This window comes from Leptodactylus fuscus, chromosome 6 (assembly GCF_031893055.1).
Source record: "Leptodactylus fuscus isolate aLepFus1 chromosome 6, aLepFus1.hap2, whole genome shotgun sequence".
Taxonomy (NCBI): Eukaryota; Metazoa; Chordata; class Amphibia; order Anura; family Leptodactylidae; genus Leptodactylus; species Leptodactylus fuscus.
Window position 1 is genome coordinate 16,337,129 of NC_134270.1, and position 71,426 is coordinate 16,408,554.

The window sequence follows — 71,426 nt, forward strand, 5'->3', positions numbered from 1 at the left end:
CCATGTCTAAAGGTGAGACGAATAGCCTTTCTAAAGGCTATTCCGACGTCTAAAGCAGACAAAACAGCGTTTTAGTGGTAGAATCCCTTTAATCTAATGGGGCAGATTTATTAAGACTGGTGTTGTATAGGTCAGTCTTAATAATGGCCTCGACTGTCACAAGGTGCGCCTAAATTACTGAAAGGCTGCCTGTGCTAACCACTGAGCCACTATGTTGCCCCTAATAAATGTTAGGCCAAGGCGTCCCTGCTCCACTATGATCAAATTTGCGTAAATTGGCTAGCATTGCGTAGAATGGAGGACGTGCACCATAAGATGTGTCACGTTGTCGTCAGCTATAACTTGTGCCACTTTCTGGCGTGTCAGAGAGTAAACTTTATGGGCGTCCGAGGCGTCTGGAAAAAGTGGGGCGGGGGAACTAACAGTACGGCAGATCTTTGGAGCCAAAAAGGGCGGTGCACCAAAGATGGGCCATGTCTGTGTTAGAAAACTACAAAATGGTAAACCAGCGTCCTCCGACCTCACATCAGATTCATGTACAAGCGCCATAAAATATTCTCATACACAACCGGTTTATTTGCGGTAGGGATTGGCGTACATTGGTCAGTGGGCGTACTGCTGAAATGACAATAATATTGACAGTGAGAACTACATGAGGACCAGTACCTGGGGCACATCCTTGACTAAGGTAATGACTCCTAACTTCTCCATCTGTGTGTGTTTTTCAGGGCCAAGAAAATTTTATCCCACAGGTAGCAGTGCTACCCCTAGGAACGGGCAACGACTTGGCCAATACGTTAGGATGGGGCGCGGGCTATGCAGGGGAGGTTCCTGTGGAGCAAATACTCCGAAATGTAATGGAAGCCGACAGCGTCAAGCTGGACAGGTGAGGAGGAGAACACCGCGTTAGGTAGTTTGTGATCGGTCACACTGGTTTGTTTCCTAGTGGCCGTGTGATGTTATTACAGCCTCGTCCCATACAAGTGTATGAGAGAAGACTGTTATTACATTGCACGGCTGCTATTGAACAAACTGCATGTGATGTAAACTGTGACATGCACTGCTGATCTGCGGGGGTCCCTGGGTGTTGGACCCTCATTGATGATCTATCCTGATAAGTCATCTATATAAGCAACCCCTTTAAAGGAATTTTTCCTACTATTGTTATTTGCTAAGGTTTGCCATTATTGCCTGGTTGGCGGGTGTCTGACCGCCTGGATACCAAATGTTCTGTCTCTGCCGAGATGGTCTGTGTTCCGGATTTTGTGGCTCGTGCGCTACGGCAGGAGAATGACTTCTAGTTATCTGCGATGTCAGGCGTCCTGCTTGTGTTCTGTAGTGATTACAGGACGAAACCGTATGGAGCGGAGCGGCCGGAACATCTAACATCATGCATAACTAGAATTCTGTGACTATACTCTCCGCATAGTGTTCAGGCCGATCAGTCCCACAAACACATGGACAGTCAAGACGTTCCTGGCTACCCCCTATGCAACGATCTCCCACTTACTGGCATTGGTCACTTACATTTTTAGGTTTGGTGGTTTTGTCTCACTTGTCTCCTGACCAATTGCCATGGCATGTGCAAGCAATACATAGTTGTGATATAATCTGATGGGAATACCTCTATGACGATATGGTGGATGTGTTGGATAGTTCCCTTTTATATCATGTAGTGAAGGCTATGGACACCTTTGGCATGATTCATACATATGTTAGTGTTTTCCTAGTGTTAATAAAGTTGCACTAGGCGTCAGGCCACAGCCTTCATTCCTTCTCTTATTTGTAGACCTTTTACAATTTGTTCCTAGTTTCAGGAACTTCCCTTCCCTAGCTGTCAGCTCAACTCCTCTGTACTGCTTAGGTTCAGTTCACATCTCCATTGTCTTTCCCAGTTCTCTGTTAGGAGGGACTCTGAAGCCGAAGTGAACAGAACCCCTGTCCTGCAGAGTGCACTGTCGGTGGTACACTTATATGTTTTATCCTCCTTAGCCTCAAACTACCTACCATGTGCTTTCTTCCCTATCTACAGTCTGTGTGATCAGCTCTCCCTGATGACTCGGGTGCTTTCCCTGCTCTCAGTTCTGCTGTATTCATCCTCCGTCTCACTGCGAGAAGGGAAGAGCAGACGCATCCAGGAACAGTGTGATGTCCGATCTGCCACATTCAGCAGGAGAGCCACCCTGGTGAAGGAGTTGCACATACTTTACATCAGCAAAGACCCTTAAGAAAGTTACAGTTTGGCATTTAGGAAGTAAAGGGGGAAAAAAAAAATCGGAGAAAGTGTGTCCATAGCCTTCACCACAAAATCCAAGATGTTATTTTCTATACATAGATCAGTAAGTCCACATCCCCAGATACACAAAGGCGTCATTTCTGTCTTTCAGGTGGAAAGTGCAGGTTACTAACAAGGGCTACAGTCTGAGGAAACCGAAGGTAAAGAGATTCCTTCCATGAGTGTTAGTTTGTGGGTGATCTGCTCCACCTTGTTACAGACAGCCCCATGCCGGACGTGTCACGTGCTATATCCCGCTGGTTATGACAATGCCGGATGTTTCTCTTTTTAGGTTTTGTCCATGAATAATTACTTTTCGATAGGCCCGGACGCCCTGATGGCACTAAACTTCCATACGCACCGCGAGAAGACTCCCTTGCTGTTTTCAAGCAGGCTTGTTAATAAGGTAAGGAGTGGTAAGGGGGCAATATACAGGAGACAAGAGTTGGCTAGACCAACCAACCATCTAATGTGTATGGGGGGCATCCTGACTCTCCCCCTGACAGCAGATGGTGTGGTCTGAAAGGATTGGGCAATTCAATATCAACATGTCTGTTCATGTGTTCTTATGGGAGATAAGCCAGAGGTTTATGGGCATTAGTCAAGTTGTAACTTTCTCTGTTAACCACTTCAAAACCGGTTACCGCACAACTCCTGGGCTCCGGAGCGACTCCCTACGGTAACGTAAATAATCACCACTAATTGAGATAAATTGACCGATTCATCGCGATTTTTGATCTTGATTTGAGTTTTGATTCAGGTCATAATAGCCAAGCCCTAGGTCAGATGTTCTTTGAGTAGCAGTTACAGTAGTAAGAGCACTCAGTAGTCATTTTTGAAAGTCCTTGGAAACTTTGGGGTAAGTTCACACTGTTTTATGCAGGAGGAATTTGGGGTGGAATCTGCCTCAAAAAAACAAAGGTAGCATTGCTTATACAGTGGTCGAGATGTGGGTTACTTTAATTACGCCTAAAGCTGTATGATCCGTCACCAGTCGTTTTCTTCACTGTGTAGATGGTGCCTGGACATATAAAGTTATAGTCCGATACGACTTCATATCCTGTGGGGTAATGCGGGGTCAGAGCAGAGTTAGGGTAATCATCTGTGATCGGCCTGTCTGAAAACATGTGTCTTTAGTTTGCGCTTGAAGCTGTAGAAATTGGGAGTTAATCTGATTGTCCGGGGTAGAGCATTCCAGAGAAGTGGTGCAGCTCGGGAGAAGTCTTGTATACGAGCGTGGGAGGTTCTGATAATAGAGGATTTAAGTGTTAGGTCATTGAGTGAGCGGAGAGCACGGGTTGGGTGGTAGACAGAGATGAGGGAGGAAATGTAGGGAGGTGCAGCATTATGGAGAGCCTTGTGGATGAGGGGGATAAGATTATATTTTATTCTATAATGAATAGGCAGCCAATGTAGTGACTGGCACAGACCAGAGGCCTCGCTGTAGCGTCTAGACTGATGGATGAGCCTGGCCGCTTCATTCAGAATAGATTGTAGAGGGGAGAGTTTAGTGAGGGGAAGACCGATTAGTAAGGAGTTACAGTAGTCAAGGCGAGAATGAATCAGAGAGACAATAAGTGTCTTTAGTGTATCTCTGGTAAGGAAAGGGTGTATTCTGGAGATGTTTTTGAGGTGGAGGTGACATGAACGTGCGAGTGATTCAATATGAGGGGTGAAGGAAAGGTCGGAGTCAAACATGACCCCGAGACAGCGGGCCTGCTGCCTAGGAGTTATAGTAAGGCCTGAGACTGCAATGGATATATCAGGGACAGATCTATTAGATGGTGGAAGCAGTAGTAGTTCAGTCTTTGAAAGTTTCTTTTACAGTCCCAACATATCAATGTGTTTTGTGTTTCAGGCTGTATACTTATTTTATGGAACAAAGGATTGCCTGATCCAGGAGTGTAAAGATCTGGATAAGAAAGTAGAGGTAAGAATGGAAGGAGCAGCCGCTCTTCTATCGTATCTGGTTGGGTCATATTGGAAGGAAATCCTGATCACACATACATGTTACGCTGGGTTCACACTTGCGCCCGGGGTCCGTTCTGAGCTTTCAGTCTTCTGCATGCAGAAGTAAAAGAAGACGACATACTTGTCAATCCCCCGGCACTCTGCTCCAGTGTTGCAGCCCCTGTTCCAGTCTGGCCAGTTGTTTCACCACTTGTAATACAGACAGGAAAGGGAATGGGCGGCCACACTTGTGGAACAGTGTGTTCGAAGAAGACGAATATTCCTTTTAGTGATATTTTACACCTTCCCTGGCCACCAGTCAGTAGCTATGCCCTTGGCTGCTCTCCTCTGTGTGGGTGGAAGCCATAACCACTGTCACTATGGACATCAGCAGTATATATGCAAGTTAGCTTGGTTGTTACCCTATCCCTCCAGCCACCACCATCACATTTTATAAGGGTTTCAGTCACAGAATTAGCTGTCCGTAGTTGGAGGCCTGCCATACCCTGGGCGGGCTGGAGCCTTACTAAGGCTGGACAATTTCACTGTGAGATCCATCTTGTTTTCTACACCTGCCAAGTAAGCAGCTGTACCATGGGGTCACCAGCCATGACCTGAGCACAGATGAAGGCTTGCACCTAATACTTAACTTGTTACCTTTCATAAGCTAAAAGGTTTTTTTTGTGAACTTGCTAACCACAGCTTGAACTGGACGGGGAGAAGATATCTCTGCCGAATCTTGAAGGAATCGTGGTCTTGAATATTGGTTACTGGGGAGGTGGCTGCCGTCTGTGGGAAGGAATGGGGGATGAGCCGTATCCCTTATCGAGGTAAGTGTGTGTGCGCCGTATCAGTCACTTGTGAGTAACAGGAAATGAACGTTTGTACATAAGTCATCATTTTGATGTCTGGTGTTGTGCAGAAGTTTTAAGCGAGTGTGGGAAACCTAATATGCGGTAATAGATTCACATATAGAACATCCAGTTGAGAAGTTGGCGCATGTATAATAACCATCACTATAGCACAACATTTCGTGCAGGATTGCCCTTCCTCAGGCTCAGATGATCCTGGATGACGTTGTCTTAGCTCAAACCCCTTCAATATGCCATAAATGTGTATGATGAGTATGGCCGCCTTCTACATGACGACAATACTGTCTATATTTCTGTATACCTGTGAGTGTTATCAGCACTACAAGCCTTGTATACGTTATATATGGTGAGTACTAAAGTCTATAATATCAGTTTTCTTCTCTTCCTCCTTTTCCGTTCTTCCCTTGCAGACACGATGACGGGCTATTAGAAGTTGTTGGAGTTTATGGATCTTTTCACTGTGCTCAGATTCAGGTTAAGTTGGCCAATCCAGTCCGTCTTGGCCAAGCGCACACTGTGAGGGTAAGGACTGGTTTGGTTTTGTCATTCTGAAGTTCTTGGGGGGGGTTTTTTATCCACTTTGTAGAGTTGCGGTTAAAGGCATTGTCCACTTTCAGACCAATATGGAGGGACCAATGTTATTGTTAGTATACTTTCTGTATCCGTTCCTCACGGTTTTCTAGCTCCCTGTTGGTCTCTACTTACTGGTACCGTCTTGATTTACCAGTAAGTGCCAGTTTAGCCGATCCCTAGCCGCAGCGTTGATTGTCTGAGCGCCGTTTGTAGGTATCTCGATTGTTTCCAGACAGGACCCGATGTCTCTATAGAAATCTTGTTGTCCGATCCTGTAGATTGGTTCGCTCTTCATGGTGGTCACCAGGACAGGTGGGTTCTGTTGGTTTTCTTGACGCCCGCCACTATTCTCTATTCTTCGTTTTTCCAGCTGATTTTGAAGAGTTCCAGAATGCCAATGCAAGTGGATGGCGAGCCCTGGGCCCAGGGGCCGTGTACAGTCACCATTACCCACAAGACACACGCACTGATGTTGTACCACGTAGGAGAACAAACCGATGACGACGAAGACGACGATCCTTCCAGCGACTCAGATCAAGACCTACAAGATCCTGTGAATCGTGATGTGGACATGTAGATAGCCGCTATATGGTCCCACATCTAAAAAATCCTTCCAAGGAGAAGCTCCTGATAATTTATTCACTTTTATTTATTTCCTTGTTTTACTTTGGTTACCTCCGTCACATCAGACTGTCACTCTAATCGTTTCTGCCTAGGGTTTAACCCTTGTGTTGTCATAGTCTTAGGAACCTCTGCTGTGTGACGGCTCCATGGTCAGCACCAGTCCATGTCCACGTTTCTACTGTTACTACTGGTTTAAGATGACACTGAGGAGAAAAGGTAGCTGGTATGTGAGCGGATCACTGGTGTGGTGGTGGATCACTGTTGTAGTAAATCACTTGTACAGGGTGGATCATTTATGTAGTAGATCACTGGTGTGGATCACTGGCATAGGGGGCTGAATAACTAATGTAGTTGATAACTGGAGTAGTAAATCACTCGTACGGGGTGGATCACTGGCGTGGATCGCTGGTGTAGAGATAGATCATCATTGTAGGAGAAGGTCACTGGTGTAGTAGATCACTGGTATACGGGTGTACTGCTGGTGAAGGGATAGATCATTGCTGTAGTAGTGGATCACTAGTGTAGGAGATCACTGGTGTACCAGTGGAATAACTGGGGTGGTAGATCACTGGTATAGAGGTGGATCGCTGGTGTAGGAGTAGATCCCTGGTGTAGAGATAGCTCACCATTGTAGCAGAAGGTCACTGGTGTAATAGATCACTGGTATACAGGTCGACTGCTGGTGAAGGAATAGATCATTGGTGTAGTAGTGGATCACTAGTGTAGGAGATCACTTGCGTACCAGCGGGATAACTGAGGTGATGGATCGCTGGTGTAGGGATAGATCACTAGTGTTGGAGATCATTGGTGTGTGTTGCTGGTGTCGCAGATCCTTCACGTATGAGTGGATCACTGGCGTAGCAGATCACTGGTCCTTGTACTTTTTTGGTAAACGTACCTGTTTTGCGGCAGGATTCCGGTTGTCGTGTGTGGTTCACTTTTAGGCTCTTTTTCTCGTGTTGGTTTTGTTTACATGTAGATTATATTAAGCTTTACATGAAATCTTCCATATTTCGTTCTGTCTTAGGGTAAGGTTTGTACGAGCGGAGCCGTTCTTGTGTTGCGATTTACTATCACTATAAGTATTAACCCAATTGTGTTAAGGGTAAGGCCAGACAATATTCCTGCTCTGCATTTCGTCGTGAATTATGCTTTGGGTTTCCCCACCCTATACAATATCTCTGAGAGCGGCCATGTTAGATTATATTCAGCTTACGGGGAGGTTAAAGGGGTTTTTCAGGCCTATCGATTGATGCCGTGTGTTCTGACAACCAGACCCAACCGCTTGGGTGTTCGGGCGAGGGCTGAGGGTTAGGCTGTACTTGCGTTGTACAGTGACTGTGCTTGATATTGCACTTCAGCCCGTTCACTTGAGCTGCGATCAGGCCATGTGACTGATGAATGTGACGTCACATGACCTGCTGCTTCTCTGAGCGTCGGACACCCCATGGATCTTCAGTTAGGTCAGTAAGTCCAGAAAAATCCCTTATAAATCACCAAATATTACCAGGACGCAACGTTATGAGGTAGGTCGCATGAGTGCAAAATCCTGCTGGGCATCCACTCGCACACCTATCGTCCATGATGGCCGTGTAATATTAAGCTTGCACATATATAAGTCCCCAGTCACATGTTTACTTGTAGTGCACCACGCTGCTTTTGGGTCACCCCTATACTATTAGATCAGGAGGCCTGACGTCCTCGTAAATCCGATTCCCTTTTCATTTGCTTTGGATTTCGCTCTAAGCTACAGCATGGCCCAGTTTTTGAGCAGATTTCCTCCGCCACGAGTGGATGGGGATTTTCAATGCATTTTAGGGTTTAATTTACCAGGATACCCCTTTATGCCCTATTTGCCCAGTTGGATGCCTTGGAGTGGGTCCTCAGCTCATGACCACCTTGGCGGGCTAAAGTAATAACGGCTCGTCTGTATATTACATCTGACTTACCTTTTGGTTACGGTCCCGTACACCACAGTGGTCTCATGTTGTAGATGGGACGTCACCGCTGCAGCCCTGTAAATAAGGACCGGCGGGGAGGACCGTAGCGGCCTGTGATCCAATGGGCAAGTGCAGTTTTTATTTCCTGTTCCCTGCCTTTACCCCATTTTTTGTAAACCCTTTTAATCTGGGTAAGACCGAAAGGAATTGCACATGGCCGGTTTGTCACCCCAGTCGAATATCTACAATCTCCAGAAAAGCTGTGTAGATTGTAATCCCATACCTTGTCGTCCCTCAGGGTGCACTATAGAAATGCTATATTTTATATACCAAACATTCCATCTTTTACTATATTTTGCATCTTTTTTTTTGTTTGTTTGTTTGTATTTTCTTTCCCCCCCCCCCAGGCTGTGCCTGGACCCCCAATCCTTCCCATTTTGAACGAAAAACCCTATAAATCATGTTTGAAGGCGAGTCCTATAGAGGATGCAGCATCCCATTAGGACTTCAGCAGAAGGTAGAAGTGACTAATATTAATGTTCTAGAATATTAAAGGGGTTGACCACCTTCAGACCAATATTGACAGACAAATGTACAATAAGAAGATATACAATTTTCCAATATACTTTCTGTATCAATTCCTCACAGTTTTCTAGATCTCGGCTTGCTGTCATTCATTCTTACTTCTAGAGGATAAAAGTCTGACCATGGTCATGTGACTTACGGTCCATGGTCATGTGATGGTCAGGCAGAAGTCTGATTATTGTGCTGTGACTGTAATGAGCGGCACCTGTGTGCTCGTCACCGGACCATGGACGGTAAATCACCGGACCATGGTCAGAGTTTTATCCTCTAGAAGTAACAGAATGAATGACAGCAAGCAGAGATCTAAAAAACCGTGAGGAATTGATACAGAAAGTATATTGGAAAATAGTATAGCTTTTTATTGTACATTTGTTTGGCAATATTAGTCTGAAAGTGGCTAACCCCTTTAATAAAAGTAAGTATAGGAAACGGGTTGTGGAGTCGGCCGACCAAACCACGACTCCGTCTTTGCACATTCCGACTCCTTCACCAATGGCCGACAACCATCGTTGGTCAGAAGTAAAAATCCTCTCATTCCCAAAAAATCTAGTAAAATTAAATAAATCATGTAACTAATTATACAATATTAAAAATTCTGTAATACCATTCAAAATTCATAATAATAATTGTATTTTGAAGCCAAAGTGAGAGTTGGGCATTTTTTTTTTCCCCGACTCTCGTCAAAATTGGTCCCGATTCCGACTTCACAGCCCTACACAGAAGGCACTGAAATGTTACTATGGGGAGTAACGTAATGGACGTGAAGACGTAGGAAGGTTGGTGGGGGTGATGGGGACCGCACTCCATTGTTTACAGCACCTGTCCCCTTTTCAGAAGGAAGTTCAGCTCTGAAGCAAGTTATAAGAAAAGGAACATTTGCAAGTTTTTGTAGGTTTTTTTTTTATTTGGAGGGGGAGGGGTGGATACGCATCCATTGCACTTAAGCTGTTGTTATAATGTATAAGTCATCATGTTCTCAAACCGAGAACTAAACCCAAGATCTGACCTTCCGGTTTAGGACTGAGGGGTCGGCGATGTCTATTTTTATTTATGAGCTAAATTATAAAAAGTTTAAAAAAAATGTCATTGCAAGTGTTAAAAATATTCCAATAAAGGATCAAATCCTCGGCCGCCTCCGTTATTTCTAGTGGTCAAGAACTGAATGAGAAGAAAAAATTTTGTTACAAGTTTTTATCCTATTCTTAAAGGGGTGGTCCGAGATAATGGTTTTATTTTGCAAGGAGGCCGGGGAAAGTGAAAAATAACCACCACCCATACTCGCCTGTCCGGTGTCTCCCACCGCAGTATGGTCCTGCTGCTCTAAGATCTTGTTTTGGCAGAAGTCCCTGCTGCACGTTACCACTGGACAGGACACGGGATGTCGTAGGTGATATACATGAGTGATGTCCCGATGCCTTTATTTGGGGCACAATGGTGACTTCCACCAACACAAGACCCCAGTGCAGCAGGAGCGGGCCACAGTGGAAACTGGGATTGTGGTGTATGGGGTTTTTGAAAAAAAGTTATCTTGCACAACCCCTTTAAGACCTCTGCTCCATTTAGACTCTTCCCCACTCTGGTGTGTTGCAGAGACTCCAGAGTATAATGATGTCACCTCCGCTTCTATCCAGACAAGTTTGGACTGACCTGGAGGGTCGCTTCCTTTGAATACCAGACAAAATTAATCTTCACAGGTTCCCCCATCCTTACCAGTTCTATCAGTTACCAAAACTACCTGCCCTGATTGCTCAGGAATGGTGGGAACTAGAGGAAAAAAGGTTCTAACTGTGCTGGACTCAAAGGAAGGTGGTGAAAGGTCTTACCTTATCATGAACTCCTGTCTGACAATACATCAGATGGTCGAAATCTACCGAAACCTACCGAAATCTGGGGGTTTGGCTGATAGTCATCTAATATGTGACCAACTTTAGGAAACCGTAACCTATAGTAGAAGATGATGATACATTCTAGTAAGGAGGAAGAGTGAAGGAGTCCAAATGATTCTGGGATTGTTCTCTTTACTTGTGCCCATCCTCATATATGTAATGTGATCTATGATGAAACAACGGCGTTACGATTCAGTTTAATGGGATGGGTGGAGAAGGATATTGTGACTATAAAGTTATTGAGGTGCTGATACTCCTTATGTAATAACGTGTAATGTTGGGGGTGGGGAGAAGACTGAAGAACCAGATACTGGCTGGGATTGTGTTCTTCAGAGATGTTACGTTGATGGACGTCTTGTTTTCAGCCAGTCGTCGTATGTAACGTATCCATTGGAGTGTTCACATCCATCAGATATGTCTGTGCTATAGACCTGTGATAGACACAGTGACTCAGTGATGCGACTAAAGAGGAACTTATCCTGGCACAAGTAAAGAGAACGTGTAGTACTGCACTATTCTATAGGGAGGCGCTACTACCGTAGTCAACCAATCAGAGCATACACTAATGATATAAACCAGTGATTTGACCTTGATGATATCTTGGACCCTCCAGTCATGTGTTCTATGTGGAGTCTTATTAACTTAAAGGGGTTGTCCAGAATATTTTAGGATGGTGGTAGGAGTCTGGGGAAGGTGAAAAAAAAAAAAAAAAAAAACATGCTGGCCTGTCCCTGGTGCTGAGGTGGCCCAGGCCCGGTAGAAGTCCCTGCCGCACGTGACCACTGAGGCCAGTCAAGGAAAGGAACCGGGACGTTTCGTGACCTATCCTAAGGTTGATGTTTGGTCTCAGGGGTGACTTTTGCTACTCCTGTGACTACTACAACCATCCTTTGTATAGGAAATCCTCCAAAGTCCTGTTATAACCGGAACACAATTTTTTTATTTATTTTTTTTTTTTTTGGGGGGGGGATAAAATTTTATACAATAAACCACATAAAGTAAAGTTCAGTGAGGAGACCCGACTGTGGTTCCTTATTCATCTTACACAATACATCTAAGGAAATAAGAAGGTCATCGATTATATGGAAGGAAATTGTGAACCCCATTGTGTTATTTCTCAAATATTTATTGCATAAAAAAATATCTAAAATACAAAAAAATTCCCCGAACACTCCAGGAGAAGAATAAAAAGTAACACGGCAAATTCAATGCACATTAATAGTTGCCTCGACTAGTTGTCTTCATCAAAACGGGATCCGTTTCCACCGCGGTCTTTGCTGCAGCCCTTTTTCATTGCGGCTCGCTACGTGGGGCCTGGGCCTAGAGGGGTTGTACAGGATTCTGGTGCTCATCCTGTAAATAATATGGGGCGAGAAGCAGAAGGTTCCATCCACTATCTACCTTGACTGTCACGGGAGCTGAGCTGTGACGACTAGAGATGAGCGAACACTGTTCCGATCAGCCGTTCCGAACAGCACGCTCCCATAGAAATGAATGGAAGCACCTGGCGCGTACAGTTTGCCGGCGGCCGGACTGGGGGGAGGCTCCTGCTGCAGCTAGTTGTCTTACAGCCAGACACAGGACAATAAGGATGAGGAGGGAGACTTGGCTGAGCTCCTGAGACACGTACAGAATATTTGTCTATATTTCTCGGCCAGGTTTATGTAAAAAAAAATTGTACTTTTTGAGCATTCGTTTGTATTTAGTGTTCTAAGGAGGATTTATTTGGCCCAGAATCGGAGAAAGTCTTGACAGATTGATACTAAGTCCAAATAAGAAAAATCTGGTAGCCCCAGGGGTGATTGTGTAGCCAATCCTAATTTGTAATATTCCGTCCATTGAAAAGACTCCTCTATATATATCGAAGTTTAGTCATTTAGCGCATACAGATGTTTCCTCATTTGCTGTGGATCTTATTATTTAGCATTTTTGGATGCAGTAAGACCCGACACATAATCGCTGTTTAATTAACGATGGAAACATTGAAGATCATATGGAGTCCATGGGCGACCCACAACTACGTCACTCCATTCACTGCTGTGCCCCAAGTCAGTAATATCATGGGCAGACACCTGAACGTAAACGGCAGACCCTGGTCGAATTCCTGTGAGAACTAGAGAGGTCTGCTCATATGGTCCAACCTGCAAGATAAAGAGATAAGAAAATAGAGAGTAAATATTTTTGTTTTTGCAGATAGATAGGTTAGTGTCACCAGAACCAGCATATCACCCCAGTCCTGCAGATAGATAGGTTACTGTCACCAGAACCAGCATATCACCCCAGCCCTGCAGATAGATAGGTTACTGTCACCAGAACCAGCATATCACCCCAGTCCTGCAGATAGATAGGTTACTGTCACCAGAACCAGCATATCACCCCAGCCCTGCAGATAGATAGGTTACTGTCACCAGAACCAGCATATCACCCCCAGCCCTGCAGATAGATAGGTTACTGTCACCAGAACCAGCATATCACCCCAGTCCTGCAGATAGATAGGTTACTGTCACCAGAACCAGCATATCACCCCAGCCCTGCAGATAGATAGGTTACTGTCACCAGAACCAGCATATCACCCCCAGCCCTGCAGATAGATAGGTTACTGTCACCAGAACCAGCATATCACCCCAGTCCTGCAGATAGATAGGTTACTGTCACCAGAACCAGCATATCACCCCAGCCCTGCAGATAGATAGGTTACTGTCACCAGAACCAGCATATCACCCCAGCCCCGCAGGGGCAGGTACCCTTTAAGAAGGAAGATGAAAGTGGAATTCAGTTTTGTCTCTTACCGTTGTGTAAGACTTAGAACCCGTCTTTCTGTAACGGACCTTGTATTTCAATGGAAAAATCTCCGGGTATGGCCAAGAATGTGGAGGCTTCCATCGTACATATAATTTCCTGCTTTCCCAGCATAAGGAATGTATACGGACATTCACTGGGGGATCGGGGCGTACTATAGAATAAATGTATGAAAGGTTATGTAATATTCTAGACACATTGAAGATTGACAGCAGATAAAGCCCCCCTGGTCCATCTAGTCTGCCTTTATATTATTCTACCTTAGGATAGACATATATTTAACCCCAGCATGGTTATATGGTCATTTACTGTAGATTCCCCAACCACATCTGCTGGAAGTTTGTTCCAAGCCTACTTTTAGTGAGATATTTCCTGACATTGCCTCTGATCTTCCCCCGACTAATATCAGATTGTACCCTCTTGATTTTGTGTCTTCTCTATTCATACCTATAATATAAGTAAAGCTTTCCATCTTGTGCCCCTTTCCCTTGTTTTTCTTTAGGCCTCCTCTGATTTCTTTTATGCTTCAGACCCTCCACCGGCACTCTGTGTCTTCCTCCTGGCAACATCTATGGTGCCATGCTACCGAGATCCCCACTAAAGCCCAATGACATCATGATGTCACCACAGAAGCCCAATTACAGGCCTCAATGGTGATCCCCGGGGACATGACATCACAGAAGAGCGCCAGGCGCCTTAAAACATAGTGTAGAATATCTTAGGGCTCCTAGGAACCTATCTATAAAACATAGTGTATAACACTGTCAGGGCTCCTAGGAACCTATCTATACAACATAGTGTATAACACTGTCAGGGCTCCTAGGAACCTATCTATAAAACATAGTGTATAACACTGTCAGGGCTCCTAGGAACCCATCTATAAAATAGTGTAGAACACTGTCAGGGCTCCTAGGAACCTATCTATAATACATAGTGTATAACACTGTCAGGACTCCTAGGAACCTATCTATAAAACATAGTGTAGAACACTGTCAGGGCTCCTAGGAACCTATCTATAAAACATAGTGTAGAACACTGTCAGGGCTCCTAGGAACATATCTATAAAATAGTGTAGAATATTGTCAGGGCTCCTAGGAACCTATCTATAAAACATAGTGTATAACACTGTCAGGGCTCCTAGGAACCTATCTATAATACATAGTGTAGAACACTGTCAGGACTCCTAGGAACCTATCTATAAAACATAGTGTAGAACACTATCAGGGCTCCTAGGAACCTATCTATAAAACATAGTGTAGAACACTGTCAGGGCTCCTAGGAACCTATCTATAAAACATAGTGTAGAACACTATCAGGGCTCCTAGGAACCTATCTATAAAACATAGTGTAGAACACTGTCAGGGCTCCTAGGAACCTATCTATAAAATAGTGTAGAACACTGTCAGGGCTCCTAGGAACCTATCTATAAAATAGTGTAGAACACTGTCAGGGCTCCTAGGAACCTATCTATAAAACATAGTGTAGAACACTATCAGGGCTCCTAGGAACATATCTATAAAATAGTGTAGAATATTGTCAGGGCTCCTAGGAACCTATCTATAAAACATAGTGTATGACACTGTCAGGGCTCCTAGGAACCTATCTATAAAATAGTGTAGAATACTGTCAGGGCCTCAGCACTGAGCCTGGCCAATGATGTCACAGAAAAACACCGGACATCAACTGGAGATAGCCAAGCACTGCGAGTAGGCCCAAAAGAGGTAGCAGAAGGTTTAGTATTAATGTTCTTTTTATTTTTTTCACCTCCCCTGGGCCTCCACCTATTATATTCTGGAGTCTGAAAAGTTCCCAGCGTATAATACGGTGACCATTTTAGTTAGTTCGAGATGAATCTCAATTTGTTCAGTTTTGTGAAGAAAAAAAAAAACTTACTGATGTTCTCTGCAAAAAAATAGTACAGTTGTGTTATTGATCCCAGCGGGTTGATGGCCGTTACATTCAGAAGATACGGAAACTCTTCAAACATCCTGAAGTTACTTATTACACAACTGTTTGGGTTCAGTTCATGCTGCGTACAATGTTGGGGTGCTTTAGGACCCATCAAGCCCAACCTAGAGAGAAATACCTTTTATTAGATGGATTGTGTTCGATTTGGAAAAATTATCACATTTTCAAAATTATCAAAATTTTTATTATTCAGATCTATCCCATATCTTACCAACCAAAGAAAGGCAAACTCACTAATTCTCACCCCTCCTGATCTGGTGATCCCCCCAACACACAGGAAGTGACTGCTCAGCCAATCATTGAGTCTTAACGGCAGCAAGTGATTAGCTGAGTGATCACTTCCTGTGTGTCTTGAGGGAACAGGAAGTAGAGACTCGAAGCATTGCCATGGCAGTGGTGGGGGAATCACTTATCTTGAGTTTTTGTGTCATTTGACCCTTTTTTAACCCCTTCAGTCTCGGGTTGTTTTCCCTGGTTCAGAACCGGACACATTTTTTTTTTTTTTTTTCCTTCATGTAGTTTTGAGAGCAAAAACATTTTGTTCCTATGGGTTATTCAAATAATGTTTGTGTTTTTCAGTGATAAAAAGGGTTTTAATTTTTATGTTATTTTTATTTTTTCCCATGTGTTTCTTTATTTTAATATCAGAAAAAATGTAAACAAAAAAGTGGGGGGAAAATATTTAGTTTTTCGCATATTTTTTTTTTTTTTTTTAGGGCACACAAAATACTAATAAAAAAAAAATAAATAGTTTTTACTCTCTGATATGTCATTTAGGCGATATCTATTGTTGTGTCTCCAGCGGTGGAGTTAGAACATGAGATGGGGGCATACTAGTAGCGCCAGGGGTGGGGGGGGGGATGTTCACTTTAATTTTTTATTTTTCAAATTTTTTATTTTCACACAATGTGTTCTCTTCTCCCCCATAAGGTCTTATTAGACATTTAGGAAAGGAGGAGGGGTTGTTAACTTTTTTTTTTGATGATTTTTCCTATTTCAACCATACCTCTCAACTGTCCCGGATTCCGGGTCCTGTCCCGGTCAGTGTGAGATATGTCCCAAAGGACATGGATGAGTTGAATACAATGGTAAAGCAAGGAGCCGTCCTCTCCCTACTTCACCATTCCTCCCCGGTGTGGATTAATGTTTTTTTTTTGTTAGGTACATGGTACCAGGATAGGGACATAATATGGTGGGAATAGCTGGCGGGAGACTATAATGGTGATGGCAGCTGGAGGGGGAATTAAACTGGGGGCAGATGAAGGGGGACATTAAACTACAGGGGTAGCTGGAGGAGGGCAATAAAATGGTGGCATCTCGAGAAGGACATTAAACTGTGGGTAAACCAGGAGAGGGACTTTATACTACAAGGGCAAATGGAGGGAAACATATGTTGGGGGTATATCATGTTAGGGTGAATGTAGGGGCATTATACTGTGTGGGAATGGCAATGAATGGAGTCAAAATAGAAGTGGGTAGGGGTAAATTTGCCTCGGCACGCTGTGTGTTCCGCACATTCCTTCCCTCTTTCTGTCCTTTGAAAGTTGGGGGTATGTATACAGCAAAGTTACAGGAGGAATACAGCCTTCTAAGTTGTACTCCAGAGCTGATGTGGGTCCTCTAGGACCCAGCAGCTCTTGGAGTTCCCATCTCCATAGTGGTCATGTGAGGGAAGACAAATCATGGCGGCTCCCATAGCTGTGCACACAGCAATGGGGAAGGCAGGGACGGTATTAAACCATCCCTGCAGAAATGGTAAAAAAATCGGACAATAATTCTGAGCTGTGTTTGGGCTACAAAAATATTCTACGTTCCTAAATGTTGTAATTCGATATAGTTAGAGATATAAATCTTACCTGTACGTTGTCAGGAAAGTGGTGTGTACGGCGGTGCGAGGCTCCAGGTCCCACGTGCAGTTTATTTTCTCTGGGTAACTTGAAGACCAGCATTGGACGTGGAGCTTTTCTGGAGGAACTACAAAGACAAGAACATTTATTTATCAAGTCATTGAATGGAATCTACCCCAAATCAGCGTCAGATTCCTACATGTGAACGGCCCCTAAGGGGTTAGGATTGGCCCCTAGAGAAAGAAAAATATTACCTAATGCTGATACTGGTATCTACTCTGGACTATTACAGAAACTGGAGCCAAGTGGGGTCATGATGACCTACAGTGGACTATCTGAAGAGACCGCACGTGAAAAAAAACCAAACCCATACTCACCTGTCCCAGATGCTCCGGTGTCTCCCACCGTGGTCTGGTCCTTCTGCTCCAGGGTCTTGTTTTGGTGGAAGCCCCCACCATATGTGACCGCTGAGGCAAAGCAGTGGCCGAAGTAAAGGAGCCACAATGTCACTCACATATGTCACCCGTGTCCTTTCCTTAGGCCGCAGCCACATACGGCAAGGACTTCCACCAAAACAAGACTCTTGGGCAGCAGCACCAGACCACCGAGGTGGGAGACACCAGAGCACTGGGGACAGGGGAGTATGTTTATGTTTTTTGTTTTCTTCACCTGCTCCAGCCACCTTGCAAGAATTTGGACAACCCCTACAGTATAACTATTTGTACCATTAAAGTCAATCCCTATCAGTACATTATATAGCCTACTAGCAGTACCCATGACTTCGTCCGCGGAACCCTGACCCCCTGAGCGACCCACCTGTAGAGCTGCGCAGGCTTCTTCCTTTGCCTTGTGTCTACAGCGGCTCCCTTTTCTTCATCTCCCCCCTGGCGCCCGCAACCCCCTTTTTTCCTACCCACTCCCTCATGTGCTCATTTCTTTCTCCTACCCCATGCTCCTTTTCCCCCCTAGCCCCGTGTCCCCTCCCCCCACCACCCCATGCCCCCTTCCGTGTCATACCTACCCAGTGATCCCTTTCCCCCCCTCCCCCAGACCCTGTGTTACCTTTCCCCCCCACCAACCTGTGCCCACGGCCTCACCAAACCCCGGGCTCCCTGTGCACCGATGTTACAGGGGTGCCTATGAGGGCCCCCCTCCCGCGGCAAGCCATGTGGCCCCATTCCATCTGTGGTCGCTGTGGTGGCCCTGTCCCCATCCCTCTTCCAGGGGGGGGGCAGCGTACGCACTTCTCGCTGCCCCAGAGTACGGGCGTTGGTTCAGGACGCTCTGGACCTCTGAGAGCCGCCATGTTCTTGTGGACGCCGGCCGGCCGATAGCTCCGCCTACATAGAGCAGCGGCACCCATGCAGGTGAGCTGCTGATGGGGCTGGGATGACGTCATCCCAGGTCCTACAGCGAATTCAAAAATGAAAAGCACCGGTCACGGGAGGGAATTGCGGTGGTGTACAGGAATTCCATGTAGCCTATCGTTCAATCTGGGACCCAAGGTATGTATGTGCGGAATTTCAGCCAAATCCATTCACCCGTCTAAGTGTCATTGCGTCGCCTTTCCAACCCCCCATTGGGGGGTGTTATTTGGGCACCATTTACTACAGTGATTTTGATGGCTTATGGGATTATTGCGCAGGGTCACTGAATATTTTACAGATGTAAATTTTTATAAAAATTTTTCATAAATCCTCCATTGTAGATTGAACTTACGTCCAAGTTGTAGTTCTATTAGTGCCAAAGTCTCGTCGCTGTGAGGGTGATGACAAGTGTATTTGCCGCTCTGGTGTCTCTTCACTTCTGCTAGAGTAAGATGGCGGCTCCCATTTGAATACACGTCATCGCTGTCCTCAACTTTCCTCCCATTAAACCTCCATTCGACATAAGGAGAAGGCGTGTTACAGCGCAGCGTCATCTCTGCTCCTAGGTGCCCGAACTCATGAGTAACTGGAACGGTCGCTGTAATAGGAAGATGTCAACAGTCACTCGCCAAAAAGATTTCAATGCGGAACCGCTAATGTAAATAGTATATATGGCTGTAATATTATATGTTAAATGATATTTTTCTCTCAGTTTTTTGGGGGTTTTTTTTTGCTTCTAGTTATATCCCCAACATACAGTCCTATGAAAAAGTTTGGGCACCCCTATTAATCTTAATCATTTTTAGTTCTAAATATTTTGTTGTTTGCAGCAGCCATTTCAGTTTGATATATCTAATAACTGATGGACACAGTAATATTTCAGGATTGAAATGAGGTTTATTGTACTAACAGAAAATGTGCAATATGCATTAAACCAAAATTTGACCGGTGCAAAAATATGGGCACCTCAACAGAAAAGTGACATTAATATTTAGTACATCCTCCTTTTGCAAAGATAACAGCCTCTAGTCTCTTCCTGTAGCTTTTAATCAGTTCCTGGATCCTGGATGAAGGTATTTTGGACCATTTCTTTCTACAAAACAATTCAAGTTCAGTTAAGTTTGATGGTCGCCGAACATGGACAGCCCGCTCTCAAATGATCTGAAAACAAAGATTGTTCAACATAGTTGTTCAGGGGAAGGATACAAAACGTTATCTCAGAGATTTAACCTGTCAGTTTCCACTGTGAGGAACATAGTAAGGAAATGGAAGACCACAGGGACAGTTCTTGTTAAGCCCAGAAGTGGCAGGCCAAGAAAAATATCAGAAAGGCAGAGAAGAAGAATGGTGAGAACAGTCAAGGACAATCCACAGACCACCTCCAAAGAGCTGCAGCATCATCTTGCTGCAGATGGTGTCACTGTGCATTGGTCAACTATACAGCGCACTTTGCACAAGGAGAAGCTGTATGGGAGAGTGATGAGAAAGAAGCCGTTTCTGCACGTACGCCACAAATAGAGTTGCCTGAGGTATGATAAAGCACATTTGGACAAGGCAGCTTCATTTTGGAAACAAAAATTGAGTTGTTTGGTTATAAAAAAAGGCGTTATGCATGGTGTCCAAAAAGAAACAGCATTCCAAGAAAAACACATGCTACCCACTGTAAAATTTGGTGGAGGTTCCATCATGCTTTGGGGCTGTGTGGCCAATGCCGGCATCGGGAATCTTGTTAAAGTTGAAGGTCGCATGGATTCCACTCAGTATCAGCAGATTCTTGAGAATAATGTTCAAGAATCAGTGACGAAGTTGAAGTTACGCCGGGGATGGATATTTCAGCAAGACAATGATCCAAAACACCGCTCCAAATCCTCAGGCATTCATGCAGAGGAACAATTACAATGTTCTGGAATGGCCATCCCAGTCCCCAGACCTGAATATCATTGAACATCTGTGGGATGATTTGAAGCGGGCTGTCCATGCTCGGCGACCATCTAACTTAACTGAACTTGAATTGTTTGTCCAAAATACCTTTATCCAGGATCCAGGAACTGATTAAAAGCTACAGGAAGCGACTAGAGGCTGTTATCTTTGCAAAAGGAGGATGTACTAAATATTAATGTCACTTTTCTGTTGAGGTGCCCATACTTTTGCACCGGTCAAATTTTGGTTTAATGCATATTGCACATTTTCTGTTAGTACAATAAACCTCATTTCAATCCTGAAATATTACTGTGTCCATCAGTTATTAGATATATCAAACTGAAATGGCTGTTGCAAATACCAAAATATTTAGAACTAAAAATGATTAAGATTAATAGGGGTGCCCAAACTTTTTCATAGGACTGTATATGTCCAACATAAAGGACTGTGCAAAAGTTCTAGGCGGACATGAAAAAAAATGCTGCCCAGTAAGATTCCTTTTAGAAATAGAAGGGTTAATAGTTTATGAAATGTAAATCCCATCAATATTTGGTGTGACCTTTGCCTTCTTCTAGGTACAGACATTTTACAGAACGAGGTTGTTCCCGTCGCCATCTTGGAAAACGAAGCACAGACCTACCGTGGATGTAGGTTTGCGTCAATCCGTCTATATCTTCATGTCATCTCAGACGGACTGGATGATGTCGAGATCAGGGCTATATCCGTGGAGGCCGGATCATCACTTGCAGGACTCCTCCTCCAAAGGGCAAAGGTCACGCCAAATATTGATAGGATTTACATTACATAAAATAAATGATTAACCCTTCTATTTCTGAAATCTTTCTTACTGCACACCACTTTGTATCACACCTGCCTAGAACTTTTGCCTTGTACTGTATATCGCTATCATTGTCAGCCATTGACTTCCATGCTAAGTAACCTACAGTACACATTGCTTTACCGCACCCCTCAGTATACAAAAACAAGAAGGCAGCGAAACAAAGACTTCACTTTCAAGAAGGAACTTGCTAGTTTATGCGCAACTTGAGAGAACACAAATCTTGAGAAAGGCTCCTTATGGAGTTGAAATGTTCCATGTCTACGTGTTGTGAGAAAGTTTCTTCTTACCGTTGTCTTCGAAGGAGATCCATCCCATTGGTACTGCCTAGGGTGTAGGCGCTTGTACTGCCGTCATATACCGCAGTGCTCTGCGTACATTGTCGGTCACTGTCCCATATAGGACGTACAATTTACATTCCCTATCAGTAGGTCTTTGGAGTGTGGGAGGAAACCCACGTCAACAACATACAATCTCCTTATACATGGTGTCCTTGGCTGGATTTGAACCCAGGACTCCAGCACTGCCCGGTAAACAGTGCCTTACATGTGTCACCTATTCAGTAGTCTTATAGAGGTGAGGTAGTATAGACAGGTATTATATATAGGTGGTGTCTATGAAATAGCAGGAAGTATAATCCGAAATTCACACCAGATCTGTTCAATTCAAGACAAATAACCAACAGAAGCTCCAACCTGTGTCATATCCCAGCAATGTAGTAAAGGCTCGACTACACTGGGCAATAGACTAACTCTTGAGCAATTGTAACAAAACTTGTCCAACATGAATGAAGGAGATGACCAATAATAAGTAAAAAAAAAAATCTGTTCTACATTGTTGTCCTTTGATGAGGAAAATTTGTGGACAGTGATCCACAGCAACCTGGTACACTTGGAATTTTTTCTCTAGCCCCCACCTTTCCCTTGGAATTTTTTCTTTAGCTCCCACCTTTCCCTTGGAATTTTTTCTCTAGCCCCACCTTTCCCTTGGAATTTTTTCTCTAGCTCCTACCTTTCCCTTGGATTTTTTTTCTAGCTCCCACCTTTCCCTTGGAATTTTTTCTCTAGCTCCCACCTTTCCCTTGGAATTTTTTCTCTAGCTCTCACCTTTCCCTTGGAATTTTTTCTCTAGCTCCCACCTTTCCCTTGGAATTTTTTCTCTAGCTCCCACCTTTCCCTTGGAATTTTTTTCTCTAGCTCCCACCTTTCCCTTGGAATTTTTTTTCTCTAGCTCCCACCTTACCCTTGGAATTTTTTCTCTAGCTCCCACCTTTCCCTTGGAATTTTTTCTCTAGCTCCCACCTTTCCCTTGGAATTTTTTCTCTAGCTCCCACCTTTCCCTTGGAATTTTTTTCTCTAGCTCCCACCTTACCCTTGGAATTTTTTATCTAGCTCCCACCTTTCCCTTGGAATTTTTTCTCTAGCTCCCACCTTTCCCTTGAAATTTTTTCTCGAGCTCCCACCTTTCCCTTGGAATTTTTTCTCTAGCTCCCACCTTTCCCTTGGAATTTTTTCTCTAGCTCCCACCTTTCCCTTGGAATTTTTTCTCTAGCTCCCACCTTTCCGTTGGAATTTTTTCTCTAGCCTCACCTTTCCCTTGGAATTTTTTCTCTAGCTCCCACCTTTCCCTTGGAATTTTTTCTCTAGCCCCCACCTTTCCCTTGGAATTTTTTCTCTAGCCCCCACCATTGATGAGCAATAAGTGTGTAGGTAGTTTTGGTACCTGATATGATACACAGGCTCTCTAATGTCAAGTGGGCATTGTCTGGCATATATTGGCATACATTGGCTGGTCCTGCACCTTCTCCCGATCCAGGTTTTAGGAAACAATTACCTGAAGCAAAACAAATATCAACTATCGATTTCCCTTTATGATTTCAGCCTCTCATAGCTTTGCTTTTATACAGAATATTTGCTTTGTGGGCTTAAAAACTGCATGAAAAATATTCTACAGAAAAATCTAGATGAGGGTGTTGTATAATTCTTTAGCTTACACAATTTTCATGGTATGGTTGAAAGGCCAAGTTCAAGTTTGTCTCGATGGTTATTGCGCTTGCTATAAAGACGTCCACTAGGCGGGGCTAATAGTAACGGTTTGTGTATAACCCGTAATAAAGCAACACGAGAGAGAACCTGGAGACCAACGCAGCATAAAATTGTGGTGGGAAAATGTCCCGGGGGAGGGTGGAGCGGATCGTCTCGCTGCTTCTGGGAGTCTTGCCAAAGAGCAGTAATGATAAGATACTATTTCAATATAATTTCAGTTCTCAAAATAATAACGTACATGTAAGTAAAGCAAAGCGAGCAAATAAAGAAACCTTCCTGTAAGATTTCAACGTGTGACCCAATTTAGAAGTCTAGTGAGTTTCACTAGACTTCTTTTTAATTTATTGAGACGTCTCATGTCTTCACAAATCGAATGTCGGCCACTATTCTAGCATGATTCTTCTGCACCGATCTCGCTCCCATATTGTCACTACATCTCCAGAGACAAGCTCGCCCAAAAGTGAGAGCAGTTCCTGACAAACAAAACTTCCGACTACCATGGGCTCAACTGAGACGAAATTCTCCAAGTTGTTAGAGATGAGCGAACAGTAAAATGTTCGAGGTTCGATATTCGTTTCGAGTAGCCCCTCAATATTCGACTACTCAAATCGAATATCGAACCCTATTATAGTCTATGGGGGGAAAATGCTCGTTTCAGGGGTAGGCAACGTTCGATCAAATTATACTTACCAAGTCCACGAGTGAGGGTCAGGCTGGATCCTCCGAGAAGTCTTCTTCTTGCAGCATCCCCGCGGCGTCTTCCGGCTCTGAATTCACTCTGCCAGGCATCGGGCCTGGGCAGAGCCAACTGCGCATGTCCGCACTACAAGCTGCACGGGAAGTCCGCACTACAAGCGGACATGCGCAGTCGGAGAAGGTAGGAGAAGAACCAGTGTTGATTGGCCGATTTTATAGCATTCGGCCAATCAATGCTGGTTCTGCATCGAACTTTTACATTCGACTAGCGAGTGGTACTCGATCGAGTACGAGTATTTGGAATACCGTAGTATTTGATCGAATACCTACTCGATCAAGTACTACGCGCTCATCTCTACAAGTTGTCCACAAGTAATCTACACTCCATAACAATTGAATCCAATTTGATCCCAAGGAAGTGGAAGATGGTGCCCAGACCTTTTTTTAAGGGATGAATGGGATCCCTGAATGGAATGCCACTTGTTCCATCATAGGCTAAGTTCACCGCAACCACCAGAAACTGGTGGAGAGAAAAGTCTTGCATGGACTTGGGGTCCAAAAGTCAATGGGGTTCACCAACATCCGCTAGCCAGCTCTCTGTTGTCCAGGTCCCCCCGACCTACCCGAACAACGGACAATCCCACACATATGTGAACCTAGCTTTAGGCCGCAACAGAATGTAAGCCGAGATCTGTGGTGCCCCAATAAACAAGCAGTCAACTAAGTCCTAACTGTGCCCTCAACTAAGTCCTAACTGTGCCCCATCCATAAAATGTTACCCAAAAATATTAAAAAATGATCACCAATGTTTTTTTTATTAATTTTTCAAAAATGTAAAAAAAATCCAAGCCAGCTAAAAATTGAAAACATGTTAAAAAACACGGACCCGTAGTCTAAGGGTATGAAGCCAATGCACGATGGACAATGGACCAAGGTTTATAAAATATACAGGAAAATGTGAGGATTGTATGGTAAAAAATATATGTGAATTGTTGTACGACCAAAAGCTACTATAGAACCATAAAAAAGGCAAATTTTTTAATTTTTTTTTATCTATCGTCAGTATCCATTTGTGTTATACCAAAAGGAAAGCAAATTTTGTTAAAGAAATTTTGATACAAAATATTAAAGACCCAACCTATGTCATTTATGGCAATATTTTTTGGCAAAATAATATACGGCTAAACTTCAAGTTTCTTGGTCTTACCTTTACTCTCCAGGAATTCATAAGAAGGAAGCAGAAGAATGGCTGTAAGAGTTAATGTCCGGATCATTCTAGAATTGTGAAGGGAACAGCCACGATCCTTACCGTGAGCTCAATGACAATACATAGAATGTAAAGTCAGACTAATAACGTAAGGCCAGTCATGGGGGACTGAAATATAAGAGCGCTGCTGTGGAAGAGTAATGTTGTGTGTGGAGGCCGAGTATCGCTACGTCAAACCCTCCTATTGGTCGGGAATCAAAGCCTGACAAAATAGATGAAAAGGGGAACTAACGTTAGCATTGCAAAACCAAGAGAGAATGAACTTCCAACAACAGTCATGTGCTGCCGGAAGTCTCAGTGTGCTTGGAAATCCCAATTTATTGGTAAGCTCAAGGCGTCTCCATGAAATGTCTCCAGAAGTCAGTGCCTAGAGGTGACATCTGCTGGATATCTTCCTCAGGATCAGCTGCAGTGTCTACAGGAGCCTGTGGTAGTCTGGGACACGCCTCCTGTTCCATCATTGGTTCAGGATGCTGCTATATCCCTCCTCCCTGCAGCTCGGCCTCCCCAGATTGGCTGCTGTGTATAAACACAAGCCTATCAGATCAGCTCCAGGGTCTACTGGGAGTCTAGGGTTGTCTGAGACACGCCTCCAGTACTATCATTGGTTCAGGCTGCTCCTCTGCCCTTCCTCCTTGCAGCTTGGCCTCCCCGATTGGCTGCTGTGTATAAACACAAGCCCATCAGATCAGCTCCAAAGTCTATGTGGAGAATGCAGTAGTCTGAGACACGCCTCCTGTTCCATCATTGGTTCAGGCTTCTGCTCTGTCCCTCTTCCCTGTAGCTTGGCCTCCCCAGATTGGCTGCTGTGTATAAACACAAGCCCATCGGATCAGCTCCACTTCTAGTAACTTGCCCTTCGACAGGCTCCGTCTATAGCTTGCAGTTCTCGCTGAGCTTGCGGGTGCCAATTATCTGCAATACACTAAACACAGGTAGAAGAGGAGATTCTGCTCTTTAAATGTCTCTCACTCAGAAACAGTGGCAGAACCATGCAGCGCATATTAAGAGAAGTACTGATATGTACTAAATTGAATTAAGAACTTTGGTTGTGATACCGAGCTCCTATTTGGTTCCAGCAACAGGTTCGCCCGTGTTTCAATCTCTGCTCCACTTGGGGATCTGAAAGATGGAAACCCTATCTGCTTAAAAAGCGGTTACACGAGGACCCCACAGTTCCTTGTAGGAATTTTTTTCTCTGCAAATTTTAAGTGGAATCTGCAACAGTGTCCGAAAGCTGCCTGAACCTTAGTCTGAACCTAGCATTAGAACAAGTAATGGAGTATCTGAATAATCAAGAGATATATTTGCCCGTGGGATCTTGTGTATCCAGTGTTTTTATACAATGGCAATGAGATTGTAGAACACAGTTGTGCTCCGACCCCAACTCCCCCGGTTAGGGATGTCCATATGTAACACGGCTGACCAGTCATCTGAATAGCTATCATATCAAACAAATGACATAGCTGGAACTTTTGAGGAACTGGATGACCCAGATCAGCTGATCATTATGGAGTCTGTCTAGTAAAGACAACTCTTTAAAATTCACATTTGTATTCCCAAATGTTTGCAATGTCACGTACAGAAATTCCCCCAAAAAATGTTGTGTACTTTCAACTTTAGAAATCCAGCGGTCTGAGAATAGGTTCTTTTCTATAACTTCCCAGTCTTGTGCTCAGAGGTTATGTAATGCACAGTCATTGCGTGAACGCGCGCTTACTTCCTAGTTAGCAAAGCAACAACAGACACGCGGCTCGCTCGGAGCTTCGCTTACTTATCCTTGTACATTCCGTATACTCATTGCTCGGCAGCATAAGATGTACACACAACTACAAAAAGTGACTGCCAAACGGGCATTCAATTCTTGAAGCCGAAATGTCGGAAGAAGGTGTATAAGGAGCAATATTGAGAAGGGTCAAGTCGTGATGGTTGGACAAATGGATCAGAGCATCTCCAAAATGGCAGAGCTTGTGGGGTGTTCCAGTTTATAACATTTAGTATGTAGCAAAAGTGAATGGGTCTTCATGGATTCCGAAGACTCAATGCCTGGAAGAAGTGAAGGTTCATGTATAGAGATGAGCGAACAGTAAAATGTTCGATATTCGTTTCGAGTAGCCGCTCAATATTCGACTACTCAAATCCTATTATAGTCTATGGGGGGGGGGGAAATGCTCGTTTCAGGGGTAGGCAAAATTCGATCAAATCACACTTACCAAGTCCACAAGTAAGGGTCGGGCTGGATCCTCCGAGACGTCTTCTCTGTGCAGTGTCCCCGCAGTATCTTCCGGCTCTGAATTCACTCTGCCAGGCATTGGGCCCGGGAAGAGCCAACTGCGCATGCCCGCACTACAAGAAAATGGCTGCTTACAGTCAAAGCGGCCATTTTCTTGTAGCGCGGGCATGCGCAATCGGCTCTGCCAAGACCCGATGCCTGGCAGAGTGAATTCAGAGCCGGAAGACGCAGCGCGGAGAAGACTTCTAAAGGTAGGAGAAGAACCAGCGTTGTTTGGCCGACTGTATAGCATTCTGCCAATCAATGCTGGTTCTGCATCGAACTTTTCCATTCGAATAGCGAATGGTACTCGATCGAGAATTTCGAATACCGTAGTATTCGATCGAATACCTACTCGATTGAATACTACTCACTCATCTCTATTCATGTACACTGCTTATGTTTGCATGTGATGACACTATTGGACCCTGGGCAGTGTTGTACAGAGAATCCTTGGGTCTTGGCACTTATATGAATGTTTTCTTGCACACCAAGTACACCCCTTCTTGGTATGGTATTCCTTAATAGCATAGTGGCCTTTAACAGGATAACGTACCCTGCAAAAATGGTTTGAGGAACCTGACCTGAACTCCAAAAGCTCTTAACCCATTCCATGGAGACTGCTCTTAGCAAGTTGCAGGAACTGAAAGAGCTGTTACGTAAAGAAGACCTTCTCATAGGCGTCGCTCCACTGATTCTGGCACAGTTGGAATTTTTCCTCTAGCCCTCACCGCTTCCGGGCAATCATTGCTGTTATTTTCCTCATAATTGGCAGGTAGGCGGTCCCCGACTCTCTGCCCCAGCCAAGCCCCACCCACCTGAAAGTAGGCAGTATGGATGTAGCGAAACTACTGGAAGTGATTACTTGGGAACAGTGGGGGCTAGAAAAAAAAATCCAATTGTGCCAGAATCAGTAGAGCAGAGCCTATGGGCGGATGCAAAGAGCTGGTGAAAGATCTTCTAAATTAACCCAGGACTCTCTCAGAAGTCTTATAAAAAAAATTTTTTTTTTTTTTTTTTTTTTTGAGGGCATGACTTGGAGCTCCAATTCAGGGTGGTTAGACCTCAGTGCCACACCCCCTTGCCTGTTGGGGAGAGAATGAATGCTGTACTATAAAACAAATAAAGTCTACACTATGTGGTGACTGGTTTCTATTGACAGACACATTTTACGAATTTGCCCCAGGTTTACACAAAGAAACCAATTTATACTCGGATATAAGCTAAATTTTTCAGCCCCTTCAGCTTATACCGTATTTTCCGGACTATAAGGCGCACATAAAATCCTACGATTTCCTCAGAAATCGTAAGTGTGCCTTATAGTCCGGTGCGCCTTATATATGGAAGTGGCGGCACACGAGGAGTTAAGCGGCGGCCGCCGGCAAAGTCTGCCTGCCGCTTCCATACACTGCAATGGGAGCGCGCTATTCAAATAGTATTCGTTCATCTCTAACTTCAATTGTAAGAAGTTACAATTGAAGTTAGAGATGCGCGAATACTATTTGAATAGCGCGCTCCCATTGCAATGTATGGAAGCGACAGCCGTCAGCAAAGTCTGCCTGCCGCTTCAAACGATTCTACCATTAAAATAAGTTCTTTCCTCAGACCACGTCGGAATAGCCTTAAAGGCTATTCGTCTCCTACCTGTTACCATAGCCAGCGCCGCCTTCTTCCCGAGCTGCGTCCGCCCCTTCTGTGTTGTCTTCTATGGGCCTCATGGATGACGCATGCGCAGTCGGCTCTGGCTGCGAGAGCCTGTTAGAGCCAACTGCGCATGTGTCATCCATGAGACCCAAAGAAGACAACACAGAAGGGGCGGACGCAGCTCGGGAAGAAGGCGGCGCTGGCTAAAGGTAGGAGACGAATAGCCTTTAAGGCTATTCCGACGTGGTCAAGAGGACAGAACTTTTTAATGGTAGAATCCCTTTAACTCCTCGCGTGCCGAGCGCTTCCATTCATTTCAATGGAAGCATGCCATTGAAATGAATAGAAGCGGCTGGCACGCGGGGAGTTAAGCGGCCGCCGGCAAAATCGGCGTGCCACCGCTTTCCATCACATATAAGGCGCACCGGACAGCGCTGCGCCTTATAGTTCAGTGCGCCTTATATATGGACCTAGGCAGGACTATAAGGCGCTCATGGGCAATGCGCCTTATAGTCCGCAAAATATGGTACTTAAGTCAGCAAAAAAAAAAAAAAAATTATATATTTTTTTTTTTTAATAGAGGAAGGGGGGGTCTATGACTAGCTGCAATAGTACTGTATAGAATCTCCCATAAAATAGTGGGGGGGGGGGGGGAAGAAGCTTTAAAAAAAAAATAAAAATTAAAAGTTCTAAATCCCTCCTTTCCCTAGAATAGACACAAAAGTAGAAAATTACTGTGACACACAAACACATTAGGTATCCCTGTGTCTGAAAGTGCCCAGTCTACTGAATATAGGGGATCTGCAGTGCTCCTGTTCCGTGGGGAAGGGGTTAATAGAAGCACTGCAGGAAAAAAAAAAAAAAAAAAAGTCCTCAAGCTCAGGGAAGGGGCAGATAGACAACCCAAACACCCCCTCCCCTTTCCCAGCACCTACTGCACCCAAAAACTCTGACCATTTTAATTTTAGAATTTTTTCCAGTTGCTGCTGCATTTCCCCCCCTCGGCTTATACTTGAGTCAATAAGTTTTCCCAGTTTTTTGTGGTAAAATTAGGGGCCTCGGCTTATATTCAAGTATATACGGTAATTTTTGAAAATTTCCTTTAAATGATCCTTCTCTAGTACAAATCCTAATGTAAAAAAAAAATTAAAAAAAAATTGTGAATATGTTGCCTCAAATAACAAATGCCAATAAAGACGACAAAACAGCCATTAAAAGATTACAAAAATATTTTATTGATATGCAACACGATACAAAAATGCAAACCTGTATACAAAAACTTTGTTTACATACCACTGTTCTAGTGTTTTCAGGAAATAAATTAAACCAGATGCCTACACAGCTAAAAAGCAAAAAAAAAAAAAAAAAAAAAAAGTTAGAACATAAAACAATTAAAACATGAAAAGAAAAAAAGTAAAATATTAACACCATAGATAAAGGAGGTCTATCTTTAGAAGGTCGGCACAGAAGCGTTACTTTACAAAAGTAGTTAAAAAAATAGATTTTTTTTCTATGCAACCGAGATATAAGTCCATCTCTAACACTTACAAATTAAGAGAAAGTCTTCAAAAATATTACTCGAGTGAGTCTATCAGAAGGCAAAGGTGAAGAAAGAACAGGATTCTACAACAAAAATTTGCAGTGATGTGCCGAGGGTGAATTTTTTTTGATTAAAAAAAAAAAAAAAAATGCTGTATATAAAGGCACATTTCCCTAAGATTATGCATGGAAAACGCACGACTGGAAAACAGTTCTATAGGATCACACTCAAAAGGTCTTCTTCAACCCCAATCCTTGTCCAATGGTTAAGTCTTTCATTGTAGCGGCTATGCTTTGCCTGAATAGCACGAGAAGCGTGGCACTTGTTTGGGGGACCATTATATCTAGTCTATAACAATCCCCTTAACGTGCTGTTAAAGGGGTGTTCCAGACTTAAGGGCAAGTTCACAACGGGGTTTTTTGGTCCGGAACCTGAGGCGACTAAAATACGGGTAGCTGCGGACTGGATGCTGATGCACTGCACTCCGCTCCGGATTAGGCCCAAATGAATGGGCCTAGTCGGGAGGGAGTGTCTTCAGGCGGATATCGCGAGGCGAATCCGCCTGAAAGAATGAGCATATCGCTTCTATTTTCTGGGAGCCGGAACAAATGGCTCCCGGGAAAAAAACTGACTGGCTTCCATTGATTTCAACGGGAGCCGTCTTTCTGGTCAGGATTTTGAGACGGATATGGCCTCAAAATCCTGACCAAAATACCCCATGCGAACTTACCCTAAAACAAATACCATAGCGCTACCTCTCTGTTAAGCTGGGTATCCAGTGTAGAGACTCCATTCAGGTTCTTGGTCTTCCTGACCTACGGCCCACACAGGATTGAGTCACTGAGTGGTAATATTCAGTCACGTGGAGTATCGGCGTTCAGCAGAAGGTAGACCAAGGATCTGAATGGAAACTCTCCGCTGATCTCCAGCTGAACAGGCAGGTGGGTAGATGGTATTTGTTTTTGAAGCCATAGGGAGGCTTTAAACAGCAAAAAACCTTGGAACACCACCCCTTTAAGGTGGGGTTTGTACCAAGATGGAAACTTCTCTTATTCCGAGGATAGAGGAAGACTATCTGACTGGTGGAGATCTGACCGCCGGAATACTCACCAATCACAAAAACAGAGGTCCTGGTTCCACATCTGAATGGAGCATTTAAAGGGATTGTGCGGGACTGGGATATTGCTATGAAAGAATTGTGATCAAAATCCTAGTTCTGGACAACCCCTTTAAAGTCTATCGTAGGCAGTCTAAAAGCGGGGGTTGAGCATGCCGGATACCGCTGTCTTCAAAAGAGGGACGAGGCAATCCTGATCTGGTCGTGGGCCCAGTGGTCCAGACACTTACAACATATCCTATATGTTTAAGCTTCCATCCTAGTATAATCCCTTTAACTACAACAAACGTCCGGTTCACCGACTGCCGTGCCCCAGGTTTACAATTTTATGCTGAACTGAACGACAAAGCTATACTTGTTTAACCCTGTTTCCAAAAGTCTGTAGTCACATACCATACGGACTTACACCTTAGACTACCTGAAGGGGCAGGTAGCCGTACCAGAGAAAAGGGGAAAAAAAAAAAAAAAAAAATTATATATATATATATATATATATATATATATATATATATATATATATATATATATATATATATATATGGATTCCTCACAGGTATCTAAAAAACTTGGGCATACGCTCGGCCGTAAAAAAAAAAAAAAAAAAAAAAAAAACGCTCCTACCGTTACGTCAGTACTGGGTTCCCCCCACACTTTCAGCTGCCCCGGCCGGTTTGTAACAGGCTGATATCAAGTCCAGGGCACCCAGGTCTGTAGGTTAGGGAATTTTCCTAAGGCCAGTCATACACTTTAGATTTCGGGTCAGCCTATTGACTAAACTGGTAAACAGTTGCAAAAAAACAGTTGTATGATGACTGGAATTTTTGGCCGACAGAGTATCCAACATGGCCGATCTGTTTTCGGCAGACTTCTAGCCATTTGTGCCAGCAAAAAGAATCAAATGTGTATGGCCAGCTTTAGAAACAGGCCATCCGGCCTTCAGCTCTTGGGTCCCCGCACGGCACTGTCCTGGCTACGAATCTCTTCTGGAATGGCATAGGGCAAGACAAGTTTGGGAGCAGCGGCATGATGAGCAGGAGTTAGAAGCCCAAGGAACTTGTAAAAACAAAAACAAAAAAAAATAAAAAAATGGCAGCCTGCATTCTGCTGAGATTAGGCTAGAGCCCTGCCACTCAAAATGGAGAAGGCAGACCTACGCTTGAGACACTAGATCATAAAACATCGAAGTCGTTATGACCGTTTTGAGCACTTAAACAACTTTTTGGTTAATGCTTCCACCACTAAATGAGATGATACCTAGATTGTAGTCAAAGCCCCTCCTTACATGGGAGCCAACAAACCATTCACATATGTAACACAACTCCTCTCCGAGACCAAAAGGCACTTTACTCCATAGAATACACACTAGCCAAGCAAGATGCCAACCAAGTCTAAGTAAATATAAAAAACAAGAATGAGGAATGGTAGCCAGACAGTAAAAGTACTCTACAGAAGTACTATACATCACCGATCTTGGTGGTAGCGATGGAGATATAAGACAACTTTTTAGGCTACTGCTACCCTACAATGACAAGATTACGTCCAGTTTCAACTGAGGGCAAAAGAAGAGCATACTCGTTGTTATACTCTTGGGGCCCACGGTGGGCCTTGCCAAGTCTTAAGTTTCTTTAAAGCTTTTCAGGCTTTTTTACATCCACTTTAGGCCCTTTTCACACTGTATTTCTCCATCCGTCCAAGATTTCCACCAGTAGACTTGGACAACGAACAGATGCCGAGGAGTCCATGTCCATGAACCTCTGCTGTATACACGGAAAAGCTTTCACCATAATGATGCGGGAAAGTTCCAAGCAGAGTTTATTAGGGGACGGTTTGCCTTAAAGAGGGCTGGAGTGTCACTGCAAATTCGTTATAATGTGAACTCAGGAGGGCAAGCCCATTCCTAGGTCACTTCTATTTACAAGCCAGTTTCCTTTGCCAGGCTAACATGGGCCTTGGTATCTCTCGACTTGATGACCCGCCAAGATACCTGGAGCTGCAAAAACTGCAACAGGTCACAAAAACTCTACAAAGGCTATTCAATGGAACTGGAACTCCACAAGTTACTGCCAATAAACATCAATATCTAGAAAACGAGTTTCAGAACAGGCCCTGCCATCCACCAAGCAAAAAAAATTGTCAACGTATTCTCATAAGCAACATGGAGTCTAGGAACAAACCACTACAAAGGCACCGAGCTACATCTCCTTCTAGAATCGACAGATGTCACAGAAACCAAACACTGTTAAGGCCAAGGGTTTATGTAAACATAAGAGCAAGTCACCAAACTAGGACCATGTATACAGAAACTAAGAGCTGTAATCTAGATGGAGAGCTCCGGTCCAATACGATCAGCGAAACTGAACTTATGGTGGTCATACATTTAAATACCTGGGGTTGGACGGCTACTCTTCCCGACAACCCCAATACTTGTTAGCTGACGGCCATTTCCCCCCCCCCCCCCACATCCACAAATGAAAGCTTGTGGAGAAAAGAGCAAGTTCACATCAAATGCAGTAGAGTCTTCCAAAAGGGTCAGGCATGTCAAAATCATAAGGGTAAGGTTCACGTTAGAAGGTCGGCTTTAATCTACGCCCATGTTAGATTGTCTAGACTTTCATCGAACGCTGGCCATACATAAAATTTTTTATTTGCAGACCCAGCTAAATTTGGTAAAATTGCCCAAGAATGTGATGTCCGTGATGGTCACACAAGATTCATAGGTAGGTCTGTCATGTGTATAACCAGCTTTAGGCCCAGTTCATATCTGATCAAGGGCTCCGGTTTATGTATATTGCAGAGGAATCCCCTAATGTATACCTTCATGATACTTCACCCATATGGTCCGATTGTCTAAAAACCAAAGAAGTTTTCAATATTTTTTTTGAATGGAACAGCATAACAACACTCTTGACCTCTATGGGGTTAACCACCCACACATATGGGCTTAGCTTGTTCATACAAAGCCGGGACACACATTAAAGGGGGTTTCTATTCCAGCAAAGTTGGATTCCGATGACTTACTCCCAGGATAGGTCATGAGTATCAGATAAGATTGGGCCGAGACCCAGACCTCGCAGCAGTCAGCCGTTGCGGCCCACTAGAAACAGCTTTGCACACTACATATCGTTTCTTATCTGTACACTGTAGCGATGTCACCTGAAACTACAGCTCTGAAGCCACTCAGATAGAACCAGGATGGCTTCCAAACCGTATACCTCATCTACATGGCTCCTGGTGGGCAAACCACCTGGATGTCGGACCTTGAACAATCTGATACTCACAACCTATCCTGTAGTCATCAGTATCCAACTTTGCTGGGTCATGGACAACCCCTTTAAGTGTACATCACTATCACGACGTGTACGGGACCTAAGGTGTACGGCCACCTTTGTGGAGTCTTGTACACAAACAACTTCTACAAAAAACAAGTCGGAATCAATGTCGAAAGAAGGGAACCGTTTACATTGGAGATCCAGGGCAACCCTAAATCCAATATGAATGTGATCGTGACATTAATCCTTCCCCTTCTTGTGCACTGAAATTCTCCTTACGCTACAGCAAGACAACTAACCTAACAAGAGCAGATATTTACGTGTAACCTACCCACAAATGCCGCCATCACGCAACGACACAACCTACGAGTTTTTTTTTTTGGCAAATTCCTTCCGCTTTAAAATTTCAAATATAAAGAAAACTTATTTTTCTATTATATATCATCTTAAGGCTCGACCTGTATTAAGATCTATTTCTTCTGTCTATTGCTCTGGTTTGCATTTTAGTCACAAAAAGTGCTAAATGAATAAGGCAGGGCTGGAGAGAAGAGTCACGTAGATAAAGCGCCTACACCAAAATAAAGTCTTGCGTCATTCTTCTAGAAATCTAAAAGATTCGGAAACTTATCCCTAAGGAAACGCACTGAGGATACGACCGCTCAGCCAAATAAGATACCCCCTACTAATGGGATGGTTTATGCCAAACACCTCCCAGCACTCAGTAGGGGACGGCAACCTTAACATGCCATGTGAAGCAATCCCAAACCCAGAAAGTGACCCAGGCGTGGCTCAATCCAAATTTCTCCACCAACAATGGCTGACCAACGTCAATGGTATCGAAGTGAATGGGTGCAGTCCTGCTTCTGGCCATATACTGGTGGTCGGATCAGCTGATGGTGTGGAGTCTGGGTGCTGGACCCCAATTGATCAGATACCAATGCCCTACCCAGCAGATAGGTTATCAGTATCCAAAATACAAGGGGTCTTGGACAAGCCCTTAAGGTACAAGGCGACAAATTTCAACATATCTTAGTGGTGTCGCATTGAAACAGCAACAAAAGCAGAAAATCCAAACCAATTGGATTTTGGTCGCATGCAACTTTTTTTTTTTTTTTTTTTTTTAACCATAGACTGCAATGGAAGTCACGAGTCACGCAACGTCTACGCCTTAAGCTTTTACAGCCATATAATTCTTCTATGCAACCGTTTACCCTAGACTTGAAGTAGATATTGGTGTCCGTGTCCCCTACTCAGTGCTGGGAGACATAAACCAACTCACAAACTCCATTTAGGTCACCTTTCAATTTCTTCAGCTAGTTCCTGAAGACATTGTCCACTTTTGACAACCCGGACCTCATAAACATGCACCATATAGAGGTGGGGTTGTCAAGCAAGTCTCCAAGTACAGCTCAGACAATATATTAATCATCAGCGTGGGATTGCCGTAAGCCGACCCCTACATAACGCGCTTATGTTTTGGGTGGGTCTCCTCTCAATAAGGCCGCATATTAAAGAAGCCAACGCTGGTGGGAGACTCCTTGACAGTGACTGTGATGAGGTTGGCTGTGACGTCTGTCACAAAAACGTGCTCGAGAAGACTACGAGCCGGCTTCCAGTCTTGGCTAGCTTGAACAGACATGTCCTGGCTGGAAAGTGATGAATCGTGGTCGGAGTCCAAACTGCTGTCGTCTCCAGTACTCAGCTCCGCTAGATCCTTGCGAGGTTCTGCCTGCTGCCCTCTCTCGACAGTAGTGACCTCCCTTGTGGATCCCGGAATCCCAGTTCTGACTTGGTTGATGCCTCCACTTTTTCTACCCATTTTATCTACCTTCGCATCTGCGGCCGGCCCATGAGATGGAGCATTGATGGTTTTCTGAGGAGCACTGATATTTTTCTGAGATGCGTGCACGGTTAGCGTTCCACCACTCTGTCCCCCTTGACTTTTGTTTTGAACGTTTAACGTTTGGTTGCTTTCTCGGTTAGATATTCCAGCCCTTGGAGCGGACTGGGTTACCGGTGGACTTGGGTGCTCTTCGGCATCAGTAAGCTTTACCGTTTTCATAGCCGGTGGGCCAAGATCGATCTGCATTTTGGAGGCACCCTTCGTTTCTGGAGTCTGACCGCTTCGTTTGGGATGCAACGCAGAGTTCATCGGCCTCCTGCCCGCCTGAGGGTTGTTTTGGGCTATTCGGTTCATATAATGCACAATCGAGCTTTGCCAGCTCAAGTTTCGGGAGGAATTTCCATTGGGGTGGCCAGGGGAACTTTTTGCAATGCTGGAAAGCAACTCCGCAGACAGATTACCCTGTCTGTTATTGTTAGGGGCAGATAGGTCTTTGGATTGGGATTTAACAGTGGAGAATCCTTGTGCATTATGGGCAGCCTGTAATTTTTCAGCTGCACTTTTAGGTCCAGGTTTTGCTCCTTTGGTCCGTCTTAGGATCTTCTGGTCAGGAAGCAACGGTTTCCTTCCCCTTTTCTTGCGCAGTTGCTCCTTTAGCTCTGGTCTTACTACCACGGCTTGTGCTTTCTTCTGTGGTACTGGGTGAGAATCCCTCGGTCTGGGACAGTTTGGAGTTTCTGCATCACTGTCATCTGAGGAGGAAGAGGATGAAGATGACGAAGAGGAGGATGAGGATGAATTAGATGAGGAGGAGGAAGAAGAGGAGCTGCTCGATTTGGGTTTTGGTGGGGCTTCTGATTCCTGGTATTAAAAAAAAAAAAAAAAAAAAAAAAATTAAAATGTCAACAGTCCGTTAAGACCCAATAAACTCCAAAAATTAAAATGATCCAAAAATTGTTAAATAAAAAAAAAAATATTTCATGAATAGAGATGAGTGAACACTGTTCGGAACAGCCGTTCCAAACAGCATGCTCACAGCACACTCCCATAGAAATGAATGGAAGCGGCCGACACGCGGGGGGTTAAGCGGCCGGCCGCCGTCAAGGTCTGCGTGCCAGGTGCTTCTATTCATTTCTATGGGAGCGTGCTGTTCAGATGGGCTGATCTGAACAGTGTTTGCTCATCTCTACACAGGACTAAAGATGTGGCAAAGTTTAACTATCTGCATCCTGATATCCTGGCACAGAAGACAAGAGACTGACTTAAAGGGACTGTCCAGGAAACTGATTTTAGCTCTGGTGGCCACGGAACATGGAGAGAAAAAAAAGAAAAGAAACAAAACAAAAAAACACCTTCACGTGTCCACAATGCTCCTGTGTCTAAGGCCACTGCCCGGTTCTGTGACGCCCGGAGGTTTCTTTGAGCATAAGTTCTCCTCCTCAAGTGACTGCTAAGGGCAATCAGCGGCCTCAGGGAAGGACTTGGAACGTCACAGTCTTGCATCCTTTCATAGGCCATGGTGTGGACTTCCGCCAGAACAAGCCCCAGGCAACCATAGAACCAGACCATGGTTGGGGCCACAGCCAAGCACCAGAGACAGGCAAGTATAGTTAGTTTTTTTGTTTCATTATTTTTCACCTTCCCCAGCCTTTTTCATGGACAACCCCTTTAACATTCTGTGCCGTAATGTTAACGTGATTGCGTCAGGTTAAACTTTGCTAAATCTGTACATTATGGAGCTTCAGTGAAATTGGAATATACATGAGAAAATAGAACATGCAATATTTTTACTTGTGAATCATCTTAAAAAAGCCCCGAGTATGGCACAGCAGTACAGTATGGCCTCACAGATATGGATCAGTGCCATATTACAGATCCGTATATGGATGAAGACTTTCCATTACAGTAGGCCACGTACCATCGGAAGAACTGGAACATTTTTTACATAGTAATGAACTGAACAGTCAGCCCCTTGGGGCTCTGCAACTGTGCACCAGATGAGGGTATACAGGACTAATGGCAACATCAAGCAATAGACAACATGGCCGGCAGCCACAAATTTACCCTGACTCTCACATTAGTAAATGGGGAGGAGGCTATAGACATGCACGGCCACCTTTCCTTTCTGGATGTAGATGGCCGTGTGACTGGCTGGGATGGGTGCAGGGACCCCAATGCTGGAGAGAGCTGCCAGTCACAGAGACGAGACATCTCTTAAACATTTAAGGCATATCCATTGCTAAAGTCATCTTCCTTGGCCACAGACTTGTCATCAGCCGACGGCCATTTCTTCCACCTCCTTAATGAACAGGCAAGATCAACCGAATGCAGCCGAGTTATTTCAGTGGATAGTGTAGAATAAGTCACTGCCATAGCATACACACTAGCTTAGAAACTCGGGTAATAAATCAATGGACGTGTCGAAATCCAACATGTCCTTGTCCAACCCCTGTGGAGATTAGTGAGGTCACTGCAATGAGAAAGGTGACATCACTCACTGGTTTCTTACCAGTGAAAACAGAGGCCACTGATTGGGTCTCAGTGGTCACAAGGGATGCAGGATTTACGGCAACCAGGCCCCGGCATGAGACTGAATGAACAGCTGGGTATGTTTTGTGGTTTTTTTTATATATTATTTTACACCTACCTTGACTCTACATGGGTTGGTCCCTCTCCAGGACAGGCCCTTTAAGGGTATGTTCACACAGTTTTTTTGGAGCGGATTTTGATGCAGAATCCGCCTCAAAAAACACCTCCAAAAATGGGTTCCCATTGACTTCAATGGGAGCCACCGACTTCTTTTTTCTGCTAGCTAGTAGCAGAAAAAAGAAGCGAGCTGCCCTATCTTGGCGCGGATTCCACAGCTGACTCAGCCATGGCATCCACGACGCGAGGCACCCTCCTGTGTTAGGCCCATTCTTTGGGCCTAATCTGCAGCAGAATGCCATGACGGGATGCCATTGCACTACACCGGCATCCCGTCGCAGCTAGCTACGCAGAATGCAAATTCCACCGTGTGAACATACCCTAAGAGAGCCAGCTACACTATTTGAATGGTCTTAGATTTCAGGTCCTACTTTAACATATATTACTGAACAGACACTCACCACATTTTTGCGTGGTCTCCCTCGTGGCCTTTTTCCTCTTCTTCTGTTTCGCAACTCTTTTTCTTGTTCCCTGGAACACAAAGATTGTTAAAAAATAAAGTTTATGATCAGGTGAACAAGGTACCTTATATACTCAAGTATAAGCCGAATTTTTCAGCACAGTTTGTGTGCTGAAAAAGCCCCCTCGACTTATACTCGAGTCAGCAAAAAAAAAAAAAAAAAAAAAAAAAAAAAATTTTTTTTTGTAGCAGCAATATCAATTTATAGAATCTCCCATAAAATAGTGGGGGAAAAAAAAGAAGCTTTAAAAAAAATGTAAAGTTCTAAATCTCTTCTTTCCCTAGAATAGACACAAAAGTAGAAAGTTACTGTGACACACATACACATTAGGTATCTCTGTGTCTGACAGTGCCCGGTCTACTGAATATAGGGGATCTGCAGTGCTCCTGTTTCATCGGGAAGGGGTTAATAGGAGCACTGCAGATATCCTATATTCAGCCAAGGAATTCCAAGTGGAGGGGATAAAAAAAAACCAAAAAAACAAAAAAAAAAAACAAAAAAAAACAACCCCTCCCCTTTCCCAGCAACTACTGCACCCAAAAACTATGACCATTTTTTTTTTTGAAATTTTCCAGTAGCTGCTGCATTTCCCCCCCTCGGCTTATACTCGAGTCAATAAGTTTTCCAAGTTTTTTGTGGTAAAATTAGGGGCTTCGGCTTATATTCGGGTCGGCTTATACTCGAGTATATACGGTAAATGTAAAAATGGGATAAACAGGGTATGGCCAACACACACACACACACACACACACACACACACCCCACACACACCTCTTACCTCTTCTGGAATGCCATAAGAAGACGTGGGTCGAGAATGTTTTCCTCTGGCTCCCAACTATTGTGCCTGGGCAAAAACAAAGACATGACTGCTTAGTAGGTAAAACCCAGACAAAATACAGAAAACGTCACAACGCCTCCAATAGAATCTGTCAACCAGATGGGTAGCACTAGGTTCACACTAGGGTTGATCTCTCCATAGTTCAGGTCCGCCTGTAGACCCGAACGACGTACAGCCAGACGACCATTTCAGCAGTTGCACATAGACAATGACGGACCGCACTAACCCATGAATTATTTCAAAATAAACTAAAATTATGGGACCGGAGTATTTTGGGTCATAATGAGAGAGACTAAAATTTACCAAAATTGCCATTTCTTACGTCCATTTTAAACTAAAATATTTTGACATACAATGCGCCAAAATTAAGAGACAGCGGTCTCTGAAAAAAACCTGACGCATTTCTGACTGTGAACAAGGGTAGATTTGCACCATAATTCACCCCAATTACTGGTATAACTTATGCTACATCTTTCATGCTGCGCAGGCCCTCTTCTTTTTAGTAAAGAGACCACGGCCACATAAAAAGTTGCACATTTTTGTGCAAATGCCAGAAAACGGAAAGAAAAAGAAGAATTGCAAAAGCAATTTTCAAAAACGGAGCATGTCTATTATACATGAGGATGGTTTCCCTATAGATTTAACAGGGGAAGAAAAAAAAGAAACGCAGAGAAAAACGTAGAATAAATGCAATGAAAAACAGGGGTGCATTTTGCTGTGTTTTCTTCCGTGGCGTATTTTAGCTGCGTTTTGCAATATGCAGCCTTAGCCTTAAGGGGTTAAACAGCCAGGACTAAAGTTAACTCTGAGCCTTGTCAAAACAGCCAAGACCACCAACAGGTGTGGGGGGGGGGGGGGGGGGGGGCTGGAATAAATAAACTTTGTTCCCTCACCATCCCCAGGTCACTCAAATCCAGGGATACACCTGTTAGCGTCACTCTCGAGAAGGGTCACCGTGCTGGATTTCCCACACAGTGATTTTTTTTTTCCCACTAGGTAAACAATAAGGAAGAGATAATCTCGCAATACTACTACTAAGGGCTAGTTCACAAGGGCAAGAGGGGGCGGACTTTGGCGCTGAATCCACCCCAGAATCCGCACCCTGACGATAGAGGTTTATGTAGTGAGTGAGTGGCATGCTCCGGCTCACAGAAAAAAGAAGCGAGCTGCCCTTCCTTCAGGCGGATTCCGCAGCTGGTTCAGCCCCGGCTTCCGCCTCGCAGCAGCACACTCCGAGCTAGGCCTATTCACTTGAGCCTACTCCGGAATAGGAAGCCGTGACAGGCGCATTTTGGCCCTATTCTGGCGCGGCTTCCCGTGTCACAATCAGGACAAAATACGCCATACCGCGCCTGGTGTGAAGTAGCCCTAAGGGACCTTGCACATGGTCATGATAGAACAGCACAGCCAGTGCACCGCTGACATCTGTGTGCCGCTCATGCACCCTGCGGCCCCTTGCATTCAATGAGTAGGAGCTGTCGGAGCACGGCCACACAACCGGACTGTTGGCCCCCACACTGATCTGTAAACCTACAGGGTTATGTACGTGGGCCGATAGAACTGAACGGGCCAGTGTGCTCTCCGGGAAAAACTGAAAACTCTCCAGTGACGTCTCCGTCTTCTCCACCTCATCGCATTCTCATCCAAAAGCACTAACTGCGCATATCCGTCGGTGCTTTTGGATAAAGATGTGACAATGACGAGGAAGAAGAGGCGGAGAAGAAGACAGAGGCGTCGCTGGACAGTTTTCAGACAGTACAGGGGACGCCCCCAGTGCTGTCTGAAAACTCATTTACATATGGAAGAAAGAAGAAATTTCTCAGGAATGGCGTGGATCAGAATAATAAAGGAAAGAGAAGAATAGCCTGTACTTAGTTAAGATAGACAATTGACAGAATTCAAACCCGACAATTAGCAGAACCCGAATTCTAGTGTGAACCTACACACTGTATCTGGTTATGTACTCAGGAGAACAGGCAATCCCTCTCGCATGGGGGGAGCGATAAAATACACAACATCCTAAAATCCGACAATGCGGGTATTTTACATCTCCCTCGCTGCGTCTAGACGCTTGCACTGAATGGATTCCTCTTCTATCCCTTAGTTCCTCAGAGACTTACAATGTCATTTGTGTATTTGGTTTAGGTTTGTTTTTTAATAGCCATAGGATCTATTATTATTATTATACTCTTCATATCCCAGAGCATAACGGAGACCCAGAGGAGGTGATCAAACATAAAAAAAAACGGTGATACTCACCTCTCCTGGGCTCCGGCACAACCTCGTGCAATCTTCAGCACTTCTGCCTGTAATCAGGGCCTCTGATTGGGCCGTAGCAGTCATTAAGCGTCTATGTATAATAAACACCATGCGGAGCCAAAGCCCAATCACAAGCCTCAGCGACCTCTGGCGTCTGTCAGAAGCACCGAAGACAGCAAGGGGTTGTGCTAGAGTCCAGGAGAGGCGAGTAACACCGCCCGGGGTCTCTGCTTCTTATACTCTGGAGTCTGAAAACATCCCACAATGTTACAATAGTGGTTTTGGTCCGCCCAAACCTCCTGTGAAGAATCTCGCAAAGGGGCGTGACCTAAATAATCGTAATCTAAGTCCGGCCCTAATCTGAAGCAAAGTCCACCTCAAATTCTTCTTCTATTTCTGCCATGTGAACATACCCAAAGAGGGACCCAACAAATCTCAAATCACCCAAAGCCACCTGATCGTACCCGCAGCACCCGACCGTACCCAAAGCCACCTGATCGTATCCAAAGCCACCTGATCGTACCCGTCTCACCTGACCGTACCCAAAGCCACCTGATCGTACCCGTATCACCTGACCGTACCCAAAGCCACCTGATCGTACCCGCAGCACCTGACCCTACCCAAAGCCACCTGATCGTACCCAAAGCCACCTGATCGTACCCGTATCACCTGACAGTACCCAAAGCCACCTGATCGTACCCGCAGCTGCCTGACCATACCCACCTGATCGTACCCGCATCACTTGACCGTACCCAAAGCCACCTGATCGTACCCAAAGCCACCTGATCGTATCCAAAGCCACCTGATCGTACCCGCAGCACCTGACCATACCCAAAGCCACCTGATCGTACCCGCAGCACCTGACCATACCCAAAGCCACCTGATCGTACCTGACCATACCCAAAGCCACCTGATCATACCCGCAGCTGCCTGACCATACCCAAAGCCACCTGATCGTACCCGCAGCACCTGACCGTACCCAAAGCCACCTGATCGTACCAGCAGCACCTGACCATACCCAAAGCCACCTGACCATACCCGCAGCGCCTGATCGTACCTGCAGCACCTGATCGTACCCGCAGCTGCCCGACTTGCTGCGGTTTCATATGCAATTTACCTGTGAAATTTTTTTCCGCACAAACACGGCAAACGCTAAAAATCGCATCTACTTTCCAATCTCCTACATGTGCACAGACCTTTACTGCAGGGAAAAAACGTCACATCGCAGCATAAAAAGTCCAGCATCACCTTCTTCAATAAAAAACAACTTTTAATGAAAAAAAATTCTTTAAAATTCGAGCTTCGTAGTAAACAAGCATCATGCATTAGTGAGTTCGTGCAATGAAGCACATTGTATCTCGCTGACGCGTTTCGGAAAACACTTCCTTAGTCGTAGCTGTATTTCATTAAAAGTTATTTTTTTATTGATTTCGTTAAACGTTATTTCTACGCTTCAATTTCTTTGGATCAATGTTTTCAAGCCGTGGAAACTTCTCCGTGCACAACCTTCTTCAGGAACGCGAGTCCAACCTACAAAAAGCTTTTTTTGCACGTTGAATCCCAAACCTTCCCCAAAATTTTCCTATTTTATGTCATTAAAAAACCATGACATCCCGTGCAAGCCCTACCGGTGACTTTACTTTCTCTTTCGCCCTCGTGCAGGCTACGATTTCTGTATTTCCACAGTATATCACGAGAACAACCCCTTCACTGCTGGAAACAGCGACCAGACCACCCTGAACTATTACCGTTGCAGAAATTTTTTTTTGCAAACGTATCTTTGCAGCATCTACCTTAAGCGTGCACGTATATACATACCTAGAGGAGTGTCGGAAGGTTTAGCAGGGGTCAGTAAGAACCAGCAACTACTAGTCCCAGCATGCACTGGGAGTTGCAGTTTCAGAACAGCTGCAGGTATATAAGGGGTGTCTTGCTATATACGTGGCGGCGAGGTTAACGTGTATAAAGCGATAAGTATGTACATATGACAAGGGGGCGTGAGCAGACGCGGTAATACCCCTGCACTATAAGTGGGGTTACTTTGGCTGGCCACAAGGGCGGGGGCACAATTGCTACTCACTTGGAGGACCAGCCCCTCCACTTCACCAGGTATTCCGCGGTGCCCTGCAGGAAAAACAGAGACAGGGGGTCACTAGTTGATATTGGGTGAGGGGCGGGGCAATAGTAACGGGGGCACAAACACCGGGCACACGTTACCCTGCGCAGTCTCTTGCTCAGGATACACTCGGCGGCGAAGACCTGCTCCCCGACTGCGCTCAGCTCCTCCATGGCGGGCGGGCACGGCACTGATCACCCCCGGGCTGCAGCTCGTCGACCCCCTCACGAGCCAACACGAAGAACACACAAAGCAGCGCGGGAGCGAGCGGGGGGCGCGCGCCTCTTCTTCCCCCGACTACCAATAGGAGGGCGGGAGACGGCGGCGCATCCGGGGGCGGCAGAAGGCTTGGGATGTGACTGAGCGCCTCATTTACATACCGCCCCGCCCACATACCACAGCGTGGGCGTGGCCTATGAGCTGTGTGAGAGGAAGGGGGGCGGGAAAACAACAAGAGAGAGAGTCGGCGGGAGGGCCCCGGGGAGTCGCCATCTGCCGCCCGAGCCCGTCAACAAGGGGGCCTGGGCTAAGTCCTGGCAGGTGGAGGGGGATTCATCCCAAATCTAAGAGCCGAGAGCTCAGGCCTTCCTTTAACCCCTTGGTCTCCAGTTTTTGTCATCCCCGGCTTCGAAGACTGGTCACTTTGAAGACTTTGACGCGTTACCTCATGTTGGTGAATTATTTCTGAGGTAAAAAATCGCGATTCTGACACGTTGGCGAAATTCGGACGGTCGGGACGGAGATTTCTAGAGTTTTTTGTTACGTTTTACTACGTAAATTATTTGACCAAAAATTTAAGCTTTGGGTTACGTATTGTGAGGCGCAGATCTTTAGTATGTCCCCGTAGGAGGATTTGGTTTTTGTGGGAGGGGGTTTAGTCACATTGGGGTACCTGGGGACGGTTGTATAACTTTTTAGGCGACGAGCATGGGGTGGCTGTGATTGAACGGCGCGAGGATGTCGCTCGTGTACCCCGCGGTCTCAGTCAGTGAAAGAATAGGAGCCACGGAAGACTGGCTGCAAAACCGGACAAGACCAGGACCTGTCCTGAGTGTTACAGCTCAGCTCTGGGTCACATCTACGTTGGCATGGGGCCCCCCAGAACGGACCACCGAACGCATTGGCAAGCGGTGTGCAGTGACAGCTCACAGACCCCATAGACTATAATGGGGTCCGTGTGCTTGCCGCACAGAACACGCAGACAGAAAATACTTCACGATCTACTTTCCTGTCCAACTGACTCATGTGGAAAGCACATGGACCCCATTATAGTCTATAGTCTACTCCAGTAGAATACAAAGACTTCATTAAAGGGATTCTACCATTAAAACCTTTTTTTGTGGATAAGACGTCGGAATAGCCTTTAGAAAGGCTATTCGTCTCTTACCTTTAGACGTGGCTCTGCTGCGCCATTCCTTAGAAATACCGTTTTTTACCAGTATGCAAATTAGTTCTCTCGCAGCCATGGTGGCGGTCCCCAGCACTCACAAAACGATGGGGGCGTCCCCACCGCTGCCAGAGAAGTGTCTCCAAGCGCCGCCTCCTTCTTCGTCCACCGCGTCATCTTCAATGTCTTCTTCCGGCGCAGGCTCGTAACTTCTAGCAGAGCAGGCGCACAGGCCACGGGAAAACGGCGGACGAAGAAGAAGGCGGCGCTTGGAGACAGCGGTGGGGACGCTCTCATCGCTGTTTGAGCGCTGGGGCCCGCCCCCATCGCTGCGAGAGAATTCATTTGCATACCGGTAAAAACCGGTATTTCTAAGGAACGGTGCAGCGGAGACCACGTCTACAGGTAATAGATGAATAGCCTTTCTTTAAAAGAGAGATAATCCTTTAATAGTCCCACATTGGGGAAATTTCAGTATGTTACAGCTGCATAGTAATACAGATACATGATAATACACAGTAAATATTACAGAAGTAGTAGACACACATATGCTGAGAAAGATATACTAGGAGTCCATAGCAGCTAAGGGACAGAGAAGAAAGAAGGAGGGCATTCATAGTCATTTAGTTCTCTGTGCGGAGTGATCTTCGCTTGGTCTGATGTAGATTAGACAGCCTGATCGCTTTTGGAAGGAAGGACTTGCGATAGCTCCTTCTCACACTTGGGGTGAAGCAGACGGTCACTTACAGTGCTGCCAAGTCCCATCAGGGTCTCATACATGGGGTGGGATTTGTTCTCCCGCATGGAGGTCAGCACAGACAGCATCCTTCTGTCACCCACCACCTGTACTGGGTCCAAGGGGCTCCCCAGGACAGAGCTGGCCCTCCTGATCAGCCTGTCAGGTCTATTTCTGTCCCTGGTTGATATACTGCTCCCCCAGCAGGCTACACCAAAAAGATGGCTGAGGCAACCACAGAGTTGAAAAAGGCCCTAAGAAGTGTCCCCTGGACTCCGAAGGCCCTCAGCCTCCTGAGCAGGTAGAGTCTGCTGTGGCCCTTTCTGTGCAGCGCCTCCAGGTGATCAGCCCAGTCTAGTTTATTATTGAGGAGCACACCCAGATACTTATAGGTCCTGACTATCTCAGTGCATGTCCCTTGGATCTCCACCGGGGTCGGAGCACTCCTCCGTTTCCCAAAGTCCACCACCATCTCCTTGGTCTTCACAGCATTAATCCTGAACTGGTTTTCATGGCACCATTCAACAAAATCCCGGTTTTAGTCTCTGTATTCCCTATCGTCACCATCAGTGATAAGGCCGACTATAGCAGAGTCATCGGAGTACTTCTGTAAGTAAGAGCTGGAGGAGTTGTGCCCAAAGTCAGCAGTGTACAGTGTGAAGAGAAGTGGGGCAAGAACTGTACCTTGTGGTGCCCCCGTACTACAGATCACAGTGTCAGACACACCGTCTTGGGCTCTCACATACTGAGGGCGGGTTGTCAGGTAGTCTAGGATCCAGTTGGACAGGTGATGGTCCACACCACCAAGGTTCAGCTCCTCCCTCAGTAGCTCTGGCTGAATGGTGTTGAAAGCACTGGAAAAATCAAAGAACATTATTCTCACAGTGTTCCCGGGTTTCTCCAGGTGAGAGAGAGCTCTGTGAAGAAGGTGGATGATGGCGTCATCTACCCCAATGCCCGGCCAATAGGCAAACTGGAGGCTATTCCGACGTCTTATCCACAAAAAAAAGGATTTTAATGGTAGAATCCCTTTAAGGGGATAAAGAATTATCATGTGAGCTTATTGCCCATTCCCCGAAGCCTTTGTCATCTCCAAATTATGTCTCATATCGTAGACTCTCATCTAAGATCTTGTTCCTCTCCAAACTGGAACTTACAAACTCCTATACTTAGGATAGGCCATGTATATGTGATTGGTGAGGGTTCGACAGCCAGGATTACCATTGGTCAGCTGATTGAAGAGGCTTGAGCGTACGCTCACATGGAGGAATCTGCCATGGATTTGGGGCCAGATTCTGCCCCGAATCTGCCTCCCAATGTTTTCAAAGGGAGCAGAGAACGCAGCTGGATGCTGAAAAAATAAGTGCCCTGCTTGGTCTTGCCACAGATTCCGCAGCTCGAAACTCTCTACTGATTAAGCCCATTTATCTGGGCCCAATCAGCAGTGTAAAGCCGCAACCGAATGCCCCGTGTCGGCATCTCATCACGGGAGTCCCTCGGCCCAATACAATGGTGGAAAATGTTCAGATGGACACTGCATCTTAATACCGAGCACAGCGCAATACATTAAATAGTGGCTCTACTTGGTATTGCAACTCAGTCTCATTCACTTGAATGGGACTGAGACGCCGCTGCTCAATTTGACTGATGAATGTGATGGCACAGGGAAGACGTTACATTGCTCATGGGCTCTGTGGGCTCTTCAGACAGTTGGGTCCCAAATATCTATGAGACTAGATTCACGTGACTGAGTTTCAGCCATGTATGCGTCAGATCTCTGAGCCTCCGGACTCCTAGTGGTATAGTTACCTGTGATATTAGGAGTCCCTGCTTCTCTGGTATATACTGTCCTGTACTATAATCTCTATGAGGCAGTATATAGCGAAGATGCATAGATAACTAAGAATGTATATTACTAGGTGTCCTTCTCTCTGCACACTGTTCAGACCCTGAAATCCGATGCACAAATGGGCCAAGTTATACGGGTGACAGTCGGCTGTGTGCTTCCAGGGTCGTCTGTAAAAGCAAAAAACTAAAGAGACACCTCGATCTATAAATATCTAAAAATATTTTAAAGAGACCCCAAACTGATTTTTCATGATGATGATCTGTCTACGGGATATCCATAGGGAATGTCATCAGTATGTGATTCTTCAGGGTCTGTCGCCCACACCCTGCACAGATTAGTTGTGGACGTTAAGCGGTTGCTGCACCATTCCTATACAAACAAATGACACAGCAGCCCCGTCCACTGTATAGTGGTGGTTCTGGGGAACTGCAGTGCCCATTCTATTATTTGAATGAGTCTGAGGCTGGAATACCCCTTTACTTGTCCCTCTAAGTGAGTCTGCCTCGATTGGCTTTACAGCAAGCAAGTCTGCCATCCTTCCTCATTGTCTAGGTGCCAACTGCCATCTCCAAAATAACTTTTGTTGATTCCACGTCCAGGGACTTCATACACCATCTTCTCCATTATCGTCAGTATGGCCAGCACCTCCTGGTGGACTCGCAACCAACTACACACATTCTAATGCTAAATAAGCTAAGGAGAACATACGGTATCAGAAGGATTATCCAATCCAGCTTCACTGATATGCCTGAGGACATGTAGAAAGTCTGTTGCTAGTGATGACAGTTTTCCAGCAGATAATCTTTCTGACTGGTCTCCTTTAACAGTATCACCTTGTTTTCATCATACTCAGGGAGCCTTCACACAGAATAAATGCGCGTGTATTTTTACAAAATACACGTGTAAAAATAAGATTCCAATTGACTTCAATGACATTTTACAGGCGTATTTTTACATGTGTAAAAAATATCATTGAAGTCAATGGGAGTCTCATTTTTACACGTGTATTTTTACACGTGCATTTTGCAAAAATACACGCGCGTTTACTCTGTGTGAAGGTTCCCTCACACCCATTGCATTTCTCACTTGACTAGATTCCTCTAATGTGACCTAGATAGTAGCACTGGATTATTCACTAGACATTCATACTAATTAGGGGTTGTAGGATAACTTGTTTTTTGCAAGGAGGCCAGGGAAGGTGAAAAAAAAAACATACCCACCTGTCCCTGCTGTTTCGGTGTCTCCCACTGCAATCCTGCTGCTCTGCTGTCTTGTTTGGGCCCCTTCACACGGAGTTTACGCTCCGTGTATTCTGTCCATTTTACACGTGTAAAAATACATGTGTAAAATATAATGAGCCATTGAGTTCAATGGCATGTTCATATAACGCGCGTTTACGCGCGCACAGAAAGACACGCGTTATGCGAACATGCCATTGAACTCAATGGCTAACTACATTTTACACGTGTAAAATGGACAGAATACACCAAGCGTAGACAGAATACACAGAGCGTATCTGTATCGTTTGGTGCAAGTTCCCACTGCATGTGACTGCAGTGAGTCCAATCACAGAGGTGAAGTCTCGGTTACTTTACTTAGGCCACTGATTGGCCTTGGAAGTCAAGTACAACGGGGACTTCTGCCAAAAGAAGATACAGGAGTAGCACAACCAAACATCGATGAAAGACAACGGAGCTCCGAGAACATGTGAGTATGGGTTATTTGTTTTTTTTTTGACCTTCCCTTTCTCCTTGCAAAAACACCATTATCCTGTAAAACCCCTATAATTCTACTTACGACATACCCTGATACCTGGTCCACACCCGAATAATGAGAGGAGGACCACTAAAACATAGGTTACACATGGAGCTTGGTGGACCCCATTGACTATAATGGTATCTGTCGCGTGTATGTCGTTTCGAAAATGAAAGAAGAGACTCAGACGCAGATGTGAACCCAGACTTATCTAAGTACATAGGTAAGTGTACTTTGTACCTACATCCTTACCTCTTACAGAATAATTGCTTGATCCTAGCCGGGAGACTACAGCGGAAAAATATAGTAAGGTAAGGTTGGATTAAGACACAAGTCCAACCTATAAACCTACCAAGCTGATCCAGTGGAAGGCAAAAAAAAAAAACAAAAACCACCAATTCACAATGGATCGACATCTTAACCCAAACATTTTAGCTGTGATATTCTTACTTTCAAAAAAGTCATCCAGGTCCCTCTTGGCCCACAAGCTCTTATGATATTAACTCTGTATGGCACCCAATTACTTCATGACAATCCTGTACCCCCCACCACCCTCTCAGAGGGGTAATGTGTCAGGAACCCAAGAGATATGGTACATTCCAAGCCCCACTTGTGGACATTGGCAGGCAAAACACCCATTTGTCAGTTTATTCCTAGATATTCAGGAGAAATAACAGAGAAACGACACAATGCCGAATTATAAGAGAAGATACTCCAGAATTAATAATTTCATTACTAAAATAGACATGTGGTGTGACCGGTCAATAGTTCAAGTTCACTCCCAAATATCTACCAATATTACAGTTCTTATCATACATTGATTTTGGCGCACTTGGAATTTTTTTTTCTAGACCCCACTGTTCCTGAGCAATCAGTACAGTAAGTTTGGTTCTTGATATGATAACTAGACTCCCTAATGTCAAGTGGGTGGTGTCAGGCAGGTGCAGACAAGGATACTAACTTCACCTGTTACTCAGGAACAGTGAGGGCAAAGGAAAAACATTCCAACTGTGCCAGAATCAGTGGCGTGGAGCCTATTAAATGATGCAAAGTTGTATTACTCGGCTCATTATGGACGTAGCAGTACTCAATATATGTTTTTATTATTATTATTTAACATTTGGAAATGGAAGGGTTATTATGCTAGTATGATTTTACAGAATTTTCTTTCAAAATTTTAATTTTTTTTTATTCCCCCAAAGGGACTGTAACTTGTGATCTTCTGACTGTTTGTATAATACACTTTCTATGTCATGCAACATATTATACCTATTGTCATATTCAGAGAGGCCATACGCAGTATTATAGAGTAATCAATGTAGGACTTTTTTTTTTTTTCTTTTTTTTTTGTAGATTGTGAGCCCCATATAGGGATCACAACGTACATTTTTTCTCCTATCAGTATGTCTTTGTAGAATGGGAGGAAATCCATGCAAACACGGGGAGAACATACAAACTCCTTGCAGATGTTGTTCCTGGCAGGATTCGAGCCCAGGACTCCTGCACTGCAAGGTTGCAGTGCTAACCACTGAGCCACCGTGTTGCTCCATCAATGTAGAACATCCATACGTTGGTTAATGGGTTAATCCCTTAAAGAGGACCTTTCGTGTCCTCTGGCACTGGTGGTATTATATACTGCTAGAAAGTTCGCAGTTTTTGCTAGTATGCACCCGTGTTCCAATGATATTGGTGCCTTTAGTTTCGGTACTGATATCCCTTCAACGTCAGAAGGGCAGGCCTAACAGCCTAGTGTCATCGCTGGGCGGAAAGGAAGGCCCTAAGGCTATTGAAGAATATAGGCTATAGGGCCCAACCTTCTGACAGTGGGGAGATATTGATGCCGAAACTAATGGCACCAATATCTCCGACATCGGGATGGATACCAGAAAAGCCAACAGTGCTCTGAATTCAGTGTACTGTCAGCTTTCTAGCAGTATATAATACCGTGCCAGAGGATGTGAAAGGTGCTCTTTAAAGGGGCTCTATCAGCAAAATCATACTGATAGAGCCCCACATATGCGTGAATAGCCTTTAAAAAGGCTATTCAGGCACCGTAAAAGTTATATTAAACTACCCCCCCCCCCCCCGTTTTAAAATAATACCCTAAAAAAGAATGTTATCTACTTACGCATCGTGCACTGTGGGCGGGCATTCAGGGTGTGTCTTCTTCTTCATCCCCGCCTCCTCTTCCTCCGATGTCCTCGGTCCCGTCCTCCCCCGGCGCTCGCGAGCGGACACTGATATAAAAAAATGGCCTGGGCGCTTGCGCAGTAGCATACAGCTTCTACTACTACTACTTCTACTACTACTACCAGGCCATTTTTTTATATCAGTGTCCGCTCGCGAACGCCGGAGGAGGACGGGACCGGAGGACGTCGGAGGAAGAAGAGGCGTGGATGAAAAAGACGGTGCACCCTGAATGCCCGCCCAGCGTGCACGATCCGTAAGTAGATCACATTCTTTTTTAGGGTTTTATTTTAAAACTGGGGGGTAGTTTAATATAACTTTTACGGTGCCTGAATAGCCTTTTTAAAGGCTATTCACGCATATGTGGGGCTCTATCAGCATGATTTTGCTGATAGAGCCCCTTTAACACACCATGATGTAATAGTACCTATAGACAATGCACCATGCCCTACAGCTACGTCACAGTGATTGTACGAGCTCAGAAGCTGACAGGTCTTGACGAGTCACTTGGAAGCGATTTAATTTTGTATAGTAGATGGATATATGGATACGCTTCGTGCATTTATTTCATTGTGTGCTCAAATTTACAATCTGTTCATATTACGGTGAATATTTTTACTCCTCGGTAAAATGTTTTCTCGATGGTGTGAAGTCAGGCAGCGTTATCTGGATCAGGCTTTTGGGAAAGAGTTATCATGCCAGGTTTATCACCGCAAGTCTACCAGTTTGTGATATGTCCGGGTAACGTTGTCTTCTTAAGTGACAAAAATGTATTAAACAAGTCACCTCGGAAGTTACAAATACCGATCCCCAGCAGAAGTTTGATGTTCCTCATCCAGGGTCTTCATACAAAAATAACAGAAGATTCTGCAAAAGATAAGAAGTAACATCAGCATGATAAAGTTACAAACAACATGAATTATCCTCAGGCTATGTTCGGATTGGCCTTGCTTGTTCCATCTTACGACGGATCAGAACAACAGACCGAAATGCTGACAGAATGAAGGATGCGTATGTGTCACTGCACCCTAGGTGAGCTTCACTACTAGATTTTAATCTAAAGATTACCTGAAGCTCCAGATAGTGTTTCAGTAGCTGACAATACCCTGAAAGATAAAATGTTATGACAGGTTAAACATTGAGGTTTACATTTTTTTTTCCAGTAAATTAATCAGAATCAATCTAAAACCGAACTAAAGAGCTCACATGGTCACTTATTATTCACTTATGTAATGCACATTTTCTAAAATGTTGCTGTTTTCTTGCAACTAGGTGTCTCCCTTCTTGCTAATTTGCTGTTCAGTCCCTGTTACTAGGGAAGTTCTGTCTTTAGAAACCAACTGGCTCAATAATGGCAATACAGGACAGTCCTTTCTTCATAGCCTAAGCATGTTTCCACACAGCTTTCCATGCTTATCAACTGCACAGAGAGGAGTCTGCAGCTTACAATGAGTGTAAGTAGAGTCTGTACTTCTGACTAGCTGTTTGTGTTATTGCTGATGGGTCCTTAGTCATGGCAGATTTCTTGATTATGTTCAGATTTCCATTATAACGAAAGGTAATGAGCTGTAATACTACACGCAACCTGTGGGCAGGTGTGCTGCTGTTTCCTAATGCCTTTAAATATTTTTTTTGCATGAAGAATGTGCACACCTAAACTCATTTTATAAGTAGGGATGAGTGAACTCATGGGGAGCCAAGTTTATGATAAATTTTCAAAAAATTAGTTTTACCTGCACCTGAAATTTTCGGGGTTCGTAACCTACAAAGCATTACTAGATTCAAGTCTCTTCAGACCCCAGAGTATAATAAGGGTATGTAAGTAAATTTATCAGTCATACTCACTTCTCCTGGGGTTCATGGCAGCATCTGGTGCACCTTCCCGTCCTTTTTAGCCCAGATATGGCCTCCTGAATGAGGTCAGCGGCCCTGAGGAACCACTGAAGCCTGTAACTGACCTTTATGTGATAAGCACCAATGGCATGACACGTGCTGCTAATCATCCTGACCCCATGTGACTGCTAAGACACAATCACAGGATTCAGCGTTTCCCTGGAGGATGCTAACACCATTCAGGAGTCCGGAAGAGGACGGGGACTCTGCAAACCCCAGATTATAATAGGTTGGAGGCACAAGAGAGAAGGCCCTCACTTCTTTTGGGCGTTCTCTCGGCACCTGGCAAGCTCTGTCTTCCTTCTCTCTGTACGTGACGCCTTGAAAGAGCACCAGATGCACTCTTCTTTGACATCAGGGGCAGGCCTCAGCAGTGACAAGTCGTCATACTGCTCGGAGTGCCCATGAACATGAATTCTTGGGCCCCAATGCAAAATCTGTGCCAGGCCCCGCAACTATAATGTATCATTTATAGAACTGGTCTCTTCATATTGGGAAGACACAGCTTATGGGCCCCCTTAGGCTCCATGGCCTGGATACGACTGCATCCTCTGCACCTTCTCAAGTTATGCCAATGACTGAGGCCCAATTTCAGGCCTCAACAGTGACTCTGGCCACATGACGTCACAGAAGAACGCCAGACACCGGCTCTGGTGCTCTTCTGAGACGTAACGCACCTGGAGGAGGAAGACATAGATCACTGGAAACCGCAAAGAGGCCCAAAGGAAGTCTGAAGAATTTCAAGTCTGATTCTAGCCAAACAAGTTTGGACCAAAACCAGACAAAACAAATCTTCAGAGGTTCGGCCATCCTTAGACAGCCCCCTAATATATAGTTATGTGTTTTATACTTAACCTCTTGGCTCCTCACACTTTACGCTATCGCTTTTCTTCGCCTTTTGACAGCAACTACAATTAGTGTAATGACAAAAACGATAAAAAGAAGTCCAACTACAGCAGTAAGTCCGATCGTGGCCTGGAATATCACATCTTGTGTAGAGTCTGAAAGAAAGAAAATAATAGGGCATTAAAGAGGTCTCCCTACAATATGACCAGATTTTGGTTTGTAAACAATTAAAAGTTAAAAAATTTTGTAGATATAAATAATTAACATTTTTGCAGAGCCAAAACATGTTAAAGGGATTTGTAAAGGTAGGAGAAGAATAGCCTTTCTTAAGGCTATTCCGACGTGATAACAAGAAAAAAAAGGGTTTTAATGGTAGAATCCCTTTAAAGGAGTTTTCCAGGACTTATATATTGTTGACCCATCCTTAGAATAGGTCATCAATATGAGATCGATTGGGGTCGATCAAAATGCCAAACTGCAATCTATTCTCCATTTTGTCTCGCAAAAAAATTGAATAAAAAGAAACTGTCCGACAATCCCCAAAATAATACAAAGAAAGGTTTTTTAAATTTTAGTAATTTTTTTAAAAATGTTTAAGTTTTGTAAAGTTATTAAAACATCAAAAAATATATAAATTTGGATATATCCATGATCACACTAAAGCACAGTATTATACTGTAGGTAACATTAGTTTTGCTGCATAGTAAATTCTGTAATAACAAAACCCATAAGAAAATGGTGAAAATTTTTTTTTTCTAACCCCACTCTATTCTGATTTTTTCCATCTTCCCAGTACCCCATCGTATTAAATGCTCCATGATGAAGTGTAACTTGTCCTGCAAAAAATAAGCCCTTCCATAGCTCTGTGATGGAAAAAGAAATAGTTTTGTTTTTTGGAAGGCGGTGAGGAAAAATCAAATGTGAGAAAATGAAAAATGTCTAAGCAGGAAGGGGTTAAAGAGGACCTTTCACCATCTTCGCCAACTCCAACACTTTGCGTCCTTCAATAGCCGCCACTCCACTAATTCTGACACTATTAGGCTGCATTCACACAGAGTAACGCCAGGCGTCATTTGTGTGTAATTTGTGTGTCTTTTACGGCTGTCATAAAACGTTTACATAGAGTTCTATAGGAAAAGACGCCCGTCATTTACGGCCGTCATTTACGGCCGTCATTGTAATGACAGCCGTAAATGACGGCTGTAAATTATGGCCGTCTTTTCCTATAGAACTCTATGTAAACGTTTTAGGACGGCCGTAAAAGACACACAAATTACACACAAATGACGCCTGGCGTTACTCTGTGTGAATGCAGCCTTAGAGTTTTTTCTCTAGCCCCCACCACTCCCGACTATTAGGTTCTGTTAGTTTCAGCACAATTAGATCTGTTGTTAGGTGGGCAGCCCCTGTGTTGCTCCTCCCACCAAGAACCGCCCACTTGACAGTAGAGAGTATAATTTTGCTGACAGTAACAGAAGCGATTGCTTGAGAATGATGAGGGCTAGAGAAAAAATTCAATCAGTGGAGCGGCGGCTATTGAAGGACGCAAAGTGTTGGGCCTGGGGAAAGGTCCTCTTTAAGCCTAAATATTAATAATAAATAATAATTTAGGACATATTTTATTTGCTATATATTCATAGTATAGTATATCATATAGTGATCCTGTATATAATTGACATCTATGGATTCCAACCTTTATTGTCTTCCTCTTGGTTATGTGTCAGTAACATGTCCCTTGTTACATGGAGGTCTCCGTCATGCTTCTCCGGGGTAATCCCCAGCAGCTCACACATCAGAGCATAGACATGGACACTTTCAAAAGGGTCCACGATCAGGTCCTTTTTGAATGAGGGACCCACAGCCCTAAATATGGTCTGCATATCCATAACATTATTATCAAAGCCGTGTTCTCCTTTATTAAATTGGAACTTTGCATACTGGGAAAAAGGAAGAGATGTTGTTAGAAGACACAGAAGATACTGAGAAACCCACTGATCACATTCGGAATAGAGCAGTGTTCAGACAGTACACCACTGATGCATTTATTTCTGGGGGCTCTAGTTCTTCGGCTATCTCTGGCATCCCCATTGAAATGAATGAAGTCTACACGTGTTGCCAGACAAGTGCTCCATTCAGAGAAGGGGACAGGACACCCCCATTCTCGGTGGGCGGTAACACTGCATGACATACAACCCTGGAGATCCCGCCCCAGAGGAACCATGGGGGTATCGGCCACTTGGCTACTAGACCCTAATTTAGATAAACATTTAAAGGGCTTATAGCTTTGAATTCATTTGGGTTAAACTATGCAAACATTTTGGGCATGTGTGGGGAACAATTCTGCACAGTAAGAATGCTTTTGGAAATAGAAGGGTTAATAGTTTATCTTTATGAATGAGGAAAAGAGAAATGTAAATCCCATCAATATTTGGTGTGACCTTTGCCCTTTGCCTTCTTCTAGGTACAGACAGAACTGGACAGGGAGACTGTTCCCGCCATCATCTTGGAGCACTAAGCACAGATGTTCTGTAGATGTAGGCCTGCTCCAATCCGTCTGTGTCTTCATGCCACCCCAGACAGACTGGATGATGCTGAGATCAGGGCTATATCTGTGGGGGCCGGATCATCACTTCCAGGACTCCACCTCCAAAGGGCAAAGGTCACGCCAAATAGTCATAAAATAAACTATTAACCCTTCTATTTCTGAAAGCATAACATTTGAACAAGTGGTTAAAGAATGCCAAAAGTAAGTGTAAAAGAATGGTACCTACACTGTGTATGACGTATCCTGGCTCCCCGTACAGTACTAAGGGTGTGATTCTCGGATGTTTGGAGTAGTGCAATCTCTCGGGACCATCCTCTTTCTTGTAGACATTCAGGTTAGGGTAACCTTTCAATGCCTGATATACTTTTTCCAAGTTTCCCTCTTTAGGTAATAGAAGTCCCGATGGCCCATAATCCAATAAGTGAAACTGAAGGTCAGAAAAAGAGAACCCTGGGACGTTTCTCAGGACAATCTCGTCGTCACCTTTTTTGACTGTGGTCATCCCATGATCTGCAATGATTATAATATTGAGATTGGATTCCAAGCCATAATGTTTTACTCGACTTCTTATGTGTCCAACCATGCGATCTACTTGTCTGACCATGTCTTTCCGCTCCGGAGATTCTGGTCCATATTTATGCCCTACCCCATCGGGTTCCCCAAAATAAAGCGCAACAAAGTCAAGATCTTCCTTGGTGAACCAAGTCATTACGGTTTCCACGTTTTCTGCCCATTCCGTTTCATTGTCATATGCATGTTGTCTATTCTCCACTTTTTTAAAGTTCACTGTTTCGTCTCCATAGGTGGCGTTGCCACCAGGAAAGAAAAGCGATCCAGTTTTTAAACCCTGTTAGAAGACAAATGTAACATCAATCAAAAGAAAATATGGTAGACATGATAAAAAAAACATTAATTATATCAATGGAAAATCCATTCCAGTTGTAGAAAAAACTTGAAAAACTGAAAGACTCAGAAAATTAAAGGCTTTTATGCATCTTATTAAAGTAAAATGCTTCTTTCTCCATTTATCAGGTTGCTTTCCTTTTTTCTGCTTTGCAGTACTTTCTAACATAGAAGTCTAAGGGAAGAGGTAGGAGGCTGCTGGGAGACAACAAATCAGTTACTAGCCAACAGGATCCTTCTCCTCCCTTCTATTCTTTCCATAGACTTCTGAGACGGAATACAGATGACAGAATCTATTACTGATAAGACTCTGAATGAAAGGTAGAGGAGGAAAACAGCTTGATAAACATTCTTCTTTAATAAGATATATTATGCAGTTTCTTATATTGACTGTTAGGGATCTCAATATCTGTATTTACACTTGAATCCATCATACTTTTCAGTGCAGTCTGTTCACAGCTATTGTTTTAAGGTTGCTATGCTAACTAGTCAAACTCAGGTTGGGTCTGCAGCAGGGGCGTAACTATCGGGGTAGCAGCTGCCACAGGGCCTGGGACATAAGGGGTCTGGCGACAGCCACTACCGCTGTGTTTTTTTTTTTTGCCTTAATAGGCCGTTACCGGCTGGAGTTACCCCATTCGGTAACAGGCCCTATTTACTTACCGATCCTGGCAGGGGCCGAGTATAATGATCAGGGGCCCTGGAGAGGTAAGGGAACACTAAAAAAACCAGTGTTGCTTACCTCTCTGGGCAGGCTTCGGGCCTACTTCTGCGACATCCCTGACGTCACATGACTGAGGCTGCGTCCTGGATCATGTGATGTCCAGGACATCATTAAGGATGACCGACACCACCGAGGAGTGCAGCGGAGCCAGGGATAGTTAAGTAACAGTGTTTTTTATGTTGTATGTTGTATCCTCTCTTGGTTTCTGATTCTTATACTCTTGGGTCTGAAAAGACCCCAGAGTATAATAATTGTTCATGGGTGTCCACAGTGGGACATAATAGTGTGTGTAGGGGCCACTATTGGGCATAATACTGTGTGCAGGGGCCACTATGGGGCATAATACTGTGTGCAGGGGCCACTATGGGGGATAATACTGTGTGTAGGGGCCACTATGGGGCATAACAGAGCATGCAGGAATGCGGGGGAGGGGGGTCGGTTGGGGGGGTCCTCATGTCAAAAGTTTGCCACAGGGCCCCGCCATTCCTAGTCTGCAGTCAGTCAAACCTAGAGCCAATCTGAGTTCTGCCTCTTTGTCCATTCCTGAGCTGAGGCTTGGTAGTTAAACCTGGGGCTGAGACTTATCAGATACCTGTGATTACATGGTAATATGGCTTTGTTCTCAGGTTATCTGCTGTATTCTTGGTTACTGATTTTGGCTTGCTCTTCTGGTTATCCGATCTCTTGTTGATTTGGCTTTATTTATGATCTGGACTTCACTCTGGCTTGACCTTTTTATGTTTATGCTATAATTTTTGCTACGCCTATGTTCTGGTTATAACCCAGGTTGTATGTTACACTGAAGAATTTTAATTTGACTTTTAAGCTCCAGGAGTCCGGAGTGGCCTGCGCACCCTGAGTTCACATTCTGTCCTGCATACGGTGAGCTACAGAACTTCATCCTGTTTTTTGTTATTTCATGTATGTTACACTATTTTCTGATATCAGTTTTGAGATACAACCTGGATCCCGATCAGCAAAGTCCAACCTTCTTCGCGGCAGGCTGTGCTGAAAACCTTGGGAGAGTGTAGACTCTGCTAACCAGGGTGGTGTTAGTATATAGGTACCTTGTTTGCTTGCCAAAGGCAAGCACTCTAAAGCACTCCTGTAATTACTTTTCTGTAATTGGAGGTCCAGTTTAAGAAAGACTTACTTGTCTCTGAGCTGTAATCCAGATCGGAAGCGTTCCATTATCCCACCAGGAAGAGATGCCTTGTGTCGAGAGATAATTTTCTTTTCGCCATGTGGAGGTATTGAAGTACATGTTGTGTATCACGCCATGGTTCTCGATGTATCTTCCTGTAGTAAACAGCAGATAGGGGAAATATATTGTTACCACAAATTTTACATTTGATTGGCCTCAAATCTATCGATCTTCTATAACTTAAATCAGTCCCGAGTGTGTCTCACTGACATAGGTTGTCAACGTGCAACACACCTGATGAATTCTACAGGGTAAGGCCGGTTACAGACAACCGTGTGCTTCCAGCTGGCCGCGAATTAAAGCTGCCATGACATGCTGATATTACCCATGTGGTGCCCATGCACCAGCTGTGCCTCCGCGGCCCCTTTCATGAAATGAATAGGAGCCATGGAAGGAGGGCTGCAAAATAGCACAGGAATAGGACCTGTATATTTTACGGCTTGGAAAAGTAGGACATAACGTTACCAAGTCAAAGTGTCGCTGAGCTTCTACTTATTCCTTCTAGAAATTTCTTTTTTGACAAAGGGGTGTGTCCCTACACGGTCTGAATCTGGCAATATGATTGGTCAATACAAGGGCGTGCAGGGACACCCCCCCAACTTCTAAGGCTCAATTCTTAATTTATTCTTCCTTTTTTTGGAGGAATATCAGAGGAACAGCACAACGGTCTAAGAAAAGAAGCTCCAAAACTGATATATGAGGGAGATTACTATTATTTACTAAGGTAGACAAGTCAGGAGAGCGGACGGGCTCTCTATAATAGTGACTACACACTTGCCCCATTCTAAGTAAATTAGTTGTGAGTCACTTTATGTGATACTTTGTATCTTGTGTTTATTTCCATGTTGCTGACGAACACAAAGTAATTGGCTTGGATGAAAGCCACGGGAAAGCAATACTGAATATCAACCCTGGCTTTGCAACACTATGCGACACCTACATAAACACTACCAAAACAGAGAGGGAAAAATATTTTAAAAAAAATTTAGTAACACATTGTAATATCAAAAACAAAGACACATTTACCTCCATTTTGTTTACATTTTCACAGATATAATAGAATTGTAAAAAAAAAATCAAAAATACAAATAACACAAAAATAAATCTCTATTCCTAACCACAAAAACAACACGAAAATTAATTGAGTACTCCAAATTAAAAAAAAAAATAAAATGTTGAAACCGCATATAATAAAAAGCCAAAAATGTGTCCAGTACCGAAGTGGTCAAATAAATTTAAACAAAAAACTCATTCTGAATAACTCACCAGTTACGAGGGTGAAGTGACAAGGACTCGTAATGGTTATAAACGCCGGAGTCATGTACTTTGCTTTAACCCCATCAGTAGCCATGATATCCAGATTTGGGGTTTCAACATCTTGGTCATAGTTCCATCGGAATCCATCGAAAGAGATGAGTAAGAGTTTATGGGGCGCCTTCTTTCTGGGATGTAAAGGAACAGATGACCCCAGGGCCAGAAATACCGAGATCACGGCACAGAAAGTCAACATGTTCGTGACAGTTGAGAGAGACTAATGAAGGGAGTGAGGGATGATTGTGGTCACATATTTATAAGGTCTGAGAACAAAGTTTGTCCAGATATCTTATCTAGTAATATCTTTACAATGTACAGGGATCAATAACAAGCTGGCAGTTTTCGAGTCCCCTTATCACATTGCAACTCAGAAAGAGCACAGCAGAGGAAAGTTGTAGATAGAAGAAATATACTAAATAAGGCCCCGTTCACACGGGGAGCAGAAGGGCGGATTTTGGCACCAAGAGTGACGCAGGGAGCCACAAATCCAACTGCCACAACTGTCGCGGCTTCCGACAGTCGCAGCTTCCCTCTCCGGAGTAGGCTCAAATCAATGGGCCGACTTTGGAGGTTGCTGCCGCGAGGTGGACACCGAGGCTTGACGAGCCGTGGAATCCGCCTGAAGAAAGGGCAGCTCCCTTCTTTTTTCCGCTAGCAGCAACATGCCGCTAACGGAAAAAAGAAGCCTGGCGGTCTCCACAGACCACCATTGTGAGGGGGCAGATTATGAAGTGGATTCCGCGTCATAATCCGCCCCCTCTGTGCCCTTGTGAACGGCCCTAATATCGATATAAATATATAAAATATACATTGTCTATTATGCCCAATAGGTGTCTTATAACCCCAGAGTATAATAAATGGAGACCAGGGAAGGTGAGTAAAAATATTTACTCAACTTTCTTGGGCTCCACTGTGTTCCAGTCTTCTTCTCAGGCTGACATCTTCTTTGGTCTCCAGGTCACCGATGAGCCCTGTGATAGGGGTCCTGGGGTGTTGGCAGTAATGCTTCCCCGTACGCGATTGGGCTTCAAAAGTGACCTGAAGGCCAAAGATGATGGGTAACAACCCAAGAAGAAGCTGGGACACCAGAGAATGAAACAGAAAAGTAAGGGAAAGGTGATTTTAAAAAATTTTTTATGCACTTTCCCTCTGCTCTAAGGGAGAGTTCACACGGTGTAACGTGCCGCGTGATGTGGCACGTGTACGCCGCGGGAGCCTTTGCGGGCCATACACGCTCCCATTGATTTCAATGGGAGCGGGGATCGTATGCGCCGCGCTAGTTTGCGGCCGTGATTTTGCAGCCGCAACATCACGGCCGCAAACTAGCGCGGCGCATACGATCCCCGCTCCCATTGAAATCAATGGGAGCGTGTACGGCCCGCAAAGGGTCCCGCGGCATACACGTGCCACATCACGCGGCACGTTACACCGTGTGAACCCTTCCTAAAACCGACCTCAGAATTGCAACCAGCTGGCCGCCATTTTGCTTAATTTGTGTGAGGCAAACCCTAAAAATTTTGGGTTTGGTAGAGACCAGAATTTTTGGAATATTCAACTTGAATTCCTATTTTCCTGCCTGCAACCTCCTCACTCACCAAAAAAAAATCTATCTAGATTGAAATAGTACACATGAGGAGTGTAGCCTGCAGAACGTTCTACGCCATCAGAAGACGGCTGTACCACCTCAAACCACCGCTGAGGGTCTGGCTGAAGATATTTGACGCAGTCATCGCTCCGATCCTTCTCTATGGCAGTGAGGTTTGGGGCCCAGCCACCTACCCAGACCAGTCAAAGTGGGATTCCAGCCCAACAGAGACCTTCCACCTGGAGTTCTGCAAATACCTGCTCTATGTCCACCACAACACCTCCAACATGGTCTGCAGGGCAGAGCTAGGCAGACTCCCCCTATGGCTCACCATGCAGAAGAGGGCGCTATCTTTCTAGACACACATACAGGGCAGCAGCCCTGGCTCTTACCACCACCAAGCCTGGATTAGCCATAGAGCCCTGAGAAAACCCGATACCCCCCAACCAAGCATCAGCCATCTGCCAAGCCAAAATCCCCAACATGCCCTGAACAAGGCTCAAATAAAAGGAGTCATTGAGAGAGACAAAGAGCGGTACATCGAGGAATGGAGAAGCGCAATAAATAACTCCAAGAAAGCCACGGGAGAACAGACTGTGCCAGCACTGCGACCAAGGGGCCCTAGAAGACGAGACCCACTTCCTGCTACACTGCACCAAATACTCAGCTGTGAGGGCCGTCTACTGCCAAAGACTCTCTGCCCACATGCCAGACTTCACATCTGCAGATGAGAAGAGGAAACTCTACATCCTACTGGGAGAGGAGGAGACCACTGTGGAGATCGCTGCCCAATACGTGTCCAGCTGTCACCAAACAAGAGGAAGATGAGACCTCACGGACTGTTATACCCCAAATCACCCCCCCCACACACACACACCCCATACAGCGGTTACCAACTAAGAGGAAATTGAGACTCCACGGACTGTTATACCCCAAATCACCCACCCCCCACCCCATATAGCGGTCACCAACTAAGAGGAAGATGAGACCACACGGACTGTTATACCCCAAATCACCCACCCCACACACACACACGCTTTACTAGCTTTGGCAATGCCAAATATCTATTTGGACGTGCCAATAAAGCCTTTTTGATTTTTTTGAGTGGGGATTGATATGCAAAAAAGGTTGACCAAAGGTGAAGTCTCGCAAACCTCAGTTGGTGAAGATATATGTGTAGCATTTGCAAGTAGATGACATGAGCTGTGCCTAGAGTGGCAGAACACATAGGCAGAAGTCCTAAGGCCCCTTCACATGGAGTAAATGCGCGTGTATTTTGGCAAAAAACACGTGTAAAAATAAGACTCCCATTGACTTCAATGACATTTTACACGTGTATTTTGACGTGTATTTTGACGTGTATTTTGATGTGTTTTTTTACACGTGTAAAAGAAAATGCCATTGAAGTCAATGGGAGTCTGATTTTTATACGTGTATTTTTACACGTGTATTTTGCCAAAATACACGCGCGTTTACTCCGTGTGAAGGGGCCCTAATGTCATATTGAAATCACTGGAGGTATTATTTCATACAGTGGGGAAAAAAGTATTTAGTCAGCCACCAATTGTACAAGTTGTCCCACTTACAAAGATGAGGTCGGCCTGTAATGGACATCATAGGTAGACCTCAACTATGAGGGGCAAAATGAGAAAACAAATCCAGAAAATCACGTTGTCTGATTTGAAAATTTATTTGCAAATTTTGGTGGAAAATAAGTATTTGGTCACCTACAAACAATCACAGACCTGTAACTTCTTCTGTAAGAGGCTCCTCTGTCTTCTACTCCTTACCTGTAGTAATTGCTCCTGTGTATAAAAGACACCTGTCCACAACCCCAAACAGTCACATTACAAACTCCACTATGGTGAAGACCAATGAGCTGTTGAAGGACACCAGAAACAAAATTGTAGCCCTGCACCAGGCTGGGAAGACTGAATCTGCAATAGGCAAGCAGCTTGGTGTGAAGAAATCAACTGTGAGAGCAATAATTAGAAAAATGGAAGACATACAAGACCACTGATAATCCCCCTTGATCTGGGGCTCCATACAGGATCTCACCCCATGGGGTCAAAATGATCACAAGAACAGTGAGCAAAAATCCCAGAACCACACAGGGGGACCTAGTGAATGACCTGCAGAGAGCTGGGACCAAGAGAGCTGTGTCACTACCATCAGTAACACACTACACCGCCAGGGACTCAGATCCTGCAGTGCCAGAAGTGTCCCCCTGCTTAAGCCAGTACATGTCCGGGCCCGTCTGTGTTTGCTAGAGAGCATTTGGATGATCCAGAAGAGCATTGGGAGAACGTCATATGGTCAGATGAAACTAAAGCAGAACTGTTTGGTAAGAAACACAACTTGTCATGTTTGGAGGAGAAAAACTGCTGAGTTGCATCTAAAGAACACCAGACCTACTGTGAAGCATGGGGTGGTAACATCATGTTCTGGGGCTGTTTCTCTGCAAAGGGACCAGGACGTGAGATTTTGAGTGCAAACCTCCTTCCATCATCAAGGGCATTGAAGATGAAATGTGGCTGGGTCTTTCACCATGACAATGATCCCAAGCACACCGCCAACGCTCTCTAAATACAAAATGAAACAACTTTCTAAATAATCTTATTTGAAGTATTTAAACAATACTATTATTTTCTTGCCGTACAGTCTGTGTAGCTCCTGTAAATAACTGGCTTTGCTGCTGAATCTGACTGTAGGTGTTGAAAGCACATGGGTCCGGGTTCCAAAATGAATCAGCTTTCTAAACAGTCTTATTTAAAGTATTTAAACTATGCTATTATTTTGTTGTACTGTCTATGCAACTTATATCTATTTAATCTATCTATCTATCTATCTATCTATCTACACATGTGTATGTGTTATCACAAGGATCATAAATGCTTTAAAATTGACCCATGATTGAATATTCCTGTTACATACATCTTATTGCACCCCCTGGTGTTCTTCAGATTCCCTCTCAGAATTTTTAGATGATATGATTTGTTCTGGTAACATGCTGGATCTGGTGACAGTAACCTATCTATCTGCAGGGCTGGGGTGATATTTTGGGGTCTTCTGACTCTAACTTATCTATCTGCAGGACTGGGGTGATATGCTGGGTCTGGTGACAGTAACCTATCTATCTGCAGGGCTGGGGTGATATGCTGGTTCTGGTGACACTAACCTATCTATCTGCAGGACTGGGGTGATATGCTGGCTCTGGTGACAGTAACCTATCTATCTGCAGTGCTGGGGTGATATGCTGGTTCTGGTGACAGTAACCTATCTATCTGCAGGGCTGGGGTGATATACTGGTTCTGGTGACAGTAACCTATCTATCTGCAGGGCTGGGGTGATATGCTGGTTCTGGTGACACTAACCTATCTATCTGCAGTGCTGGGGTGATATGCTGGTTCTGGTGACAGTAACCTATCTATCTGCAGGGCTGGGGTGATATGCTGGGTCTGGTGACACTAACCTATCTATCTGCAGTACTGGGGTGATATACTGGTACTGGTGACACTAACCTATCTATCTGCAGGGCTGGGGTGATATGCTGGGTCTGGTGACAGTAACCTATCTATCTGCAGGGCTGGGGTGATATACTGGTACTGGTGACAGTAACCTATCTATCTGCAGGGCTGGGGTGATATACTGGTTCTGGTGACAGTAACCTATCTATCTGCAGGGCTGGGGTGATATGCTGGTTCTGGTGACAGTAACCTATCTATCTGCAGGGCTGGGGTGATATACTGGTACTGGTGACAGTAACCTATCTATCTGCAGGGCTGGGGTGATATGCTGGTTCTGAAGACAGACTTTAAGGAAGATGAACTATCAGTAGAATACCTTACATTCTTCTATCTCTCTTTATTGACATCAGCAGATACAGAGTTATCTTGTCTGACCTTGATCACGTTATGACTCAGTATTTCTTGTTTACATCACTCTAGATATGATCGGCTTTGTACTGTATTGCCTTTTATTTAACATTTCATCTGAATTACAACTGATTTACAGGGAACAATAAATAGAAGAGATAACCAGAACCTGAGACATGGCCTCTGCGTATGGCCAATGTGCACACACTTATAGTCACTTCCAAAGTGTGCGCAGCCTTGACCATACCCTTGAAATGGTTTCAGGATTAGGAAAATTCAACCCGGAATTGTTTTATTTTAGATTATCTTTTATTTGTAAGCAATTTTGCAGTTTGTAGCCTAAGATTAGGAGAGAATGTGGAGACAAGAATTACTCTTTCTTATTTGAATGTTTCTTATATATAAAGCAAATATGAACATGCAAGACCAAGAGCAAGTCAATATATACAATATATATCAATAAGATAGGTTAGTGTCACCAGAACCAGCATATCACCCCAGCCCTGCAGATAGATAGGTTACTGTCACCAGAACCAGCATATCACCCCAGCCCTGCAGATAGATAGGTTAGTGTCACCAGAACCAGCATATCACCCCAGCCCTGCAGATAGATAGGTTACTGTCACCAGAACCAGCATATCACCCCAGTCCTGCAGATAGATAGGTTAGTGTCACCAGAACCAGCATATCACCCCAGCCCTGCAGATAGATAGGTTAGTGTCACCAGAACCAGCATATCACCCCAGCCCTGCAGATAGATAGGTTAGTGTCACCAGAACCAGCATATCACCCCAGCCCTGCAGATAGATAGGTTAGTGTCACCAGAACCAGAATATCACCCCAGCCCTGCAGATAGATAGGTTAGCATCACCAGAACCAGTATATCCCCCCAGCCCTGCAGATAGATAGGTTAGTGTCACCAGAACCAGCATATCTCCCCAGCCCTGCAGATAGATAGGTTAGTGTCACCAGACCCCAGCATATCACCCAGCCCTGCAGATAGATAGGTTAGTGTCACCAGACCCAGCATATCACCCCAGCCCTGCAGATTGATAGGTTACTGTCACCAGAACCAGCATATCATCCAGCCCTGCAGATAGATAGGTTACTGTCACCAGAACCAGAGTATCACCCCAGCCCTGAAGATAGATAGGTTACTGTCACCAGAACCAGCATATCACCCCAGCCCTGCAGATAGATAGGTTAGTGTCACCAGAACCAGCATATCACCCCAGCCCTGCAGATAGATAGGTTACTATCACCAGAACCAGCATATCACCCCAGCCCTGCAGATTGATAGGTTACTGTCACCAGAACCAGCATATCATCCAGCCCTACAGATAGATAGGTTACTGTCACCAGAACCAGCATATCACCCCAGCCCTGCAGATAGATAGGTTACTGTCACCAGAACCAGAGTATCACCCCAGCCCTGCAGATAGATAGGTTACTGTCACCAGAACCAGCATACACCCCAGCCCTGCAGATAGATAGGTTAGTGTCACCAGAACCAGCATATCACCCCAGCCCTGCAGATAGATAGGTTAGTGTCACCAGAACCAGAATATCACCCCAGCCCTGCAGATAGATAGGTTACTGTCACCAGATCCAGCATATCACCCCAGCCCTGCAGATAGATAGGTTAGTGTCACCAGACCCCAGCATATCACCCCAGCCCTGCAGATAGATAGGTTAGCATCACCAGAACCAGTATATCCCCCAGCCCTGCAGATAGATAGGTTACTGTCACCAGACCCAGCATATCACCCCAGACCTGCAGATAGGTTACTGTCATCAGAACCAGCATATCACCCCAGCCCTGCAGATAGATAGGTTACTGTCACCAGAACCAGCATATCACCCCAATACTGCAGATAGATAGGTTACTGTCACCAGAACTAGCATATCACCCCAGCCCTGCAGATAGATAGGTTACTGTCACCAGACCCAGCATATCACCCCAGCCCTGCAGATTGATAGGTTACTGTCACCAGAACCAGCATATCATCCAGCCCTGCAGATAGATAGGTTACTGTCACCAGAACCAGCATATCATCCAGCCCTGCAGATAGATAGGTTACTGTCACCAGAACCAGAGTATCACCCCAGCCCTGAAGATAGATAGGTTACTGTCACAAGAACCAGCATATCTCCCCAGCCCTGCAGATAGATAGGTTAGTGCCACCAGAACCAGCATATCACCCCAGCCCTGCAGATAGATAGGTTAGTGTCACCAGAACCAACATATCACCCCAGCCCTGCAGATAGATAGGTTACTGTCACCAGAACCAGCATATCACCCCAGTCCTGCAGATAGATAGGTTAGTGTCACCAGAACCAGCATATCACTCCAGCCCTGCAGATAGATAGGTTAGTGTCACCAGAACCAGCATATCACCCCAGCCCTGCAGATAGATAGGTTACTGTCACCAGAACCAGCATATCACCCCAGCCCTGCAGATAGATAGGTTAGTGTCACCAGAACCAGAATATCACCCCAGCCCTGCAGATAGATAGGTTAGCATCACCAGAACCAGTATATCCCCCCAGCCCTGCAGATAGATAGGTTAGTGTCACCAGACCCCAGCATATCACCCAGCCCTGCAGATAGATAGGTTAGTGTCACCAGACCCAGCATATCACCCCAGCCCTGCAGATTGATAGGTTACTGTCACCAGAACCAGCATATCATCCAGCCCTGCAGATAGATAGGTTACTGTCACCAGAACCAGCATATCATCCAGCCCTGCAGATAGATAGGTTACTGTCACCAGAACCAGAGTATCACCCCAGCCCTGAAGATAGATAGGTTACTGTCACCAGAACCAGCATATCACCCCAGCCCTGCAGATAGATAGGTTAGTGTCACCAGAACCAGCATATCACCCCAGCCCTGCAGATAGATAGGTTACTATCACCAGAACCAGCATATCGCCCCAGCCTTGCAGATTGATAGGTTACTGTCACCAGAACCAGCATATCATCCAGCCCTACAGATAGATAGGTTACTGTCACCAGAACCAGCATATCACCCCAGCCCTGCAGATAGATAGGTTACTGTCACCAGAACCAGAGTATCACCCCAGCCCTGCAGATAGATAGGTTA

At 44.7% G+C, this 71,426-nt stretch overlaps 4 protein-coding genes and 1 long non-coding RNA gene across 5 annotated transcripts in view; 1 reads left to right on the top strand and 4 right to left on the bottom strand.

Annotated features, from left to right (window-relative positions):
• DGKE (diacylglycerol kinase epsilon) overlaps positions 1–6,603 on the top strand; it is a 14,286-nt gene extending 7,683 nt beyond the window's left edge. Inside the window, exons 5-11 of the mRNA XM_075279410.1 lie at positions 729–886; positions 2,388–2,436; positions 2,568–2,681; positions 4,134–4,205; positions 4,928–5,055; positions 5,508–5,619; positions 6,041–6,603. Of these exons, the coding sequence (XP_075135511.1) occupies positions 729–886; positions 2,388–2,436; positions 2,568–2,681; positions 4,134–4,205; positions 4,928–5,055; positions 5,508–5,619; positions 6,041–6,247 (840 nt within the window). The 3' untranslated portion in view covers positions 6,248–6,603. The remainder of the gene's footprint in view (positions 1–728; positions 887–2,387; positions 2,437–2,567; positions 2,682–4,133; positions 4,206–4,927; positions 5,056–5,507; positions 5,620–6,040) is intronic.
• Positions 6,604–6,616: 13 nt separating this feature from the next.
• LOC142210340 (uncharacterized) lies at positions 6,617–7,158 on the bottom strand. Its single transcript, XR_012716984.1, has 3 exons — positions 7,148–7,158; positions 6,940–7,047; positions 6,617–6,737 (listed from the first exon to the last, which is right to left on the bottom strand). It is a non-coding gene; the product is annotated as an uncharacterized LOC142210340 (long non-coding RNA).
• A 5,514-nt stretch (positions 7,159–12,672) lies between these two features.
• On the bottom strand, positions 12,673–25,459 carry EBI3 (Epstein-Barr virus induced 3). The gene is made up of 6 exons (XM_075278968.1): positions 25,393–25,459; positions 19,039–19,284; positions 17,329–17,446; positions 15,398–15,576; positions 13,495–13,658; positions 12,673–12,846 (listed from the first exon to the last, which is right to left on the bottom strand). The coding sequence occupies exons 1-6, from the start codon at positions 25,457–25,459 to the stop codon at positions 12,673–12,675; spliced, it is 948 nt and encodes a 315-aa protein (XP_075135069.1).
• Positions 25,460–36,354: 10,895 nt separating this feature from the next.
• CBX2 (chromobox 2) lies at positions 36,355–45,690 on the bottom strand. Its single transcript, XM_075279412.1, has 5 exons — positions 45,619–45,690; positions 45,482–45,525; positions 41,083–41,148; positions 40,245–40,314; positions 36,355–37,998 (listed from the first exon to the last, which is right to left on the bottom strand). The coding sequence occupies exons 1-5, from the start codon at positions 45,688–45,690 to the stop codon at positions 36,787–36,789; spliced, it is 1,464 nt and encodes a 487-aa protein (XP_075135513.1). The 3' UTR covers positions 36,355–36,786.
• An 8,283-nt stretch (positions 45,691–53,973) lies between these two features.
• Positions 53,974–63,072, bottom strand: ENPP7 (ectonucleotide pyrophosphatase/phosphodiesterase 7). The gene is made up of 7 exons (XM_075279413.1): positions 62,813–63,072; positions 61,496–61,641; positions 58,942–59,562; positions 57,864–58,107; positions 56,180–56,325; positions 54,500–54,537; positions 53,974–54,298 (listed from the first exon to the last, which is right to left on the bottom strand). Exons 1-5 carry the CDS (start codon positions 63,054–63,056, stop codon positions 56,198–56,200), a joined length of 1,383 nt encoding a protein of 460 aa, XP_075135514.1. The 5' UTR covers positions 63,057–63,072; the 3' UTR covers positions 53,974–54,298; positions 54,500–54,537; positions 56,180–56,197.
• Between the last annotated feature and the right edge of the window lie 8,354 nt (positions 63,073–71,426).

Bases quoted from the DNA above. Each gene is read 5' to 3' on its own strand.
- EBI3 (XM_075278968.1), bottom strand. From the start codon at position 25,459: ATGATCCGGACATTAACTCTTACAGCCATTCTTCTGCTTCCTTCTTAT. The intron at 19,285-25,392 runs GTAAGACCAAGA...TTCCTATTACAG, and splicing joins TGAATTCCTGGAGAGTAAAG to CGACCGTTCCAGTTACTCAT. The intron at 17,447-19,038 runs GTAAGTTCAATC...TTGTCTTTGTAG, and splicing joins AATAGAACTACAACTTGGAC to TTCCTCCAGAAAAGCTCCAC.
- CBX2 (XM_075279412.1), bottom strand. From the start codon at position 45,690: ATGGAGGAGCTGAGCGCAGTCGGGGAGCAGGTCTTCGCCGCCGAGTGT. The intron at 45,526-45,618 runs GTAACGTGTGCC...TTTTTCCTGCAG, and splicing joins TGAGCAAGAGACTGCGCAGG to GGCACCGCGGAATACCTGGT. The intron at 37,999-40,244 runs GTGAGTGTCTGT...TTTTAATACCAG, and splicing joins GGAGACCACGCAAAAATGTG to GAATCAGAAGCCCCACCAAA.
- ENPP7 (XM_075279413.1), bottom strand. From the start codon at position 63,056: ATGTTGACTTTCTGTGCCGTGATCTCGGTATTTCTGGCCCTGGGGTCA. The intron at 61,642-62,812 runs GTGAGTTATTCA...TGTTTACTACAG, and splicing joins TCACTTCACCCTCGTAACTG to GAAGATACATCGAGAACCAT. The intron at 59,563-61,495 runs GTAAGTCTTTCT...GTCTTCTAACAG, and splicing joins GGATTACAGCTCAGAGACAA to GGTTTAAAAACTGGATCGCT.